This window comes from Gymnoscopelus braueri (assembly GCF_963280865.1).
Source record: "Gymnoscopelus braueri genome assembly, chromosome: 19".
NCBI classification, from domain to species: domain Eukaryota; kingdom Metazoa; phylum Chordata; class Actinopteri; order Myctophiformes; family Myctophidae; genus Gymnoscopelus; species Gymnoscopelus braueri.
Genome location: NC_137621.1, coordinates 17,751,321 through 17,820,267, shown reverse-complemented (window position 1 = coordinate 17,820,267; position 68,947 = coordinate 17,751,321). Strand labels below are relative to the sequence as shown.

Here is a 68,947-nt window from a genome sequence, read left to right as displayed (position 1 = left end):
CTGACCCCTGGACATCACTTACAGGTAAACGGCGCCTTTTTCCCGTAGAGACACATCTTCCCAGAGGACAGTCGTCCCACCTCGCCTGGCCCTGATGTCCGCCTGTCCGTCCGTCTCCGGCCGCGGCGTCTGTCTATCCCCCTCCATCAGCCATTTTATTGCCCAGCTGCCTCCCAGCCGAGCACTTCACCTTTTAAAGCCGAGAATCTGCCTCAGGTAAATATGGAGCAAATGATTGGATTATTGTTCTTTCATTTGGCTGTGTAGTAATGGCTGGATTATAAACATTGCAGAGTATAGATTTCCTGTCAGATCCCATGAATCAGACATCCTTATCTCATTTCCAGACTGCCTCTCCAACCAGCACTGCCGTCCCCCAGCAAGGGAGTCTGGGAGAGCTCAGGGAAGGCACACGCGGGTGTGCGTGTGCCCATGCACGTGCGTGTGTGCGTTTGTGTGTGTGTGTGTGTGTGTGTGTGTGTGTGTGTGTGTGTGTGTGTGTGTGTGTGTGTATGTGTGTGTGTGTGTGTGTGTGTGTGTGTGTGTGTGTGTGTGTGTGTGTGTGTGTGTGTGTGTGTGTGTGTGTGTGTGTGTGTGTGTGTGTGTGTGTGTACAAACAAACACAGACACACAAACATAAGCATGCTGCACACAAACACGTTCATACAGAGAGAGAGGAAGAGAGAAAGGTAGAGTGAGATAGACAGAGAGAAGACAAGAGAAGGAGAGAGAGAGAGAGAGAGAGAGAGATTGGAGACTGTTGCCACCCAGAAACAGCGCAGGCACTCCAAAGTCCATTCGAAGATTTCAAAAACCACTTAGGCCCCCTGTCCATATTTGTTAAGCAAGTAAATCTACGGGCTACGGTGTACTGAATTCAGAGAAAGGGGAGATAGTGATGTGGAGAGCAGAGAGGCGGTGGGGGGTGCAGGGGGAGAGAGATGTCTCCTAAATGAAATTTGGAGGTGGGGTGGGGTGGGGTGAGCCTGACAGCAGGTGGGCCCAGCCTCTCTGATTTGGTTTGAGCCGTGCAAAGAAAAATGTTTGGTTTTGAATTATGCAACATTTTGGATCAGGAGTTGAGATTGATGCCCGATTCCTCTGATCCAGGTACATTATATCACTAGTTGTTCCCTGAAGATGTTCCCATGTACCCCCCCCCTCCTCCTCCTCTGTCTCTCCCTCCTCACAGAATTACTTTTCGCTGGATTAGTGACATAGTGATTTCGTTACGGAGCCAGATGGAACAACAACCGCAGCCGCCACCGGCAGAAGCTCGCTTTTGTCTAAACCTGGTGAAATCCTGGAATCATGAGTGCAAGGAAGGCGTACTGTATACAATGCACATGACTGCATAACATCAACAACTAGAAAAGTGCACTCCTCTGAGCGCATATCCGCGCCAGGCCAAGTTGCCTATACCGCAAAATTTGGAAGGCAGTCATAAATGGAATGGAATCTGCTAAATCTAATTGATACATGTAGTATTTGCAGCAGTAGCAAAAAGTGTTTTCAAGAAAACGTGAAATGATGGAAAATGTAGTCTAACACAAATGTTCGTGGAGTTGTGTCATGATCTAAGGAATTTTGATTGTATGACCTACGGTTCAAGAGTTATAGGCCAAAACATAAAGCAGCCTGTTATAGCACCACCATGTCGATCAGTCCAACAGTGCCGGAGATTAGCTGTTCACAGATAGACGGACAGACGGCTAGACAGACAGACAAACAGACAAACAGACAAACAGACAAACAGACAAACAGACAAACAGACAGATGGACATACAGACATACTCACAGGAGCAAAAACGAAATCCCTCCCCTTTGGCGGTTCCAGCCTCCTGGTGGGGATAAAAATGCAGAAAACAGGTTTGAATATTACAGCTGATACTGTATGTGTAGGATTTCATATTTCCACTTACAATCAGTGGTACCATTAATGTGTTCTAATGGCAACAATGTGAACGGAAAAATTCATTAACTAGAAAAGTGCGCTCAGAGGAGCACACATCTCCACCAAAGAATCTCTGACATCATCAATATGACGTCATATTGATGATACACCATTGGCGGGATGTTGGATCTTAGATCATAAATTCACAAAATGAGAAAAAATATTCTCATACAGAATAATATTAAGGGATTGATTTCCTTGGCCTACTGGCAGCATGCACAAGAAATAAGACACTAATCGGTGTTGTGGTTTGTGAGATTAGTCATGGACAGACACACAGACAGAGAGAGAGACAGGGGTGAAAACATAATCTTCCCTGTCTTCGGCCTGACTTCAAGTGATCATTGTGTGGTTTCTTTGGTCCAATTAAAGCCAATTAAGACTTTTTGGTCTTGTTTTGTGTCACAATCTCTTCCGGTACAATTTTATACATCAAAGCAGCGTTAGTAGAGATCAACACAGAGGTTGCGGTCCCACTAATGTTATCATTATTATTTCAAAGATGATGGCCCTTTTGAAAGAATCTAAAACAGCATTCACTGCAAAAGGACATTACTGGGTGGTTGCAGTCTACCCAAAGACAGCTCAGTTACTTTTAGTCATCATTGTGCCCAACAATCACAAACAACAGTTTGTTCCAGTCTTTAACATGTGATGTGACATCGCTGAATAGTGCTCCACTGCGAGCCATGGACAGTGACTCAACACAGGATGGTTCTCTGGGGCAAGGAGTATATTTTCTGGTTTGGACAGATATATCTCATTTGTGTGTAAAAACTGAAGCCCCAGGCAGTCAGCGTCTTGAGGATATCACATTAATGTGATACTTCTTCTTCCAGTTTCTAATATTAATAGCATTCATGTAAAAGTTATATTTAATTAGTGGATTTTTTAAACAGAGTGCACATTCCTTTGTAATGCACCTTAATGGTAATCCTCTAACTGTGAATAGTGTTGAAGTATACAGACTGAGGTGGTTAATACACCTCACAGAGGGAACTGAACAGCACTACCTTTGTCATGCCTTAGTGCTGAAGCACGGTGCCATTACATTTATAGATTTTCTCTTTGATGGGATAATCTGCTCTTTATATCGCTCACAAATGAAGTGATCCTCACTGCTCCCTGTGCAGTTCAATGTGCAGGCCCCCATTTTCACATGCAGCTAATTGCATTCAAAAAGAATCAATGATACTTTTGTGGCGACAATATCATTCTTTTAATGTCAATTAATTTTACTCAGTGAAATGATTACACCAATAGCCTGGAACCCATTTCTATCTTTCAGCATGAATTAATCTATTAAGAACAATAATTACATATTTTTAATGGATAGTTTTTTTTTTATTACTCTAAAGTAATTGTAGTCTACCATCCCCATTGTGTGCACAGTTGTTGGCATTGTTGTGGCTGGGCTGTCATTCACTCAGTTTATGGAACAGTATTAGCCTAAGAAAATAAATAAATAAATGTAGACTACCTCTGTTGAATATGCCTGGATGTGAGATAGCCCTCCCTCTAGTGGAGATCTTAGAGTTGGCTACTGCTGTCAGCTGTCTTTCTGTTCTTTTCCACAGATAAGGATTTAGGTAAGAAAATAAACAAATGTCCGATCTGTTTGAATTTAAAACTTGATATGAAACAAGGACATATTTCTGTTTTATATAAAATTAAAATAAAACATAACCCATCTTATTTTTTTATTGATGGACATAGATAGGCTATATTTCATATATCTGTGGTAGTGAGTGACTGAAGTTGTAGATAGAGTGCTTCTGGCGTGAGGCTGTGCAAAAAAAAGTAATTCATCCGTTGCAACTTGTCAAACTTCCCGAAAATCAGTTACATTTTTGCTTCCAAGGCTATTCGATCCACCCAGCCCCGGGACTGCGATCTGTGTGCAACACAGACGCGACGCTACTATTGTCTTGTTATTTATTCATTAACAGTGGAATTCAATCGACCTTTTCCAGAGAACGGCCGTAGTAGTAGTATTCATGATTCAACAGCCGCTGCTGAAGATTTGCACTTAAACCCGGTTGATGATAACGGTCGAGGCTGATCTGATGGGGGTTACATGGGGAAAGAGAGAGCGGTTTATCCAAAATGATCCACGTTACTTTTTTCCTCAGCGGCAACTGGCTGCGTTTAAAGGTCAGTAAATGGCTTCAAACAGCTGCATATTATATGGACACCTACAGTAGGTCTATGTCCTGAAGGGATGGATTGAGGACGCACGGCACGGCACGGCACGGCACGCCGCCGGAGGAGGAGTTGATAGCTAGCGCTGTCTGTCTGTCGTATGTCAGTAAACGGCACCTTCAGAGCTGCTGCCACTACAACCTGGAGACTCCACTTCTACGCAGGCTGCAGCACCTGGGGAATTGATATGACCTATCTCAGTGAGGTACACTATTATTCCGCTCACATTTTACTTTCTCTTCTGTCGACTCGTTCATGGCCTTGCTTTCCCCCATACGTTTTGCGAACTGTTTATTTGTATTATATATTTATTAGTTTTGAGGGGGTTTGGGGGGGGGGGTAGTGTTCGCCTATCCTGCATTAAAGTTAGTTTTGAAGCATTTAAATGACAACTACTATCAAGCTGTTATTTAGACCTAGGCTACATAGGATTATATTTACTTCTCAATTTATCACAATGGTTGATGACCTAATTAGGCTATTGATTTGGGCATGTAATTATTTGCATGTCATGCGAAAGGAAATGAAACTATGTCTCTATGTCTAGGCCCAGCTGTCTATGCATATGCTCAGCAAAGTTACAATAACTTTTGGCAATGTGTGTAGCCCTCATATTGAGGGTTTACTTTCTATTATTTATAGACATAGTCAGTGCTGCTGTGCAAAAAGTGCCATTATTAAAGATCCTTGGCTGCTGCCTGCTGAAGAACTGAAATGTAAAACTTGAGAACTGCCTTGCATGCAAAGCCCCATGGTTGTAATAATATTGTTGATGATAATAATTGTAATAATAATAACTATAATTATTATAATAAAACAGAATGTAACAGTGTAGCATGAGGATACTATGGGGATAAGATATTTTAACATCACTGGCCAGCCACAGAATGTTTGACTACTCATGCTGATAATCAAAGTGTATAGCTACTGTATATAGATCTTTATCAGGCCTCAACAAAGTTTAGACTTATGTTTTTCCTCACCTGCTGCTTCCTAAAAGCTGTGTGGATGTGTGGAATCTGGTTAGGTCTTTAACATCTTTCCACTGTGTAGCCTATACTTTACTTTACTTTACTTTACTTTTAGAATACTTGGGATGCGCTTATGGATGATGTGTGCTTTTTAAATGACATTATTGTCTGATACTGGAAAAGAAAAACAATTAGTGTTAAATAAATGTATATTCTTGGACACATTTTAAAGACACTATATATATTAACCTATTACCGTTTGATATATTTGATATTTTGATATAGTCATCTAGCTTGCATAGCCATAAGCTCTCACGCACACACACACACACACACACACACACACACACACACACACACACACACACACACACACACACACACACACACACACACACACACACACACACACACATACACACACACACACACACACACACACGTGCACACAAGTACAGACACACACATACATACACAGACCACATGCACAGAATTATTATTACTACGCAAGCATGTTGTAATGTTTGTGTTGAAATGCTGACCTGTTATGAGAGAAATTGAAATGGTCTTTATTTCCATAAACACTAGCAGTACAACATACAGTATAAGATACATCATATGTGTATCAATCAATACTGTACTGCTCTCAGTTGCAATACTGCACTAACTTCGTTCTGCCATGGGTGATCGAGTGTTTGCTCGGTGCAGGGCTATTCTTTATTTGTATCAGATTTCTGCCTGTCAAATCACCTGTCACGAGCAGTGAGTTTTTCATAACAAGAGCTGATAAGACGTGATGATAATAGTGGCACCGTTTCATAGCTCAGGGTGCATGACAAAGTCTGTACAATGTCATTTTAAAGCCCCTGGGAGGGAAAAAGCAGAGAAAATATGTAGAAACATGATTGGCATCAATGGGATTTAGTTATCAACACGAATAACAAGCACAGAGGCTAGATAGTAGGATAGCAGTGCACCCACCTTACAATGGGACGGTGGTTCTCTGCGTAAAGAAAACTGCAATAGCCAAGTCTCAGAGTTAAATCATGCTGAATCACCTGTCACTAGCTCGTGTTTGAAAATCATGTGTCTGTTTTTAAATTGGGCTCAGTATTACTGAGCCATCTTTCTGAATGTCTATTTCAAAATATTTGCATGAATAAACTAAATGGTACTGTTTGTAAATGTATGCTCTAAGACAACAAGTGAGATTTGATGTGATGTTGAGAATTCAAAATCACTTATTCTTGTTAAGCACCGTACGTTTGGATTTTATTCCAGCATTCAGTTTTTAGGCAGCATGGTTTTCCTTTACTTGAAGGTCGACACACAGTCTTTGATGATAATTTTATTCCCCATATTGACGTAAACTGACAAGAATTAGATGTTGCATCTATCTCCATTGGACTTCAGTGAATGAAGTCATTTGTTTTTGCCATCAAAAGAGACCAGCTGCTTTCTGATCTGTACTGCTGTGAGGGGGCTGCTGCTGAACGTCAATATGATCAATAGGCATTGCGTGATGTTTTTGCATCGATCATAGAAACGTGAGCCGATGAATGGAACTGGACTCCTCTGTGGCAGGCAGTGGTGGGGGTATTCCTGTTTCACCACTAACATACTGGTTCTGTTCAGTAGAGCAGTGGCTATCAAATATTTTCACTACAAGGACCCTTAAATTGATACGTATTTGGACACGGACCCCCATTTAAAAAGATTTTAAACGGGCACCCTAAGAGGAGATTTGTCAACATTTGTCAAGATTTTTCAAAACGTTTCTAACATAAATCTACAAGCTCACAATGCATCATGACATGTTGTGAGCTTGTTGAGAATCTATTTTCAAATAGCCAAAAAATTTAATAGGGCTCGGGTGTTTACACTTTTCCTCATTTTGCTGGGGACCCCCTGGAAGCCCCTCAAGGACTCTTGGGGGTCCCCAGACCCCAATTTGAGCACCGTAGTGCAGTAGAAAACACTGGCTGGCAATCAAGTGACCCGCCTCACCTCTCTGTAGAACAGTAGATAGAGAGTCTTCATCACTCAATCTTGATTTTTACTTCGACTCAAGTGGCTGAGGACTGTTGGCAGGCAGCTTGTTGCTTGCACTGGTTTTGTTGGAGAAGACGTGCTTCTCCCTTTCTGTTTTACTCAGCCAAGTGTCAGCCATTGTGTTGGACTGCTCATTTCACCAATAAGATGCCATGGTAAGCTGTGCTCTTATAATATGGGGATACAGTAACATGGGGACCCTCACTGACTGTGAAATGGTATCTGCATTCTCGGCATTCTTCCTGAGCCTGATCAACAGCGAAACACAGACGGTTTTAAAGCTAGGGGTTTAGAGAAGACAGGGCAGGATTTTCCGCCGCTTTAGAAGCTGATGGGCTTCCAGAATTTGAGTTATGGCTCGAGATCATCTCTCACAGGTGGTGAAAGGTTTCACAATGGGTCCCTCACATGTAACACCTGCAAATGGAGCTAGCGACACAGCTCAATAAATACATTTACTGTCCTCTGAGGTTTTAAAAGCTATTGCTTTTTGGAAAGTGCTACAGTAGAGATGCAACCGACTACTTGACATATTGTTTGGTGCTTGTTGTGTGTGGACGCCATGCTTTGACTGTATTATGTGTTTATAGCAAAGGCAGTTTTAATATGCACAGTTTATAGTGCTTTTTGACAGACACAAGTTTTGAGATGGCAACTACTTGGTAAACTTCTATGGTCATTGGATGTGTGCCATGTAATGTGCTATGAACAACATAGTGACACTAAATTAGATGTTTGCTACTATGTTTAATGTAAAAAAAATAAATATCAAGGATATATATATATATATATATATATATATATATATATATATATATATATATATATATATATATATATATATATATATATAAATATGTTCTGCTAAATTAACACTGCTTATAAAATTCTGCTTATAACACTATAGTATTATTTGCAATGACCGCTCAGTACAGAAAAGTTATTTCCCTGATAGTAAGCAGACTTATATAAATCTTTTTTTTACTTTAACTGTACCTGGTCACATTTTTATTTTTTAGCATCCCGAATTTGTATCACTTTCATAATTTCTCGCATTGTTAGCTTCAAAACTTTGTGCGCACATATTTGTAGGATGCACGTCAGTGGTTCATGTGATAGGTTGTTTTGTTTGTCTGTGTGTGGCTGTGGGAGCGTGTGTGTGTGTGCGTGTGTGTGTGTGTGTGTGTGTGTGTGTGTGTGTGTGTGTGTGTGTGTGTGTGTGTGTGTGTATTGTATTTGCGTGTAGCGGAGTGTACAATTGAGCGAGGGAGCGAGTGAGCGAGCGTTTGGATCCCTCCTCCCCTGTGCTCTGCCAACCCCTCTGTCTCTTTAAGTCCTGCCCCTCAGAGCCAGCCAACAGCAGCTGTTCCATATTCATCAAGCCCTTGAGTCTTAAAGAGCCCTATCCTGGCCATGGAAAGAGTCATTCCTCTCGTTCGCTCTCTCACGCTCTCTCCATCTTAGCGCTCATCCACCGTTGCCTGCCTGCCTGCGCTTCTCTCTCTCTCTCTCTCTCTCACTAGCTCTCTCTCTCCCCCCACCCTCTCTCTTTCATACACACATTCACTTACAGACATACATTCTGTCTCTTTCTCTCCAACAACACGCACTCTCTCACACACACACACACACTCTCACACACAGACACACATGCTCGCGCACACTCACGCCCCCTCGCACCAGCAGAGTCCGACATACCTGTGCAGGCCGGGGGGGAGTGGAGGTGGAGGGGGCTCTCTGCAGCGTTATCTCTGAGGGCTCTGTGCTATCATTTGGGGGGAAGACGCGGGTCTATTCTTTCCTCTATCCTTCTTCCTCTCATTCCTGGAATGCTAAAACTGGACTGATGGACATTTCAGAACTTTGTCTTCCAGACCCTCTCAGCTATCACAGCCAGTAGGTGCACCTCTTCTCTTTTCTTCCTTTCTTTCAATGATTTCCTTTTAACTCGTCTTTTGTGATGCTGTTTATCTTTTTCTTTTTTTTCCCTTCACTTTTTGTTTTCCTCTTCATCTTGTCTTGTTTTAGTCTCGGTCAGTCCTCTCCGTAGCACCTCGCACTTGTCTTGTTTGACTCGTCCCACCAGCAAAACCTGGCTCAAAACTTTTTCCCCCCCTTTTAACCGCTTTAGTGATGATGTGCTGCGCTTTTGCTTGCTGCCGTCTCCATTTGGACCCACTCACACTGTTAGATATTAATTTGCGGACTTTCTCTTGACCATTCTAAGGGCTTTTACTGTAAATTCTACAGGACTTAAGGGTCTTGTCAGTGTAAAGCAACAGGGCAGGTGCAACTGTGTGTGTGTGTGTGTGTGTGTGTGTGTGTGTGTGTGTGTGTGTGTGTGTGTGTGCGTGTGCGTGTGTGTGCGCGTGCGCCTGTGTTCCGTAAAGAGAAGATTTGTCCTGAGAGCCCGTCATGTGTGGCAGTCCCAAGTCGGGACACATCTCATTCAGAGCATGGCCGATCAATTAAGCGTGCCCCGCTGGAAAGTGTGTATTTTTCCTAAAGAATTTGGGAAACCTGTCCTGGCGGGTTAGGAGGCTGTTTGGTGACGGCTTTGTTCCCGGACCGGCCCACCCTGGGAGACTGAGAGAATATATATATATATTTTTAAGAGGATGAGATTAAAGTCAATCCATTGAATTGGAGTGGATGAATTACACATTGTGAAATCCATACTGAGGACAAATGAAAGGACCCTGTCACCTCAATGAGCTGGAGGGCTCCATCCCAGCCACCGGCAAGGCAAGCTGCTGTCTCACAAGCACCTCTGTGCTGGGCCAAGTCTGGGTTTACTTACCTTACTGTAACCTGGTAGATCAACCCTCGCCTCACTTATCATAGGTATAGCGAAATGTTTTGTTTTTGTTTTTAGTGGGAGACACTTTAATTTAAAAGACTGTTGGCTAAGAAATTTTTTGTTGTTTATTTACACACGTAGCGGTTAAGACATTAATTGTGTAAAAAAAAAGGTGATTTCAATGGCAGGCGTTATAGTGTATTGAGAGAATATTAAAAAATATATATTCTAATTTGAATAGGTATCAGTGTTGAATTAACGTATGTAAATGTCGAGTGGAAGAAGCACTTATATGAGTGATAATTTTCTTTGCATTTAGACAATGCTAAATTGTCACAGAAATTCAGCATATTTTTTTTATTGTTGTTAATGTAAATTATACGTTCATATCACGTCTCATCGCACAAAAAAGTGTGTTCTGAAAAAGTGTTTGTTGTAACATAACCATGTATATATGTATGTGTAAATGGTACCGTACATGACCAATATGGATTTTTTTTTCCCCACTTTCTTTTTATTCAAGTATTGTATTTCAATGCAATGCAAGCACATTAATCCTTGATAGGTTCTAATGGAATGTGAGGGGGAGAGAGCAGAAGTCTGTTGGTGCATATTGTATTGCCTCATCCATTTGTTTTCAGGAACTGTCAAGTTTGGGCATTAACCCTTGCATACTAAGGGGAAAGCCAATCTAGTGAACGCATTAACTCCTTAGCCATACATGTTATAATCTCCTTTGTTTTGTCGCTAAGCTGGATTATAGAAGTTCTGCACTCTTTCAGATACACCTTCTGACAAAAATTATACAAGCAGAAATTATTCATCTATAGTCTACAAATAAACTCCTCCGACTTTATTTTAGCATTTTGATCAAATCAAACTGTCCCTAAGCATGTAGTAAAATCATTTTTATTTCTGTTATAGTTTGATGCTCAACTCATTCCACCCCGTATTTATGTTGATGTAATGTTTAACAATATGTGTTGTCTTGACACGTTTTCAGCCTTTCTACCCGTAATTCAATTATCTAACCTCAGAATTAAATAATGAAGAACATTTCTTACTGATTTGGTAGTGTATTATAGGCTACTCACTGCAACTGAGAGAATTGCTGGTGATACATTAATACATTTCAGACATTTTATTCTCTTGTTTTCCTTTAAAGGTGATTTAGTTCACGTGAATGGGCTTGATTTGACTTTAATTACTATTACTATTTTGTGTTACTTTGTTACATTTTTTGTTTTAATTTCAAATCTGGCATAACAATTTATACAAGATCACTTACAAAATATTTGGACACAAGATAACTTTTCCAGTTTTTCCTATTAGGACACTGTTAAAATATTATATATATATATATATATATATATATATATATATATATATATATATATATATATATATATATATATATATATAAAATCTGTTTTTCTCTATAGCAGCACATTTAAGACAGATCACAATATTGTTAAGAATTGCATGAATGTCTGCATTGATTTATTTATATTATATATTATGACAGAAAACAGCAGAGATAAATTAAGGATTTGACACTGTGCCTTTCCACATATTGTATTCATAATATTGTTATCGTACGTTTTAAAAGAAGTTGTGGGGAAATAGCATTTTTCCTTTTGCAAGGCTGGCCAGTAAACATGACAACGTAGGGCAATTGTACATTTAAATTCAGTGACTTGAATGTTTTCAGAAATTATTTATTAACAAAATAATTTTGATAAAACATTGAACTAAAAAAAAATCTGTTGCTGCACATTCCATAGAAAATGCTATCTTTCTGTTGCTGCTTTGAGCCTACCTACTTAGCAGTCGTTATTTGTGTGATCTGGTCAGCATTGGCATGAGTAGTTGACATCTTTTGTTCAGCAGTAGCCCCTGTGCTAATTGTATAGCGGTATTTGCAGCCCCTCTCCATGGGCTGGAGTGTAGCTGTGAAGCTTGGCTGAGAGGCTTAGAGGGACGTATGTCCTGGCTGTAATTAGCACAGCAATGTGGTGCAGACACTGTAGTATAGACTCTATAGAGTGACCTGGGGGCACTGCTGCCCACCATTTCACATTCGGATTGAAACAGTGGCCGAGTTTTAACCTCAGAATGGAGAGACGTACGGTATACGCCTATAGGATTTTAATCTTCGTAGATTTTTTTTTTTTACAAAATACTAATACTGTTGTTTTCATATAGCCGTAAGTCACAGCATCCAACTTTTTATTTTTTACTGTTACATTTGATCAGGCATTTACTTTTGCTGGACTTGTTTCAGTCTGAAGGGTGATTTATACTTGGTTGTACGCCGGTGTCGCCCACCGAAAATAGTCGATCTACAAGCTTACAACGCGTCGTGGCGCGACGCGTCGTGAGCTTGTAGATCTGCTATTTTTGGTGGCAGACACGGCGCCTCAACCAAGTATAAATCAGGCATTAATCTCTCATGTCTCGGGGTGGGAGATGGAGTTTATTGGAGATTGACTGGCTTATTGTTGATCTTGTATTGCAGCGGCTGTTTGCGCGCCACTTAGAAATCAGCCAATGCTGTGGAATGTCAGTTTGAGTTCATCTGTGCTCGCTAGCAAACACACACAGCCTGAGTGGCAGCGAATAGAGACGTGACTCCTCTCTTGGTTTTAAATGTTCCATCAACACCCTCACCCTCACTGCTTTCTTTCAAGCCCCTGGTACTAACTGCCAAATTCTAAATATCCAATTTCCCTTCTTGAAATAAGAGCTTTTTAATGTTCTTTTTCCCCCCCTTTTCTTCTCATTTTTTTTGAAGAGAGAAGCAGAAGTTAGCACACAGAATGACGAATTAGATTTGATACAGTTTTATTTGACTCCATTCCCAGCTCGCTGCATTAGATTCAGCAAATGCTCATCTTCAACATTCTGTCTCGTCCGTCTTCCTCTGGGGGCTCTTATTAGGTTTCAGAAAACAAGGCGAGGGAATTACATTAGTGTATCTTAAGTTAAAAGCTCCTTGCTCTTTGACCAAGTGTTTCAGTGTTATTGGGTTAATCAGATTTTTGCTGTCTTCATGGAGATGCTATCGCGGACTAGAGGCAGTGGTGGGTAACCGAAGCAGCCGTGCACAGACACTATCCAGATGGGATCAGCTTACGGTAATTTGGTTTCAGAATACATTACCAGAAGAGGCTCCTGGCTGAGACCGGCCACCCTGCTAAGAGCCAGGAGGCTGCTGGCCTCCGCAGCTGCAGCGCACAGCCGCGGCGCCGCTGACCGGCCAACCCCGTCGTCGTACGGCCGCCCCCCCCTTCTTCTCCCACCCTCCTCCTTCTCTTCCTCTGCGTTTAGGAGGTGTCGGGTGCCTTTTTTTAATAAAAGGAACCTAATGTTTTTAAATTCAATTTGTCACCCAATTCTAAATGCCATCTCCCTTGTACCAACAGGGCCTCGTTGTCCAATTCATTAGGGCGATTACTCAGTCCACTGGCCACACTGGAGCCCTCTCATTTCTGGTAAGCCCTGAATATGAGTATCATTTCTTTCACTGTAAATATGTCACTCAGCTGGGGCTGAGCTGGGGAGGGGGGGGGGGGGTTTGTGTGGCGGGTTGAATGGATGCTGTCCCTCTCTGGGGCAAATGGGGATGCAGAGTGTATATTGACACTGCCTGGCTGTTCACTATTCTACAGCTCTCTGTCTGTTTGTAGTCATTAGCGGCTTGTGCCAGCGTTTTAAGAGCAGCCACTTCAAAGCCCTCGACCCCCCCCCCCCCCCCCCCCCATAATGCAGTGGCCCTATAGGATCCCTGGCTGTTACAGACGGCTTTATTCAGATTCGGATAATTACTCGGGACACAATGTTACGATTTAAAGTTAACCTGCCAAACAGTATCGACAGCATGCAACCTTATCCATACAAGCAAGTCGACCTTTGATTTACCTGTCTTAGCTGCATATGGGCTGTCTTGTGTACTATCAGTGGTGGAAGATGTACTCAGATTTTAAGTAAAAGTAGCAATATGTACCACAATGTAGGTATACTCTGTTACAAGTATTAAGTAAAGTAAAAGTAGCAGTATCACAATGTAGCAGGCCTGTATTCCAAATTTTACTCAAAAAGTTTAACAATTTCCCATTTCACAGTTTTCCTTTTTAAATATTTCCAAAATAGCTGATCTACAAGCTTTACAGCGCATCGCATCACGATGGGTTGTGAATAGCCGAAGTGCAAAATAGGGATTTGTAATAATAATCTAAATCTGCAAAGTAACTTGTAACTAAAGCTGTCGAATACTGTAGTGGAGTTTACACTATTTGCCTCTGAGATGTAATGGAGTATAAAACAGAAACACTCAACTAAAGTAAAGTACCCCAAAATTGTACTACAGTACAGTACTTGAGTAAATGTACTTAGTTACTTTCCCACCTCTGCAAGTGAGTCAACCTTTATTGTTTTTATGTACGTGTCTTAGCTGCATGGGATTGTCTTGTCTTGTGTAATGTGTACTATACTGCTGTGCATGTTTAACCTGTGTAAAGATAGACACACTGCACGTGGACAGTTTGTGATTCATTCATTGTTTTATTTTTATCAACTACTGCTGGGTAATCAGATTGCTCCACAGTTAGTCCTATTCTTAGTCGTTTTGAAGTTTTCACTGTTATTTTGGACACGCTGACTCATGAAAACACATGCGGGTTTGGCCTTTCCCATGGCCAACGGTTTAGCTAGCTGCCCTGCTTCTCTGGCCGTTCCATGATATCCTGTCGTGCTGAAACCACCAGCCGTCACCACACGCGTCCCTTCTGGGTTTTTTTTTGGCCACAGTAACCTTGGACACCTCCACCACCGCAGTGTGAGAATCAGTTTAAAAATAACCAGGTCCATTAGTCTAGAAGGATAATGCTAGCCTACGTGGGCGCTCATGCCCTTGTGGCAGCGGAGTGCTATCACTGACATGGTGCGTCAGCACTTCATCCCGTTGTTCCAACACTGAAAGGGTCCCTCTTCATTTTAACGCATGCACACGTGTGCACCGCACACATGCGCGCGTGCACACATAAACACACTGGAACTGAGGCACCTGAGAAGTTTCAGAGAAATGATCGAGTCAAGAGAACAGCCAGGAGGAACACACTTGATCAAATCCTTTTGAAAAGACGTCTGTCACTCATTTTTAAAGTATTGTTAGTAAGAATAAGAACAAAAAAAATTGCATGTCTTGCAACTTGCAAGTCTATTTTCTCCTAATATCTTTGTTTGCATAGTTGCCATACTTTTTTTTTTAATCCAGCTGCCTTTCATCTTTTATGATAATTCTGTAGCTTTTCAGTTCTCTCACTTTGTCCTAAATGCAATGGAGGAAGAAAATGCAAAGTCCGCTTAATTCACACTTGGTGAGAAACGTGATGTACGGCGGGGCGGCCGCGCGGGCGTTTATCAGCGAATGCTATTGGTATTGAGCGGCCGGCCGTTTGAAGGTTATGTTTGGGAGCAGTAATTGAAATGCAAAATAACATTAGGATCGATGGTTAGCTCTGTTTATTTATGAAATCAATATTGAAACCGTCCGTCACGATAGCAGCTCTGATTCCTCCTGACAGCTTCACCGGGGGTCCACAGTGTACTGTACACACTGGCCCGCGCGCCTCGCCTCGCCTCTCCTCGCCTTGCAGCCATAACGGCTTTTAGACTAAGAGCTGTTGGCCTCATCACACTTTAGAAAGCCTCTCCGAGCAGACGTTCTACTGTGTAGGGCCGCTACTTTAACCCATTAAGACCGGGGACGCATCTGTGTCATTTTAAGATTTCTTTGGCTATTCAAAAATGGCAGATATACAAGCTCATAGCGCGGCACCGAGTGCCGCGCTATGAGCTTGTAGATCTGCCATTTTTGAAAAATCGTGAAACAAAATATTTTTGTTTTTTTTTCCAAAAACTGTTAGGATTTAGATTTTTTTTAAAGAATCACCTCAGGTCTTAAAGGGTTAACACAGACACAATGCACTCTGGGAAAACTCCACTGGAATGAAGAGGGGTCGTGTGTGTGCGCGTGTGTGTGTGTGTGTGTGTGTGTGTGTGTGTGTGTGTGTGTGTGTGTGTGTGTGTGTGTGTGTGTGAGAGCATGTCTTCCAAAGGGAGTACTCTACTGTACTATCGCTCGTCCCTGAGTTGCCTAAGGGAGTGAGTTGCCACCAATAAGCAGCCATTAACATGGCTGGGTGCAGACTGCCAGGCTTGGGCTCACTGTGGTGACCAGGAATGTCTATTGATGTACATGTTTTTTTCCCCCCCATTTGCCCCATGTCAATATGCACTGCTGTTGCTTTGAAGGGGGAGCATGAAAGCTCTGATAAGTTTTCGTGGAGTCATAGATGTAAGAAATTATGACAAACAACCTTATTCATATGAACGTCAGAAATGAAAGCTGTCCATTCTGCAAAATACAAAACAATATTTGGCTGTTTGAATATTTTTATAGATTTTTAAGGGATAACATGTTTTTATTTGTTACTATTTATTATCGTGATCCCATGTTTATTCATTAACTTGATAATTGGCCGATGTGTGTGTGTGCATATGTGTAGACGAGGGCGTGTACTATATCTGGTGTGTGTAACTGCTTGCTTGCCTGCCTACATGCCTCCAGGACCGTGCGTATGTGTGTGTGTGTGTGTGTGTGTGTGTGTGTGCGCGTGCATGCGTGCGTTTTTGCCTGTTGGTCACTAAACATTTTCACATAAAATACCTTACGAGTGCTCGAACAGCCCTGGAGGGCTAAGTGAAATCGAATGGCTCAGTTGAGTGGCTAGTTGTTGAACCTGCCACTTGGAGAGTCCCTCCCTGGACCACGGTGACACCGGCGCACGCACAGCGCCAGGATGTATGTTTAGATTGCCCCCTGAAGGAGACGCATTAATTCAAGAAATATCCCCAAAGCTTAATTATTCGTGAATGGCGTGGTGTTGGATGCTACCGTATAAATCAGTTAGGCCTACTCGCCAGTTTTTTTTATTATCAGCACTATTTATGGGGGACGAGGGGCAGCTGGCGCCCATGAGCCTGTAAAAAGCCAGAGGCTTTGGCTCTATAGAATGGCAACAGCCTTGTGGTCAGTGTTCTGAGGAAGATCATTTAACCACCCTGGCGTCCCTATATGGGAAAACTTTCAAAATATTTGAAAAATATATATATATATATATATTTTTATATATTTTGATGTTACAATTCTTTAAAAAGTATTATATTTTATGTTCAGAAATAGTACAAATAGCCGATCTACAAGGTCACGTGTTGTGATGTGACCCGTTGAGCTTGTATTATACGAGGCTGATCTGTGATGTGTGTGTGTGTGTGTGTGTGTGTGTGTGTGTGTGTGTGTGTGTGTGTGTGTGAGAGAGAGAGAGACTGTACAAGCATTTACACGTCTGATTGTGCTTAAAAAACCTGCTAATTCTTGCCTGTTAATTCTGCCTAGTATATTGTGTGTGTGTGTGTCTGTCTGTGTGTGTACTGTATGTGTGTGTGTGTGTGTGTGTGTGTGTGTGTGTGTGTGTGTGTGTGTGTGTGTGTGTGTGTGTGTCTGTGTGTGTGTGTGTGTGTGTGTGTGTGTGTGTGTGTGTGTGTGTGTGTGTGTGTGTGTGTGTGTGTGTGTGTGTGCACACGCGCGTGCGTGCGTGTGTGGGTTTATATACAGTATATTTGGCCGTTCCTCTGATGAAGAGGGTAATTTATAGTTGAGGCAGGATGGCCTCTTTGTTTTAAGCAGGTAGAGTTCCCCCTAAACAAGGACAGCCTATCAGAGGAAGATTAATGAAGTAATTTCATGCATGGCTCCTTGTCTCGCATCCTCCTGTACGCACAGTCACTGTGTCTAAACCTCTGATTTACATTGGACTGTGTTAAATAGCCTTAACCCTTTATAATAATATTTCTCTCTGTACACACACACACACACACACACACACACACACACACACACACACACACACACACACACACACACACACACACACACACACACACACACACACACACACACACACACACACACACACACACACACACACACACACACACACACACACACATACGTGCTTTGTTTACTAGTTATTGACCATTCCCTGATTAAACTGACCAGTCTATTCTCTGTTGCTAGAATATCTTTTCACAAAAGATGTGACCATGTATTTCTGGGTCTCGCTAGATTGCAACCAGTAATACAGTATATACTCGGTAGTTCTGTTTTCATCAATATGTTTATCAGTCATACTACAGTATCGTATCTCCATATTTCAGCTTTTTGTTTTTTCATAAATGAATGCTATTGTTCATCCTTTAACCACTTAAGCCATATTATAATATGCATAAAAGTAGCGAAAATAGACAATCTACAAGCTCACAACACCTCGCAAAACGTTGTGAGGCCATTTCACAACGTTTTGGGGCGTTTTGTGTGATTTCTGAATTTCTTTGAAAATCCTTTACAATTTTCAATGGCATGCCCACAATAGGGATGCCTAGTTGAAAGGTATATATATATATAGACATATATGACTTTAGAACGACATTAAAAAAAATCTGCACTATGGCACTTTAGGGGCTCCGTAGAAAGGGGTTAAGTATGTCTGTGTGTTTTTATACATATTTAACCCATTAAAACGGGGAAAGCATCCGTGCCATTATAGCATTGGCTATTAAAAAATAGCAGATATACAAGCTCACAGCACGTCACTCCGAGCCATTCGTGCCGCGCTGCGAGCTTGTACATCTGCTATTTTTGATTACAAATCTTGAAAGTGTGAGAACTAGGCTACTGATTTAGACTGCATTTGTAGAATTGGCCTCAGGTCTTCATGTGTTAACCAATGAAAAGTACTAACACGAGCTTGTGACTAAATAATAACCACCCCACCCCCCCCCCCCCTTTCCTCGATTTTTGGACATATACGATAGCGACAATATGCCATCATGTAATCTGGCCTTGTGTTTTATGTACCGAGTGCTTTAAGAAGTAAAGACTTTACATTGACCTGTTTTCACTGTACGTAGCCATCAAATAAAACGTAATCTCAAAATGCACAGCTCATATATAACTTGTTTACGAGGTTGGACAGTTCAGTATGTATTTAACAAGCCTCTCCCCTAAAGCTGGAGCCAAAAGCCAAAAGTGTGTGAGGTTATGAAAGGATGCTACTCCATGGACACTGAAATGAGGCTGAATTTGTGTCATTTTTCTTTTTCTTTTAAAAAAAAAAACGCAGAATACGCTTTATTGCAGTGCTAAAACTTTTCAAATATTCCTCCTATGTTCATTACTTAATTCTCCACAAAGTATCGCTTGTTTTTTACACATACACTACATATCGTCTCTGTCGGGTGGAAACCTCATATGTCCAAAACTGTTACTTTTCAGGATTCAAATTCAAACACATCAAAAGCAGCAGATCTACAAGCTCCACGCGACACGTCGTGAGCTTGCGGCGGTGCTACTTTTGTGTGACGCTGTAGCGTTATCAAGTAGGGCGTTAATTTACAAAAAACACAAAAAGTTTAAATAAGGCCCGATAGCAACGATATATATAGTACATACACGTACACTGTTGCTGTCGGGCAGAAACCTCTTACTGTATGTCCATATTTCTTTTGGGGGTGTTTTTCGTAAATGAACGCCCTACTTGATCATACTACAGCGTCACACGAAAGTAGCAAAAGTAGCAGATCTGCAAGCTCGATCTGCTACTTTTGCTATTTTAGAATTTGAATCCTGAAAACGAACAGTTCTGTCCACCCAACAGAGACTATATAGTACATGTACACTCTACCTGTAAAATACCATGAGCTGGGCAATTCTGCAGGGAGCTCCCCCCTGCTGGCTGTTGCACAGGAGACCACGGTTAACACTTTACTTGCCACAGTCGCCAAACTGTTCACTTTGAAATTGATGATGTACAGCATGTGGCTGAGGACCCCCCATTTAAAATATGTTTCCAGGGGACTTCTTCTTCTCGAAATTATGGTCAAAAAATTAAGTAGGGGCCTGGACCGCTGGCGTAGTGGACCTAGGCTACAATGCAGCCTGACAGTGTGTCGCGGGTTCGAGTCCCGATCCCGACGACCTTTGCTGTGTGTCACCCCTCATCTCTCTCTTCCCCATTTCCTGTCAGCCTACTGTCCTATCTATAAAGGCATAAAAAGCCCCCACCCCCCTCCAAAAAAAAGAAAAAAATTAAGTAGAGCTTAAGTGCTTCAACTGTTTTTCCTATAGGGGACCCCCTTGAACCCCCTCAAGGACCCCTGGGGGGTCCCTGAACCACACTTTGAGAAGCAGCGCTCTAAAAGCGCTAGCATCACCGGACAAGGATAACCCTGTCCTGTCAGCCGTTGTTTTCCCTCACCGACCCCCCTCTCCCAACCCCCCGACCCCCCCCCCCCCCCCACGTTTACGAACAGGATCTGCCCCAGCAGCGCGGCTCAGACAGTTTACGTCAGACAAACAGCAAAGCGCCTGTATCACGAGAGGCCCCTGTCTTTCCTGCCAGCAGCAAAGCATCTCTTCTGGAACAGGAAGGAAGGGGAGGGAGGGATCGATAGATGTGATCTGCGTCTTGGCCCAGCACTATCTTGTGGTGCCGCTGGAGCGCGGGGGGCTCATGTTGTCGTAGTGGAGTGAGCTCATGGCTTTATAAAGACTACAGTGACATCGCTGGTGGAGCAGCGGCTAAATATAATCCCTCTGCTGGAGACTGAAAAACTTAATTGCCCGGGCCGCTGAGCAGCATGGACCATATCCCCCCGCTCCCCTCCCACCCCCCCCCTCCTCCCCCTACAGTGGTAACCCGGCACCAGCTCTAGGCCTACGGACTATTGATCTTGGGCCCTCACTCTCCATATAAACGGCAGATTTATACTTAGCTGCGCGCCGGTGTCTAGTACCGGAAACAGCGGATCTACAAGCTCCCAGCGGGTTCCTGCTGCGACGCGCTGTGAGCTTGTAGATCAGCTATTTTCGGTGCGAGACACGGTGCTGAAACTGAGTATAACTCTCGGGCTTGAGCACGATAAACAGCTCTCACTACAGTACGTCTCTCTTTCTCTCCCTCTCTCTCACGCGCACGCACACACACACACACACACACACACACACACACACACACACACACACACACACACACACACACACACACACACACACACACACACACACACACACACACACACACACACACACACACACACACACACACACACACACTTCTCTGTATCCCTCTACCCCTCTCACATGCATGCACACACAAACACAGAGTATATATACACACACACACACACACACACACACACACACACACACACACACACACACACACACACACACACACACACACACACACACACACACACACACACACACACACAGGTCTCTCGTCGTCTTTTCTTCTGTTTGTCTGTCTCCTCTCTTCCTTCGCTTTTGTTTGCTTCCATAGATCTGCACATCATAAATCTCTGTCAGCCTCTCCTGAGCGTCTGGCACGCCTGTTAATAAAGACCCCTCCCCACACACCCCAACACCCCCCTCCCTTCTTCTCCCCTCAGGTTCCCACCACCCCCCATCCTCTCAGACGGAGCAGGACTAATGAATGAGAAAAAACTCCAAAATTAGGGGCTTCTCCCAGACATAGATTACAATGGGTCCCTATGGAGAGCCGGGCCAGCCTCCAACCAAACTACAGCCAGCCACTCGCGTCTCGTATTGTACATGCTTCCAGCGGTCATATTCCGCCTTGAACACAAACGCATTGACTCACATCCTCGTGCGCACGCACACACACGCGCGCACACACACACACACACACACACACACACACACACACACACACACACACACACACACACACACACACACTCTTGCTCAAACCCTCACCCTCACACATGCATGAGTGCATACCCCCCCCACACACACACACACACACACACACACATATACATATTGCCCCAAGGGTCGTTTGCCCCCATATTCCCTGGATGGTCATTAACCTGGAACCAGTTATACAGAGAGGCGTCCTCCATATTTCAGCTCACTATGTTTTGGAGTCTCCATTTACTCCCTCCCCAAGAGCCCCCCCACTACACCCCCCCCCCACCACCACCACCACAGTCATGCCCCCCCCCCCCCCATTCCATTTTCATTTACATGTTCCCATGTGAGAACACACACACACACACACACACACACACACACACACACACACACACACACACACACACACACACACACACACACACACACGCACGCTTGGTGGTACGAATGTATTTCTGTGGCTGTGGGGTTGCTGGCATGTAGTTTTTTTTCCCTCTCTCTCTCCCCAAATGAGTCTGTGGCTGCATGTGTGTCGGATCGGTAAGAGGTGGCAGTAGCCCCTGGAGAAGAGGTCAGCGTGGCAGCTGCCAGTGGGCTCTGGCTGTGGTGGGGAGGCTGAGTTGGGCTCAGGAAAGGTCTGTCAGGAGCTAATTGAGTTCGTCCTACCCGCGCTGACTCTGGGGCCAGTGGCTTATCAGGCCACATCGCCTGGGGCCCTCCAGACAGATCTGCCCCTACCGGGGCATCTGATATCACCGTCACCCTGCTGTGGATGTCAAACCCCCCCCCACAACCCACACCCCCATCCACCCCCCGTTTTCCCCTCCACTCACCCAGTCTGATCATGTAGCACGGGGCTGACACTTTGGGATGAGGTTAGCGAATGTTCTAAAACCATGTTTTTGGCATCTGGCATCGTTGTGAGTGAAAAGGACACCAGGAATTTACTCACGCTTTGGGGCGAGCTTCTACCCGTAGGTTTGTGTGGTGCTGTCCGCGTGCGATCTGAGGGAGAGCCAGGGAAAAGGGGGCTATACGGAGGATTGTTACTATTCAGAACAGTGGGGAGACATTAGTATCCCACTGTAGTGAGCAGAAGCTCTCGGCAGAAATACCCTACAAATTGGCTCAATTAGATCCTCTGGTTTCCGTGTTCGTAGGACAGCGTCGGACAGTGTTTCCGAAATTTCGCTTGCAGGAGGAGAGGGAAGTGCTGAGACGTGCGTTACGAGCGCTCCTCAGTTCCCTCGCTCGGAAATAGAGAAGCAGAGAATGTGAACCGGCCTCCCAGATCATTGGGCCAGCTAATCCCGGTCACGGCAGCAGTGGTAGAATGATATTAGGGATCTGGGAACGCTGTTAGCAGGGCCAGGTGGAATCAGATTAAAACCAAAATGCGCAGTGTGCTTTTGCGGGCCCATAACCCACCACTCAGCATGAATTTTGATCGGTACAAAGGGAACAGAAGGAGGAGGAACACGGAGAGAGAAAGGGAAGAGGGGGAGATACTGTATCTTTGACGAGCACTGCTCCTTTGGGCAGCCAGGCAGCAGAATTTGAAAAGCTCTTACCTTGAGGAAGGGAGAACTATAGATTTTATAGCATCAAGTCTCTGTCAGTTCAGCAGACCTTTTTCCTTCTCTTGTTCGGTCTGTCTGTGTAGCACACACGCTAATTAGCACCTGCTCCACATATTGAATTATTTATTGGTACTACTGCCGCTGTCAAACTATTTAATGTTCATAATTCATTTTCCCCATACAATTGTATTTATAGATTCAATTTGGACCTGTCCCATTTGAGAATACGAATATTTATAGAAATATTTCAGACTATTTGATTAATATGCCGGGTTCAAGTGGTTAGTATTCCTTCAGTATCATTAATCAATATATGCAAGCTTGTTAAAAACATAAGCAGAGCAGTAGTATAACGTGTCATAGCAGAATGAGTTAAGGGGATTCTAGCCCGCACATTTATTATAAATGACCACAGAGAGCTGGAGGGGAAACAGTTAAGACACTTATGCAATTATGCTAAGTGTCACCCTTAAGACGACCTTTGAACCGGGGTTAAGCTTACTCTGAATTTGTGAAATAAAAGCTAAATGGAGCCATCTTGCGCCCCTGCGTTTTAATATATAGCCTTTAATAAGCCGAGTGCAGGTGCCCTATCGTACAGGTGCACATATCCATCTGAAACAGAGAACATAAAGCAGATGAACACGGAGCCGTGCATTAATTTATGTGGATGCAATCTGCATTCATTATCAAGAGGGGAAAGTTCTATTTTTGAAAGGCATGAAATGAAACCACGTTTCTCTCCACAAGGACATTTAGCAGAGGAGAGGAGGAGAGTGCAATTGGGCAGTTTTTAATCTAGAAAATCCACACAAAAACAGCTTGTTTTATTTTAACAAACGGCAAATATTTATTTTAGTGCGCTTGTTTAAACGTCTTCATAGTTACTGAGAGAAATACTGAAAATTGAGTGGCCATGGTTTCCAGCAAAATGGTACTTGTATAAGTTTTTATATATAGGTTTTATATTGTGTAGGCTTTATATCGAAACGAGAATTCCAGAAGTGCTCAGCCAAAGGGCTTATTCCACAAGGTCACCGGTTTTAACAGGGGGCATTTTTTATTATTTATTTTAGCAGTTAACCTTTTTGTGAATTTCCAGAGGTGTTGGGCACCTGGAGCTCCAATGAATATACATGACAGTAGGGAGGGGAAACCCGGGAATGAGATTTAATTTGACACGCTGACCCCCATCTCCACGGCCCCAGGAAGCCAGGGTGAAGAAATAAGGCTGACCTGCTGACCCCTGGGCCTGAACCCCACCGTCACCCACCCTTACAATTAAATCAGACGGAGGGAGGGGACCGGCGGTCCGGCCCGGCCGATAGGGGATACGGAGGAGGCCTCTCTCGCTCTCGTATCTCCTCTCCAGCACTCTTTAAGACAGACATCTGTCCACTCGCCAAGACAGAGAAGCTGCTGGGGAACGTCCCCGTCTCCCGGTGCTGATGGTAAACTGACATGTCAAGTATGTAAACATTACCATTAGTTGGCAATATGCTAATGGCACTAATATGCTAAGGCAGAACTTGGCCTGTCTAGCTGCCACTCACTAGGAGCCCCTGTGTCTGAATTTGCATAAGCCATGCAAGGCTCAATTTTGTTAATGTAGGCGGTGCTGGTGACCTTTCACCCCCAGAGCGGTACCTAAATCAGCAGTGTGTGTGTGTGTGTGTGTGTGTGTGTGTGTGTGTGTGTGTGTGTGTGTGTGTGTGTGTGGTGCGTGCGTACGTATGCTTGTGACCTCGCCTTGACCCTGACAAGTCACTATGTCTACACAGCGTCCCCAATACATTGAGTTATCCATCTCTTCCATCACTCCACCTCTTCAATTCACTCTGTTTGCTGAGCAGAAATGGGGGGCCGCTGGGTTGGGAGGCAGAAAGGAGCTCTTCTCCGATGCATTTTCAAGTTAGAGGTGATGGAGCGCGGCAGAAATACATTTGTATGGGCAAAGAGGTGGGGCCGTGGGGTTTAGGAGTGCATTTTCTGGCCCAGGCCAGAAAGCTGCACTTTACTCTGCACACGGTACAGCATCAGATTATATATGTGCTCCAAAATACAGTTATTAGGCAAACGGTGAAAAAGTCAATATCCTGCCGTCATGTTTCCTTTTGCCTGACTGCTGACTCAAGGAGACAAGCCAAGGTCCACTATCCATTCTTAACTATGGAGATGCTTCTGCATTGAAATGATTTGCCCTGTGAGTGTGTACAGTATTTCTCTCTCTCTCTCTCTCTCTCTCTCTCTCTCTCTCTCTCTCTCTCTCTCTCTCTCTCTCTCTCTCTCTCTCTCTCTCTCTCTCTCTCTCTCTCTCTCTCTCTCTCTCTCTCTCTCTCTCTCTCTCTCTCTCTCTCTCTCTCTCTCTCTCTCTCTCTCTCTCTCTCTCTCTCTCTCTCTCTCTCTCTCTCCTACATGTATCTATCTATAGGTACGTATCTATCTACCTAACCTACATCTATCTATCTAACCTACATGTATCTAGTATATATGTATATATCCATCCACCTACCTACCTACAGGTATCTATCTATCTTTACTGTGTGTGTGTGTGTGTGTGTGTGTGTGTGTGTGTGTGTGTGTGTGTGTGTGTGTGTGTGTGTGTGTGTGTGTGTGTGTGTAGCTGCTGTGCTGTGCTGTGCTGTGTGGCTAATGAGGTGCTAAGGATCCTTCTGGTTGGTTCAGTGGTTCATAGGGAAGGTTAGGACACATGCGGGTCTAGGAGACATCCGGTACTGTAGTGTGAGAGGAAGCGGAGAGGGGACAGTGAAGGAAACACAGACAGCATCACAATATGAGGATGTGTCCGATGTGAGGCCAGAGTGTGACTGTGAGGAAGGACTACTGTGGTTTGACCATATACACTGTTATGAGGTTTTGTGTTTTTTTTTACCACTGTTAGGAACAATTGTACAGAACCCTGCATTTCATGATTTTCAGAAAAGAACCGAAAATGCCTCCTTTCAGTTGTAAACAAAATATGATAAAAATTGTTGCTGTCAGGCAGAAACCTTGTACAGTATGTCCAAAACATGAACTTTTCAGGACATGGAAAACATAACCTGTATTCCAATGTAGATATTAAGTATACTTTTTTTATTTTTCTAAAATAGTGAAAATACCCAATTTCCAAGCTCACAACGTGTTGCATCACGATGTGCAGTGAGCTTGTACATCGGCTATTTTCACTTCTTTTGAAATATGGAGATACAAGCTTTCTGCCCAACAGTGATATCCTGAACAGCTGGTTTTTTTTGAACATTTTTGAAAAATCTTGACACACAAATCTCCTCTTCTGGGGGTCCCTGGCACAAAACATTTTCAGATGGGGGTCCATGGCCATATATACGTATATCCATTTGGGGGTCTTTGGCACGAAAGAGTTTGAGAACTACCGATTTAGAAGGCATTTGTAGAATCGGCCTCATATCTTAATGGGTTAAATCAATTTACAGAAGTCTGCTAATCAGCCCCTCTCTCTCACCACCCCTCCCCCACCCCCATCCCCACCTTCCCCCACCTGTCTTCCTTCCTATGCCCCCCCCCCCCCCCCACCCCACCTCAGGCTGCTGAATAGAATGGCCGCTGATGACCGGCACCTGCCCTCCAGCTGCGGGTCGTACATCAAGACGGAGCCGTCCAGCCCCTCCTCGGTCATCGACACGGTCAGCCACCACAGCCCCAGCGGCAACTCGGACGCCAGCGGGGGCTATGTCAGCGCCATGAACAGCCACTCCAACGGCCTGGACTCGCCGCCCATGTTCACTCCCGGCGGGCTCGGAGCGGCCGCGTGCCGCAAGCGCTACGACGACTGCTCGAGCAACATCATGGAGGATTCGCCCATTAAGTGCGAATACATGTTGAACTCCATCCCCAAGAGGCTGTGCCTGGTCTGTGGAGATATAGCCTCGGGGTATCACTACGGCGTGGCTTCGTGTGAGGCCTGCAAAGCCTTTTTTAAAAGGACAATACAAGGTATTTTCCCCCTCCTCTCAACCCCCCCTCCCCCCCCCCCCCCCCACACACACCTCCTCCCGCAAACACCCGTCAACACACTCGGTACGAGGGAATCCATCCGCCCCACAGCCACCAACCCCCCCTTCCCCCCCCTTACCGTTACCGCACCGCCAGACACAAAAACACTCTCCGAGGCGAGGCGTCTCTCGTGCAAACACACTCCGTCACCCCCGGTGCGAGTGATTCACGATGCTGAGAGTCACTTCGTACTGTACCAGGCTTTTTGTTTGTACCTCCTGAGACAAAGAATGTTTAAAAAGGAGACCCATTTCGGTGTTGTCCCCCTAACACAATTCCCTGTCCAAAATAGTAGAGACTCAGACAATGTACACAGTGAAATCCTGAGTGTTCGTTTAACTCTGAGAGTGTGAAAACTGAACCAAATGGACCCGTAAAGGTTCCGTTTTCACATTAAATTAAACACTGAGGACTTTACTGTGTAGACAATCAGACAGCATACAGTGCACAGCGCGCCTTACCCAAAATAAATCCCACGCAATTAATCATGGTAAAGTAGAAAATATTTTTCCATAGCTTCTGTACTATACACAATAGGGATATTTCGACTCATTCGCTGATGAAAATATGACATCATCAGCCGGGGTCAGGCTGGGGAGGGGGGGCGGGGGAGGATGTAGGTATAAGGGCCGTGACATCATCATCAGGAGTCAGATTTGGTAGAGTGTCGAGGGCTGTTTGCCCACATGCCTTAGGGGGCTCGGAATGTGTGCTTTATTATTCCTGTCTTGTACTGCTTGTACTGCGTGTGCGCGACATGAGAGTGTGTGTGTGTGTGTGTGTGTGTGTGTGTGTGTGTGTGTGTGTGTGTTTGTGTTACTGTACTTGTGAGGACCAAATGTATAGCAGAATTTGATTGTCCTGGTGTTCACAAGGGAAATGGTTATTTTATGGCAAAAAAATCTTTTAGAGTTATCAGCATCCTAAAATGTTGATGTCCTCACAAGTACAGTAACACAAATGTGTGCGTGTAATACTGCGCGTGTGTGTGTGTGTGTGTGTGTGTGTGTGTGTGTGTGTGTGTGTGTGTGTGTGCCTGGGGAGCAGGGTGCGCTTCCGTATCTGCATGGCATGATGCATCACAGCGACCCATTAGAGAAGCAATGAAAGGCCCCCCCACTGCGTAGCACTGTGCTCTGTCCCAGATTAATCAGGGAGACGGAGATATTATTGAGCCAGGAAAAAAATCACTGCACACACCAGACACAGCTGCCCAGGGTCTGAGCCTCGTCTGCTTAGCACTGGAAGACGACGCAACGAGAGCTGTCAGGATGCCAACATTAATGTAGAAAATTTGAAAAAAACATACATCATTCATACGCTTTGCATTCTCTTTAACCCAGTGGTTTTCAAACTTTTTCATGTCAAGGACCCCCAAATTGATATGTATGGACCCCATCTGAAAACATGTTGTGCCAGGGACCCCCAGAAGCAAAGATTTGCGTTAAACATGTTCGCCTTTTAAAAAAAAGATTGAAAGATTTGCACACATTTTCAAGATTTTTCTAAAATAGCAGATATACAAGCTCATAGCGCGGCACTCGGTGCCACGCTATGAGCTTGTATATCTGCTATTTTTTAAAAGCCAAAGTATAAAATATGGATCAAGGGTTAAATTGTGACGCTTTATTAGATTGTGACGCTTTATTAACTAATTTTGCTGGGGACCCCCTGGTAACCCCCCCAAGGACCCCTGGAGGTCCCCGGACCCCACTTTGAGAACCAATGCTTTAAGCAAAATTAGTGTGTTAGCCCTTGCAAAATGTAACAATGTTATTTAATGTACATGCAATACGTTTAGGCAAAAGCATACTCCTGCACAGTAAAAAAAAAAATCTCAGTGTTAATGTATCCATTTGTAACGTATGAGATTTGTATGTCTAAATGCAACTAGAGACTCTGGGAGTGTACACAATCATGTAACCAAAAGGACCCCTAGACGGGTCAATTTGGCTGCATCTGTACACTCCCGGAGTTAAATGAGCACAGAGGATTTCAGCGTGTGTATATAACCCTGAAATGGTGCATTATGTGCAGTGCAGGGCTGCCGCCATTCTAGGTGTTGATTTTGGACCTCGCAGCCCTATCAGGTTTAGACAGTCTATGTACTGTTTGCAGGCAAACAAAAGCATTAAGCCAAATCCTCCTGTTTACCCCGCGCTGCCATCAGCAATCGTGTCTATTGACAAAAGATGAATATTTTCTCTCAAGTAACATAACTGGGGCTTTTGTCCTCTCGTTTAAAAACACACTGACGGCAACACAATGGAACAGAAAGGAGGGAGAGAGAGAGAGGGGGGGGGGGGTGGGGGGAGACGTCTTAAGTGGAGCAATGGCCCAAACAATTAAGAGGGAGGTACATGAAAGAAAACAGAAAATAGAAAAAAAAAACTGAAAGTGCTTTTCCCTTTTTTTTCCCCCCCTTTCTTTCCACCCCTCACTTTGCATTGTCGATTTGAAATCCCTCTCTTTCTCCTCTTGGAGGCCTGCCTGTAATGGAGCTAATCTGCCGTCGTTTGTCCGAGCCACAGGAGTTTTGTCAATAACAATCAGCGTTTGGAAAGTGTAATTAAGGCCGAGGCTTTTCATTAGGAGGAAGGGAGGGGGCCGGTCTCCGGGGACGGGCACGCCAATTAGAAACTCAGGCACGCGTCGCCGGGTAATTTCAGGGAAAGGAGGAGGAGAAAAAAAAAAAAAAAACAGGACTTCTTTTAGATTGGAGAGGGACCCGGCTGCTCTTTCAGAGGAGTGGAGGAGAGAGGCTTAATGGCATAATAATCAGACAGAGGAGACAGGAGGACATGGGGCTGGGACTTTTTTTTGGGAGGAGGAGGGGAGGTGAAAGCCTTCCGAAATGATAAAAGAAACACACGCGGCCTGACTGCAGGAGGAGAACGGCGGCAGTAAATATAGCAGCCAGGCTCGTGGTGGAGCCCTTGAACGAATGAGAGGGTGCCGTTGATGAGAACTGATTAATTAAAGGAATAACGAGGCAGTCAAGGGTGGAGTGTGAGACGGCCTCTCCTAATGAGAACAAAACAAAGGAGCTGTCTTTTACAGCCCTATATCACATTGTTTTAAGATATAGCGCTAAGGGCAAGCAGCAACGTTAAGTTAACGGTGACTATGGACCGTATGCACTGTAAAGTGTACATTTAACACTGAGGGTGCACAAATGGACCCTTTCAAGATTCTACAGTGTGCGTTCTCACTATGCCTATTGATGGACGTAACCCTCCTATTTACACTGGGACAACTTCTATGAAGTAAATTCAATGTTTTTGCTCAACATTTTGTCATCATTTAAACAATTCCCTATCGTCACTGTTGGGCAGAAACGTACTTCCAAAACCGTTGCTTTTCAGGAATAGGAAAAAATAACCTGTGTTCCAATGAATGCAATGTACAGTAGTTATTATTTAGGTACAAACTTGTTAATACTTTTAATTGGTTAAATATTTATATAAAAAATCCACTTAACCACACTCAAGCTGGCATCTCTATTTTGACCATGTCATTATAGGTGAAAATTGTCCAAAATCTTTCAGAAATAATAAAAACAACAGAACTACAAGCTCACAACATGTTGCAACTACTATTTGCTCATTTTGCGTGATACTGTCATGATTAACTAGGCTATAAAATAGAGCATTAATTTATGAACATAATGGAGACACAAGGTTTCTTACGATATGCTATACTCCCAATTACATGTTATCATTATGTACAGTAGTATTTGTCAATTGCCAAAACAATTGGAATAGTGATAACATTTTACTGGTAAATCCTGGTACTGTAGCTCCACCAATTAGTGCACATATCATTTAAACACAGACCTAACTGCAGTGTTATGACTCATAAGTTCTGTGGCACACGTAATGCCCTGTCCTGTCTGGGTGCATCTGACTAACGCTAAAGAAAATGTTCAAAATAGTTTTTTGAGCTTGTAGATCAGCTATTTTCGAAAAAGCGTTCACATTTTCGCCCATAATTACATGCCCAAAATAGGGACGCCAGGGTTAAAGTGGTTCAGAATATATTTTTTTAACTACATTTTCTGCCAGAACATACTGTAGGGCCTAGAGTATAAGAGTACTATATCAGTTTTTTTCTGTATGACCGAGGTATGTCTTCATTACTTCCTCTTCCTTTGGTTTGTTGAGGGGACCTGATGCCCCTACCTTTTCAACAAAAGCGGATGGCAAATCCATCTTATGTCACCTATTCATCCAGCAAAAAGCCCCTTGAACCCCTACATGGAGATAGTTACATTAGTCAAGACCTAGCCCAAATTAACGTCAACCTAGATCCCCATCTATCGCACAAATACCTCTGTTCTCATAGCCCCCTAATCGTGCCCACATCCCTGGACCACGCGTGCCCCACCAATCAAAAACATAAATCTCTTATTGAACCACATTTTCTTCCCATTTTGAACCCAAGTGTAAAATTGCTTGAAAACCAACTGAACTCCGTGGCCCTCTTTTTTTTTATATGAAGTAATAGACCTTGACAGTAAGCCTGTAAAAGTCAGTTTAGATTTTGATGAGAAATACCTGCCATTTTACTGTAATTTACTTACAAGACCTGACTGTCCCCTCTGTGCCCTGGCACGGGTCCTGAAAAGCCATAAAATAAATTGAGACAGATACATATCAAGAGATGAAAGAGGGAAATCTTTTTCTTCTCCTTTCGTTCCATGATGTTATTCGTAACCATACCATAACCCCTGTAACGGCAGATAAACCCCGGCACGGCGCTTTGGTTCAGGGGTTACCCTTCAAACGCTTGACTGAGCGCACATTAATAAATAGTCGTGTTAACCTCACCTTGCGGGCGCGAATCCAATTTTTGAGAAACGCCGCCTGTTTCATGGCATTCCGCGGCGCATGCTTCGTTACTAATATCGGCGCACATTAACGGCTTTGAAATATACGGTGAACGCGGAGATGGAAAAACCAGATAATCCCCCCCACCCGCTGCCTTTTGTTGAGCTATGTGACGCCCCTCCTGACACAAGATCAGACACACGGGGGGCTTGGAAGGGCAGGTGGACAGTGAGGGGCACTTATAGCGTGAATGTTTGTGTCTTTGTTTATCTCGGTTGTGCCTTCTCAGAGAGCCAACACTGTTAACCACATGAACCCTAGCATCCCTATTCTGAGGGCGATTAATTCTGTGAATTAGCCAATCTACAAGCTCTCGTGAGCTTGTAAGATAAGGCTATTTTTGACGAAGAGAATTGGTGTAGAGGGGGGGAAAAGGAGCGGACCTAGTGTAGAGCCCTGGGGGACTCCGGTCAACTAAGTATATATAGGGTTTAAGTGGTTAAGCGGCCCACCAGGTGTATGGTGTGCACGTGTCCCAGGCGAGAGAGAGAGAGAGGAATGAGAGAGGGAGGGGGAGAGAGAGAGAGAGAGAGAGAAAACACCCCTGTAAACAGGAGCGTCCCGAGGGACGGCCGGGGGTCAACGCAGCACTGTTGGTCTGGCAGGGAAACTGGCAGCACAGCACACACACCTGCCAACAATCTATCGGCTTTTTCCACGATAATATGAGATGAATCTCGGGAGACACGGTGACAATAGGATAAAACTGGCCCCCGATCCGCTTCTTTTGAATGACAATCAAATTCGCTCGTTTGCGTGTATGTCTAAAATTGCTGAATCAATAACGAGTAGACGTTACAATAAAGACAGCGTAGAGGGGGTGGGGGGGGGGAAGAAACACCTCCAGTTAGATGAATTGATTCCAGCACACACGCTGGCACTGATTGCCTCCTCCCACAACAGATGGGAAACGGAGAGGATTATTATGGTCTGTTCCTGCTATGACAACAGAGGAAACAGGAAGAGGAGAGACCGCCAGTGCTCATCATCAGTTCGTTTTCAAGCACGATTTATACTTCGTTGCGCACGGGTGTCGCACGCCAGGAAACGGCCAATCTACAAGCTCACAATGCGTCGTGCTGCGACGCGTCGTGAGCTTGTAGATCTGATATTTCCGGCGTGCGACACCCGCGCACAATTTCGTATAAAACTCAGGCTTATCACACCTTTATTTACCCCCAGTCCAGAAGAGATGAGGGGAATTAGCATAATGATTTCTAACCCAGATATAAGGCGGAATTTCTAATTATTTAGAACATCTTGGGACCCTCCACTTGATCTGTCCAATAATGTTAACATAATTGCATAAGTTGTCAATGGGGGTTGGAAGGGGGCTGCTTGGCGGAACGCTGCTGGAATATTATCCAGCCCTTTGTATGTCTGTACAGAACCGTGGTGCGGGGGGTCAGCGGCGAGGAGCAGCGTGCGTGGAATGGGATGGAATCCCAATGTCCATGCTTAGGGATGCACGTCTAGCAGCTATTATACTGTACAGCAGTGTTAATTTAATTTAACTCGGAGAGTGTACAAATAGAACTAAATGGACCCATAAATGTGTGCACTCTGAGTGAAATTAACACGTGGGGATTTTACTGCGTACTGTAGGTACAAAATGAGAAATGTGTGCATTTTGGGGTAATGTGCTCTGAGTACAAATGGCAGCACTGATCTACGCGTTCATATACAGTGCTGTATGTCTTTGGCTATATGGCAGCAAAGTTGTACCCAATTCAGATCATTTAATTAAAATGTTACATTACCCGCCATCGCTTCTATGAAAGTCCATTTCTATGAAAGTTCTACATTGACAAGGACATAAAAACAAGCTTAATGGCTATGTTTGGGGTTGGGGGAAATACCAATGTCAAAAAAATCTTAGAAGCCATACAAAATGGAACGATTCAAATTCCTACCATTACAGCATGCTACAGAGACCATTACGCTGAAACCCCTTTATTGAAAACCCCTTGAATACAGTAAAATGCAGGGAATCGGACAAAAGCGGAGGGATTGACTCCCATACCCTGCCCTTTCTGTTTGCTAATGCTAGAGTAGGAGTAGAACCAGCTTTTTATTGTGTAGCAATGAAACTCTCTTTCATTGTGGCGTCCTGGAATCAGACGCTGAAGTGGTTCGGCTGAATAATGCATAAGGCCGCTCGCCTGTACACTATGTAAATAGTCAACAATGGCTACAGTGGTAACAACAGGCTTGGGTCTGCTGGAGTATTATGTAAAGTGGCCGGGGGCTGCGTGTCCGGTTCTCTAGCCCTGCTATTGAGGCAGTTGGCAGGCCCCTCGGAGCGCAGGGGGACACGGCCTGCGCCCGGGGCCCGGAGGGGACACGCGCAGAATTAATGAGGCCAATTTAGCGCGGGGGCCACAGTGGCCGTCTACCGAGGGGTCCTGGAGGACTACCGTATAGCCTACCTTTCCCAACCTCTTCCATTCCACCTTACCTCGGCCCCCGCGAGCACTGGAAGTTTACCTTGTCGCTGGAGGACACCTCGGCCTAGTCGAGCACCGCTGAAAATGGGCTCCGTAGGATATGATTAACAGGTGCCCGTGACTGGCTGGCAAAACATGATTTATTATAGGCCGCTGAACACAACGGAGTGTACACACTGATGTGTATTACATCAGTGGCAGCACCCCAAGGTCCACGTTAGGTTTTGGAAATTGGTGAAATGCCCCCGTATACTGTAATATTGGGCATATCTTTAATTGTTCTGGACAAAGAGAACCTTTATATTTTTTGCCAGTAATACAGTACAGTACATTGTGACGTTGTCCTTTTGCAAATAGGGTCAACATGAGTGTGTTCTGTTTCTCCTTCTCAGGCAACATAGAATACAGCTGTCCTGCCACAAACGAGTGCGAGATCACAAAACGGAGACGCAAGTCCTGTCAAGCATGTCGCTTCATGAAATGTCTCAAAGTGGGGATGCTCAAGGAAGGTAAGACGATCAACTACAGTGTTGTTATTGTTGTTTGGTACAGTACACAGTAAAATCCTTAGAGGTAATTTATTGTAACGCAGAGACTGAACATTTTTTTTCAAATTTGTACACTCACAAATGTTAAATTCACTCTCAGGATTTTACTGTCTAGGCATGTATTTTATTGCACAGACTATTATTTTAAAGAAAATGTCAGTTGACGTGACGGGGAGTTTACCCCAGGATACTGCACCGTCCCACGCTTATAGGGAATACTGCACCGTGAGGATAGCCATCTCTGCAAAGTCCCAGACTGTCCTACAGTACATCCGATGAGCACCAGATCAGTGGTCTCTCGGCAGCCGAGCGTGAGAGAGATGCATGCATGCGGGGGCCGGCAACTGATCCCAGTACCCCCTCTGTCCTCCCCCTACCAACACAGCAGTAAATAATGTGCAGTTGAGCTGGGGACAGAAATATGCTGAATAGGTCGATCCCGCCGTCTGAGTAATAGAAATGTAACAGTATTCCGACTGGAAGGGCTCGGGCAGGGTCCCTGAGCACACGCTCGGCACGGTCTCAGCTCTCCGCGGCGTATTGATCCACTAAATGTTTTCCGAACATCTCAGCTCTCTTCCTGTGGATGGTTTTTTAAAGTCACTCCAGCGGGGAATTCAGTGACAATTAAACATGCTGCCGATGGATTTCTTCGACTGGGTTTCTCTCCCAACCAGCCCAGCCCGTCCCGCCCCCACCGGGCCCCCTGAGACCCCTGGGCAGCTCTTTCGGGGGAGGCCCCCTAATGCATCAGTGTGTATGTTCTCCCCTGCCTCCCTCTCCCTCTCTCTCTCTCTCTCTCTCTCTCTCTCTCTTGCTCTCTCTCTCTCTCTCTCTCTCACTTGTTGGTTGCTCCAAAAAAGCCAGACAGATGAATAATGAAAGATGTGTGGTTTGGGGGGTGAGGAGGCGGTGTTATATTTATTCAAGTCTCCACTGGGAGTGCCTCAGAGCCTCTGTGAGGCAATAACATGTTATTGTTATTTTCTTTCTTTTTCTTTTTTTCCTTTTTGCTTTCCTGGAGTGTTGAGTGTGGGTCAAGTGCCACTTGACCCACACTTTAGTTTTGGTCTTACAAAGTATGATTATCGTTCCCTGCTGAACACGATACATTCAATAGTCTATGAATAAAAAGGGAATATTTTCGATGTACTGGAGGCTATAGCAGGAACAGCCATAATTTAACTTTTAACATTTCAAACACCGTTTTCGTACGCAAGTCATTTCTCTGGGTATTTTTGATTATAGTAGCCGAAATCCGGCAACCCTTCTGCCTTTCTCCACTAAGAATTCTCTGTCAAACTAAAGTGCAGGACAGACTCACATTTCCCCCGTTATTCATGGGAGAGTGGAATCTATAGATATATTTCTAGTCTCTGAGTGAAGCCACAGACGAGGCCCGTATGGATCTCAACACAGTAACAGAATCCCCTGGACTGCATGCAGCCAGATAAAGACACACAGCCAGAAAAGACAGAGTAATCGCATTACTATCTGATGAAAAATGTATGCCAATATATCATCCTGGGGAATAAGAGACTACAAAAATATGTAGTCATGGCCATAAATGAATGACCAGTGTCAGGTCAAGGATTGTAAAAAAAAAAGAAAAAGGAGCGTAAAGCTCAAATATGCAGACTTATTCTAAGCCCAACGTTTATAATGCACTCTTCTGTGTATTCAGCACATCCACGGAATGAGAATGACCCTCCTCTTTTGCATAGCTGCCGTCGTCACTACACTACACTATCACCTGCTTGATTGTCAGGGAAGGCGCTATTCATCACTTCCTCTCAAATCACTGATTTGTCGTACAATCAAAAAATCAGCACAGTACACAAAGGGGGAACTCATTTTTTTATAAAATCCTGATTAATGCTTAATTTATGCTCCATGGCATGACGATGTCGCTCGCCTAAATTAACTGATTTTCAAGCTAACAATGTGCTGCATCGCAACACGTTAACTTGTAGATCGCTGAAGAGAATTGGTGTAGAGGGAAACGGGGAGGCCCAGTATAGACCCCTAGGGGACTCTGGTCAATGAAGTATAGTATAGGGTTTACATGGTTGACAGCCACATTTTAAAGTGCACTTCTGTATTACCTTCTCTCAGAAGCATGCCACCTTTAAGGTGTCACCATGACGAGATGGAAAGAAGTGACACTTGGTCCGTGGTCGCGGTAAGCTCCGCCAGGCCCGTCGGCTCAACACCGCGTTCAGACCCGGGGTCTGGAGACGGTCAGCGCTCACGTGCCCGAAGTCGCTTACTTACTGTCATTAGCGCAGAAAGGTCATAGTACGGAAAAAATCACCTAATTATAACTTTACAGCTCCAATGAGGGACAGCACCCCACCCCCCCCCTCAGCCACCTTTCCTACTGTCAGGCTCTGGTCGGCTTCAATGTCCACCAAAATAATCACATTATGGAAAGACTGAGCCTAGTTCAGACCAAAGATTCCCAGTGAAACAAAACCGCTTTAAGCCTGATCTGTGCTTGGTCATACCACCGTGTTGCGTGTTGCCTGCCGAAAACGGGCGATCTACAAGATCTGTGTCACATCTGCGATGCGTTGTGAGCGGAAAATGCTGCAGCGAAAAATCGCAGTGAATTACCCCTTAAGAGTAGACGGCATCAGTTCCTGAAAAATTCTAGTCTGTAATCAAAATGTATTTGATCATAGACTCACTGACATTTATGGAAGCAAAGCTAATTCACTAACTAGAAAGCACTTACTGTAACACTAATTACTGGCGCGTTCATGTCACTAAATGTGGTCGAAAAACGTGTAAGGGGGAAAAATTGCCTTCCAAGATCAGCAGGCCGCTTACGGGGGATCTGCCTATAAGACCCTGTGTCGACTGGCTGTACTTTCCTCTCACTGTATAAAGGAGGAAGTGATCAATAGAAGAATCAAATGTCAGGGGCAACAGGTTTTTCCTCTGATCAATGGAAAGGGATCAGAGCTTAGAGCACGAGGGAAGAGCAGATACTATTGAGAGATTACATTGACATCGCTTAGTGGCAGATGCTCTTTTCGCCCTCTCTCTTCTCCTCTCTCTCTCTCTCTCTTCTCCTCTCTCTCTCACAACCGCACATACACACACACACACACACACACACATCCATCCACATATAGTTACACACATAAATGGACGTATACATAGCGCCGCCAGGCCAAGGATAACACCTGACATTTGTACTGCGGTTAATTTTTTCATTTATTTTTACTAACCACAGATCTGAGCGGCAGTCAAAATAGCGTTAGCGCTAATTTAATGGCCAACGTTGTTAGCTTGTAGATCTGTTCCTGTCAGCAGGCGACACCACCGTGCTATGGAGTAGATAAATCAAGCTTTATTTGTCCTCCACGGTCTTCACAATATCACTCCACTGTGTGGGAGAATATAGCCTTAATGCTTGACGTGTGCTTCGCTGCGCGAAAAAAAAAAATGCAGATCTACAAGCTCACAATGTGTCGTGTTCTGACGTGGGCTGTGAGCTTGTAGATCAGCTATTTCTGGCACTCGACGCCGGCGCGCAATGAAGCATAAATCAGGCACCGGAGAGAGAAGCGCAGAGCACAGAGCAGGGATGGTAACCAGTAACCTGCTCTATTCCCTGGGCTGACAGGTGAGATCATTGCAACAGACACGAACATGTGCCTAACAAAGGGAACAGAGAGGCTGGCTAGGGGCTGATACACTATACACTACACCCCCCCCACCCCCACCCCACACACACCTCCCAGCATGTCATTCTTATTAGCAGGGCCAGTGTGCAAAGAACAACCACAAGCCCACAATAGCACACCTCATAGTCGCATATTGTACATACAAGCCAAACCGCATGTGCAGTCAGTGAAATGCTTGACATATAAATGGCTGCATGCTTCTTGCAGCACTGTGGCCATAAAGTAACTGAGAGACAAACACAGACTGCTGGCTTTGATGGGTGTAGTAGGAGCTACTCATAAAGTCAGGGAATGATCTAGGTTTTGGTATGTCATATTATACAGTACGGTGGACGGACCAGAATCCTATCCATGTTATTGGAAGGGATTTTCAAGTCTTGTAGAGCTTTCGGCGGACGCACATCGTTTACATAACCCATTAAAACCGGGAAAGTGTCAGTGTCATTTTATATTTTAGCTATATATATATATATATATATATAGCACATTGGTTGGCTATTGAAAAATAGCAGATATACAAGCTCACAGCACGTCACTTCGTGCCGTGCTAGCTTCTAGATCTGCTATTTAACCTTTAACTCAAATATTTGCTTCTGGTGGTCCCTGGAACAAAACATTTTTCAAATGTGGTCTGCGGCCAAATACATATAATTTTTGGCATGAAAAAGTTTGAGCACTACTGATATAGCAACATAACCCCCAACATAAGAAACTGTTAGGATTAAGAAGACATTTGTAGAATCGGCCTCAGATCTTAATGGGTTAAAGGACCGTACCAGCGTCAATGCATATCGTCTATTCACAGTTTCGGCCATATAATTGAACATAAACATCGACCATTTTCCCACTAACAGCTTTATTTTTATATTTTGTGTTTGTCGACATTTTCTCCATAGTGAAAATGTAAATGTATTAGAATAATGGAGTCAATGTTGGCTAAATATCATTGAGCAGATACAGTAAGTCATGGAATTTGAATTTCATCCATAAATCAATCTTTTGTCCAGGCACTACTTTCAGCTCAACTTTTCAAATCAATCTGCTCTTTAAAATGCATTAAAAACGCAACGCTAAGTTAAAAAGCGCTACACTACAGTAAGAAAAAAACGCGCCATAAAGTTCAATGTGTTGGATTACCTATCTCAAGCAATTTTCAGTTCTCCACAAATTGATTTGCATGCCGTACTAAAATGAATGTCCTCACAGAAAATCAACATACCATGGTACAGCATGCTTCAAAACATTTTGGACAGTAATGTCAGGCATAGCCTACAGTGAGTTGTAGTCAATGGGCTAACCAGGCCAGATTGCTGCTATGGTCCTTTAACCACTTACTGTACAGTAAACCCTATACTTTTTCCCTCTACACCAAATCTCTTTACTGAAAATAGCCAATCTACGGGACGCAATGTGAACTTGTAGATTGTCTATTTTCAGCGAATGTTCGCCTAAGAATAAGGACGCTAGGGTTCATGTGGTTAATATGTAGTGGTTTTTGTCATCTATTGAATTTAGGTTTTTCAGTGCAGACTGTGTTTTCACAAATAGCCTGCTACTGTACATAGTGTGATGATGGTTTGTTTTAATTACTCATGCAGTATGAGTAGGAGGATGTTACCTCATCAGGGATATTGTACCTAACGTGTAAATGGAGCACATGAGGAGAGTGTCAGGTCGGCAGACCCCTGGGGTCAGCAGATATGGGTGTGGGGGGGCCAAACGTGTGACCATTTTTCCGCTGCCCTCGCTCATCACCACTCGTGATTAAAAATGCTGCAACATGCTTACAAGCATGCAAAGCTGGCAACAGGGGCCCTTTGAAATAGTGCTGACGGCAGTTTAGTGGGGGCCGGCTGCCTTGAAAGGCAGGGTTCAACCATGCCTTACCATGTGGCCTTCTGATTTTCCCAGCTAAAATAGGGTCTGCCTAAGCCCCCCTTGGCATTGCCAACCATCCCCGACATCCTGACACTTTCCCCCAGGGAGAGACACCCAGAACAGGTGAGGGGCTCAAAATAAGGGGCCCTGCCCTGGCCCGGGCCACACAAAGTGAGTGAAGACAGGCCCTTTTGTAGGAGTGTGCTTGGAGGGGGATTATTATTGTTTTTGGAGAGAAAGAAGAGCCCTGGGTCAGCTGGCCCCAGCCCCCACCCTGAGGCCCGTGCTAATCCGTGCACAAATGCCAGCGTTGGCCCGAAGCCCTCTCCCGCAGCACCGCGCTTTGAAGAGATGATACCCGAGCTCGCCCGCTGCCACCCTCGCTGCACGGGCTGATGTCGTAGACGCCATGACACCACGAGATTGTCTTTGGATGTGGGGTGGCGCTCGGGCCTTCTTCACACGCTAATAACGCATCGAATGTTTACGCTAGATAGAGTAACGGCGATTGGTCAGGGCTGTTAAAGAAGTGCAAAGGCCAGACTCTTTGGCCGGTGACAGCGAGTGGAAACCGTCTCGCCGCTCTTCCGTCACACATCCTCTTCGTCTCCCGTCTACGTCCGGCCCAGTTGGACAGTCAAATGAGACAGGATAGTGCCAAGCATTAATTCCTGTCAGCATCTGTTAATTATGGCCGGGACTGCTCTAATTAAAACAGGCACCCATGTACCTTGGAAATCCTCGCGCTTGGCTTTGTGCGAGCTGACACAGCCACATGACTCAACCGGCAGTGAGAGAAAGAGAGAGAGAGAGAGAGGGAGAGAGAGAGAGACAGGATCGTGGACGTCTTAGCGAGCCAAAGCGTGTCCTGTCCACCTGGCAGCAGCTGAGCTCTTCAGGAGAGACGGAGGAAACCGTAGAATGCACGATTAACAGCGAGAGGAAATTTCCATGCCTACAGTTACAGTACCATCACAGCTGAGTCGGAAAGTTCTTAAGCACTTAAACCCAGGCACCAAATGGAAGACGTTCAAAGACTATTCTCATGACCTCTTCCCTAAGACAACATCCTCGGTTATATTAATAACGATTCATTTTGTGCTTCAACATGATACTGTGCATGTTAAATTTGCGAGGGTTTTCTCTGCATTTTTCTTGTCTTCGTCACTGAAATGTACGTGCCAACAGATGATCCCCCAGTGCTCGCCGGGGATGATGAGCCTCTGTTGGGAATTGTGGTTAATTAGGTTAGTGGGTTGTCAGCGTCAGGAAATTGACAGACAATCCTAATCAGATTTGCGTTTCTGGGGAATGAAATAATTTATATAAGTAGAAATAGAAAATCTCTTCATTCTACTGCTACAACTCCTCCCCCATGTATATACGGTCTGAGAGACAGCGTAAGATAAGTGGTGGAAATGAAGAGGAGTGTTTGCATAAATCCACAGTTGAATTCCTCTTTGTGAAATGAAGGCCCAGTGTTTTTATATTACATCATCTCCCTTCCCTTCCGCTCCTCAACCCTGCCGACCTCCAATCACCGTGCATGATGGGACATATCCAAACTCATCCTCTCCGAGAGCTCTAGGCTGACGGGCAAATTGTATTAGGCTCATTTGCAGTGGCCACACAATGCCTAGGTTTGACACCGTCCTCCCTGTTATAAAGTGATGAAATCATCAAGAAAGTGCTCCGGCTGCGGGTGTTGTCCGCTCAGAGGACGCGGGCGGATTGGACAAATTAACCCCTTCCCCCGCCACCGGCGTCTCATTGAGGGCTTTCTCCATTACCCTTTAGTGTAAATTTGTTTGCCAGGTTACATTATGCATACGAGGCGAATCGAAGGCATCGTCCCTGTCGACGGGATTAAGATATCAGGGCCTGCGTTCGGGAGCACTCACATCACGGAGGTCCAAATACGGGGGGGGGGGGGGCGCGGGATATAAATGTTTGCATACGATCACATTAAACAAACAAATGCCGACTCGAGTGGTATCAAATAAATGCAACGGCACAGATGAAATATTTTAACTGTGTTGAAAATTAATAGAATAGAAAAGACATCCAAATGGAAACATTCTTATCAAATAATGAGATAATAAATAACTTATGTTATGATGAGGCCAGCTTGACATTTACAGTATCAGTGTGGGACCTGGCGCCCTAGGTGTGGCTGGGGGTGATAAGGCGTCGCTGCGACTTCCGTGGGAGAGGGGTGAAATAAGGGTCTTTTATGGGAAAGCTACACCTTGCTATCTATCTGTCGTAAGACAGTGGATGTGCTGTACAGTGGGTATGGGAGTATGTCCTCACTTGTAGCCTGGTTAAGTTACAGTACACACACACGCACACACACAGTCACAGACGCGCATGTTTGTATTACTATACTTACTCCTTGCATGCTTACTATGCAAGGACATCAACATCTTAGGACGGGCGATTTTATGAATGCTATTTTTGCTTCTTCCTATTTGGCCATTTTCAACCCTAACCTAAAAGCCAAAAATAGCAGATCACAAGCTTGTAGCTTGTGAGCTTGTAGATCAGCGTTTTTTTGGAGAGCAACGCTGGTGCGCAACCAAGTATAAATCAGGCATATTCTATCCCTAACCCCAACTTCTAAATGCCTAATATTTTCCTAATTATAAGCCTGACTGTAAAAAATATTTTTTTGTCTTTACAAAAAAAAAAAGGCTTTCTCTTGTGAGGACCAGGAAAATTGTCCTCACATTGTCTCTTTCTCAAATTCTACTAGACTTGTGGGGAAATTTGGTAATGTAATGTAATGTACAAGTAATCACACACACACACACGGACGGACGCAGGTAGCTGGTAGGAAATTAGCATGCAGTCTACCTCACCCCAAAAGCTAAATAATTAGAGGGCCAGTCTGTGAGATCATTGACCCTACATTAAATATTCATATGTTTAGACCTGCTCTGGGCTCAGCTGTGTCACAGTAGACCAGGCAGGCATGGACCACATATGGGAACGCAGCCGTACCCCTGACGCGCACGCACACACACACACACACACACACACACACACACACACACACACACACACACACACACACACACACACACACACGCACACGCACACGCACACACACCATTAGCCTGTCACTTTACAATACTCACGTGCACATGCACATGCAGACCAGAAAGCATGGTGGTCACTCGCATTGCTGGATTTACATACTGTGTGATCCGTCTGTGTGCAATTGTGCTGATCACATCCAGTAGGTGCAAACCTTCCATTTCTGATATGGTCAACAATCAAGGTTGACCAAAGTGCTGCACAACATATAGCAAAAAATCTAATGTTATACAAAAAATATACAACAACACATAATAAAAATGACGTTATAAACTGAGAACAATGGAGGTTTAAGAAAGCACCAGAGCCAACAGCTGCCGAACAGAATCACTGTGCCAGTGTAGAGTATAATATACACTGTTTATGTTTCAGACATACGAAACTTCCTTTTGCATAGCTTTGTATGTACAATATGCAGTATGCATACAATAGTTCATCGTTGTGGATTCCTTATCAACAAGTATACTGTCGAGCACTTGTTTGCCTGTAACACTGTAACAGGGCTAGGCAATTCACCAAAAATAATTTCATATTGAAAGCAAAATTTAGAATCTATAACCGACTTAATCTTGTTCAACGAATCGACGTGAAAAAATTCTAGCGACTATATGGATTAGTTAGTCTGATTAACCACTTAATCCCTTTATTAAACTTCGTTGTACAATATAGTGGCGTGCAAAAATAATGAAAATAGATGATTGTACAGCAGATCTGCTATTTTCTAGCAAAAATAGCCAATCTACAGTACAAGCTCACAGCATATCATGAGGCACATGTGCCGAAGTGTGGGCTAGTAGATGGGCTAAAGTGGTTCAACCTTTTAAGGCTATATAAACCTAATTCCGCTGGGGACCCCCTGGAGCCCCTTCAAGGACCCACTTTGAGAACCACTGCTTCTAGCACAAACAAAGTTTTTAATCATTCTAAACTTGTGTGTCCCAGGTGTGCGTCTGGACCGCGTGCGAGGGGGACGACAGAAGTACAAGCGGAGGTTGGACGCGGAGAACGGGGGGGCCTACCTGGGCCTGACTCTCCCCCCTCCCACCAAAAAGCCTCGTGAGTACAGCCCCTCCTCCGTCACTACTACCCCCTTGTCTCCCACCGCCGTCCCTCCTCTTCCTCTGCCCGGCCAGCGGGCAGGTAAAAGTACTGAGGCTATTCTAGGCACAGTCTCACATTCATTTGTCTGTCTGTCTGTCTGTCTGTCTGTCTGTCTGTCTGTCTGTCTGTCTCTTCTCTCTTCGACTGCAAGGACTAAGCGAACCGTGTCGTGTCATGAAACGTATTTCACGGGTTCTCGATTTGTTTCCATATCACTAGTAGTTCTCAAACCTTTTTGTGCCAAGGACCCCCGAAAAATGATATGTATTTTGGTGGCGGACCCCCATCTGAAAAGGTTTTGTGCCAGGGACCCCAGAACAGAGGATCTGTGTAAAAAGTATTCAAAATGTTTCCAACACTTTCAAGAATGTTCAAAACTAGCAGATGTGCAAGCTCGTGACGCACTGTGAGCTTGCGTATCTGCTATTTTTGAATAGCCAACATATAAAATATGGATAAAGGTGTTAAAATGTTTGTGATGCTGTAATTACAGATTTGAGAGCCACTGCCATACACTACGGCTCGGTTTCACATAAGGTTCTCAGGCCCCCCTGCTCAGGAGGTGGTACTAACTCAGAACTCAAATTTTTATGAGGTTTTTATTAAACGTTTAGTAAGAACCACCTTCAGGGGTGGTTTCTGGTTATAAACAACGTAAACAAACAAACTATCACAGAACTTGATGGGTTAACTGGAAGGTTTCAGGTTATGGAATGTTCTGGGTTAACTTTTCGTAGTCAAAAAGAGCTCTCGCTCTCTCTCTCTCTCTCTCCATATGTTTGGATGGCTGAGAGTTCCATAGTGAGAAATGTGGGCCAGCTAGTAGATCTACAAACTCACAGCCCACAGCTTGTAGCTCAGCTTTTTTCGCTATTCGTCTTATGACGAGGTATACAGGCTAAACTAGGGCAGGGCGATCAATTTCACGATTGTTTCAAACTTTTGCCTTGATTACGATTAATGAACGATTATTTATTTTGAATAGTGAAAATAGCAGACCGACAAGCTCACAACGCGTTGCTATGCGTCGCGTTGTGAGCTTGTAGATCTACTACATCTATTATCATCTATTCTAACAATTTTTGTATGCCACCATTGCACAACAAGGTATAATGCAGGGTTAATTAAGTGGTTAATCCCACTAAATCTATAAGAATGTTTTCGTGTCGATTCGTTGATATAAAAGAAAAAAAAACCTGCTTCTTGATTATTCGATTAACCTACATGAGGCAAGATTAAGTCAGTTATTGGTTCTAAATATAGGTTTCGATAGATTTTCCATTCGGCAGGTAAAACGGCTATTCTAGGCCAGTCTCACATCCCCCCCCCCCTCTCTCTCTCCCTCTCTCCCCCTCTCTCTCTGCTTGTTTGGACAGCTGAGAGTACCATAGTGAGAAATATAGGCCAGGTATTGTTCCGGTCAGAGCTGAATTATGATAAGTCTCCGAGCAGATGACCGATATTAAACGGTGTGGCAGTGTTCAGGGACACACCGGTGCCTCACATTCTCACGTGCACTTCTTTCTTTTTTTCTGTCTTTTCTTTTCCGCCCTCATGCACACTGCGGCGATAAGCTGTTTTCAGTCCACTCATGCTAATTTAACCTCTTTCAACCTGGCGCCCCTATTTTGGCCGTGTCATTTAAAACCCATTAAGACCTGAGGTCCGATTCTACAAATGCCTTCTAAATCAGTAGTTCTCACACATTTCAAGATTTTTCAAAAATGTTCAAAAATAGCAGACGTGCAAGCTCACAGCGCGGCACTTCAGCTTGTACATCTGCTATTTTTGAATAGCCAACGCTAACATCTAAAATGACACAAATGCTTTCCCGGTTTTAATGGGTTATGGCCAAAAGAAATCTAAAATGGTTCAAAACAGTGAAAATAGCAGGTCTACAAGCTCACAGCTTATAGATCAGCTATTTTCGCTATTCGTTATGACAAAGTATATAGATTAAACTATGTCTGTCAATTTGCATACTGAGAGAAAGGGGCAAAAACTCTGAAAGACTGCAGTGGTTCACAAACCTTTTAATTTCAAGGATTCCAATTTGCACACTCTCAGAATTACAGACCTGTAAGGGTCCATTTGGAACCCCCTTCAAGAAACCCTGAGGGTCCCTGGAGCGTACTTAGAGAACCGCTGCACTAATGAACCCCTTCTCGACAGATATTTCATTACATTTCATCTCTATTTATTCCATTTATGGTTTTACATGATAACATCCATTTACTTTTTTTCCCCACTATTTTTCTTTTACATATTCCACAAATGAAAAGGAAGCAGACCCATGACCCCAGATTTAACCCTCTCCTCCCCCCCTTTTCACCACATTCTGCCTCCACAGTCACAAAGATAGTGTCTCATTTATTGGTGGCGGAGCCGGAGAAGATCTACGCCATGCCCGACCCCACCATGCCGGAGAGCGACATCAAGGCCCTGACCACGCTGTGTGACCTGGCCGACCGGGAGCTGGTGGTCATCATCGGCTGGGCCAAGCATATCCCAGGTACACATGGATGATGTCACTCTCCTCTTCTCTACCCTCCTCTCTTTACCTCCCTTCCCCTCTTTCTATCATTTCCTACCTTCCCTAAAAAAAGAATACATCAAAACAATTTATCTCTCTCTCTCTCTGTCCTTCTATATCATTCACGCAAAACATGCACGTATCCACACGCACATACAGATAATTAACGTCAGCAGACCACGTACTGTAGACTGGGCATGTGTGTGAGAGAATCGAGGGGGGTCGGGGGGGGGGGCATCTTTGGAAGAAACAAATCAATAGTGCATGTCTAAAATCCCCGCAGTGAATGGGGAGGGGATAGCAGAGGTTGTGCCAACGTATATAGTAATCACAAGGGAGATTTAGAGCAGAGCTGGGGACCCGCCCAATCAAAGAAGACACCGCATCTCAAAGCATGCGCACACGCACGCACACGCACACCCGCACCCGCACACACACACACACACACACACACACACACACCCACACCCACACCCACACCCACACACACACACACACACACACACGCGCGCGCGCTTCCATTGAATTATTGATGGGCATAATCATGTTTCTTCTCCGCCCCATAGACATTCTGATAGACGAGGTGTTAGGTTATAAGGGGCTGTTGAATTAAGGATACAGCGCCACACGTCAGCACAGATTTTGCTTCCTTCAAGGGTTTTCCTCTGATTTTGACAGAGAACACATTGTTTAGCCGCTTGCTTTTTGCAACCAAAGCAGATTCTCCCTGATCTTGAGTTTGACCCCCGCAGCCAACCACCCCCCCCCCCCCCCTGCCCCCCCATAACTCTATAACGTTAGATAGGTGAAGAGTGAAGACATGGAGAGGAAACGCGCTAAATGAATGTGTCCCACCACCACCACCGCCTCCCCTCCACAACAACCCCCCATTCTCATCAGCATAATGGCGAATTTATACTTTGTCGTAGATAGTGTATGAGCGCGTGACGCGTCTCTCGCCAAAATGTTCATACAACAAAGTATGAATCAGGCTCGACCCGTTCAATCCGGGAACGCGTCTGTGCCATTTTAGATTGGAACTATAACCATTATTTTATACTTTGGCTATTCAAAAATAGCCCGTGCTATGAGCTTGTATATCTGCTATTTTTGAAGAGCCAAAGACATCTAAAATGACAGAGATGCGTTACCGGATTGAATGGGTTAACTTGAACGGGGACAGAACTGTCAACACGCGAGACCACCATGGCTGTAATGCACCATATACCGTATACACCCACACACACTGTATATTCATTCATGACATGTGTGTGTGTGCATGCACATGCACACACTGGTCTGTGTGTATGTAGCGGGGCCAGGTAGGGTCCACTTCATTTTTATCTCATATATCAGTGGTTCTCAAAGTGGGCTCTGTGGACCCCCAGGGGGTCCTTGTGGGGTTTCCAGGGGGTCCCAAGCAAAATGAGGAGCAGTTTAACCACAATTTAAGCCCTATTTCTAAAATAGCGAAAATAGCAAGTCTACAATCTTCCCTATGACACGCACAAAATAATGAAATGAGACAATGTAGTGTAATCCAATGAGAGACTGTAGTGTCCAATCAGATCATAGGTTTCTTTAGTTTCTACCCACCTACAGTGGAGACGGTAGTAGAATTCTGTAATCTAATCTAACATAAAAGATCTTCTCTTATGGGGGTCCCTAGCTGGCACCAAATCTTTTCAAAGGGGGAGGCGGATCAGCAGCTTAACACATATCAATTTTGAGGGTCCTTGACATGAAAATGTTTGAGAACCACCGTCATATCTCATTTCATTCAGAAGATGACTCGAAATCCCAAGTCAGAGATTTAAGACGGTAAAAAATGTTCTTATTCCCAGCAAAGTGGTAGTGGACTTGAGCTGACCTCAGGCGCGGTGCACTGCACAGCACACGCCGAACCCACCGAAAGGTATTAAGAGTTTTCACTCAGAAGGCGGGGGCGGGCGGGCGGGGGGGGGGGGGGGGGGCATTAATCAGGTCCAGATCTAGTAGTAAGGAGATTAGTCATGGATACCAGCCCCAAACCCCTGTCTGTCTGTCCCTCCTCGAACCCGACCGTCTGTGTCGCTTCCGGCAGACACTGCACGGTCAGCAGCCTGCCAGTTTAACCAAGGAGGCTTAGGCAGGGCTGGATCACCACTGACCCAATAACATGGCATTACCCAAAACATACCACCTCTCCAATCGCACGCACACCGCGACACAACAAGGACACATGACACAGGTCATTTGAGGTGACCGATTCACAGACAAGAGTCGTAGTTGTTAACAGAAGCCGTACTTTTTTTTTTAATGAATAGGATTATGATTGTCTTTTTCTACGTCTATCCTGCAATATTATTACTCAAGGCTAGATACATGTATAGCCGTTTCCTTTTTAACTCTGGCCTTGAATACATTCAGCTTCCATTCCTGGTGTAACATTACACATACATCATTTAGTAATTCCTGGTGTAACTTTACATCATTTAGTATTTAGTATCATTTAGCCCGTTTAATATTGTTGTACTTCATCAAGGGGTTTTGTGGATGGCCTCGCTTCTAAGCACCTTCAGATTAATCAGATTATCATGATGACACTTATTGTGTAGTGAATTTATAGTGTCCAAGATCTACGCAAATCGGATTTGCCACACTCACTCTGAATCTATCCGTGATGATCGTTGGATCTATGAAATGCTTCTAATACTAAATGTACTTTCCATGCCATAGATAGGACTGCCAAGCATAGTCTTCCTACTTCCTGTTCTCCTTATTACATGACCACTGATTGACATATGCCATCAGTAGTCATATGACAGTCATACTGTAGGACACTTTAGGGTAAATAAACGGACAAATACTTACTGGTGTTCAGTGGTGGACAGTAACAAAGTCAATTTACTTGAGTATTAGTTTGGTTTGGATACATTTTTTATTGTATTTTATTTTTTTCATTTTCCCAAAAAAATATAAAAAATAAATGAAAAAAGTAATTGAAAAAACACGGCCCCCTCACGCATTAGGAGGGCAGGATGAGTCACCAGAACCAAGGACAGGTGTTTTTGATGAATCTAACATGGTTAAAATGAAGTTTGAAGTTACAATGGGTTTGTATAGGAAGGGGGCGTGTCTGATAAAATGAATATCAAATATCTAAATACTGAATCAAGCAACTTATAAACTGTCTGGGGGGCTCACAAAGGCCTGAGTAGACAATAAAATGACCAAAAGTTTTTTTGAAAGTGAAATATCCCTTTAAGTCCTATTTCTTTGTTTTCTGGAAAATCATTTTTTGCGAATGTCTCAATTTCAATATAGCAATGCATTGATATTAAAAAGAAAATGTAGTTTGTAATTTCACTCTGCAAGTATGCCACTACTTTAACTCAAGTTCAAATTTGACTGAGCAACTGTCACTTGTAGTGGATTAATATTTGACTAGGAGTATCTATACATTGACTCAAGGACCTGGGTTGAGTACTACTGGTGCTACATGACAATGAATTAAAACTGCAGCCGTAATCACAGTGCTTTTGATCATAGTCTAGAATTAGATAATTAAATGCATGTTCCAAATTATATGAGTGTGAGATTGTTTGAAATAATCTTTTAATATGCAGCTTTGTCATGAATAGAATTAGAACCATTCATTCTGTCACCTGCAGTTATGGTGTCTGACCACCAGACAATGGACCATAAGTAGATTATTCTGATCTGCCTCTATGCACGGCACATGCACGCGCACACACACGCACACACACACAAGCGCACAAGCACACACACTCGCACATCACACACACATACACACACACACTTCTTGTTTTTGATTTTGCTTCTCAACTTTACTTGTCACCCCCCCCAAAAAAAAATCTTCATTGTATTGTCATTCCATTTAACTTTCCCCCTGCTCTAGTAGTAGCTACATAAAATGATGATTTGATTCTAATTGTTGCGTTTCAGTTGAGCTGGAAGGCTGGTCTGTTATCCCTTTGGATAGAGTGTGTGTATTAGGACAGAGGCTCTCCTCTGGCCATGAAATGGCTGCATAATTGAGTTGTACATGGCTGAACCTGATCAGAGACGGTTCACTGGCTGAGCGAGACTTGGTGCACTAACCCTCCATGCACCAGCGGCACCCCAGGGCAGTCTACCATGCTCAGCTTCTACTATATTTCTCCCTCCATCCGCCATGGGAGAAGAATGGAAGGAGAGGGGGTGGGGGAGGGTGGGGCGTAGAAAAGTGCTGATTGCATTCTGATAGATTTTTGCGGCCGTTGGCAATGGAATTAAAAAGATTAACAGTTCATTATGAAGTAGACCACATTGATTAGGGCATTGACAGATGGGGCCAATGACCAAGAAGGTCCAAATTTAACAATTTAGATGTCAGGGAAATCGACACTTACATTCTTCGGATTGATTTTTAATTGGTCCTTTTCATGGCCAACATCTGAAAAAGTGGTTTGAAAGCGGTGTAATTTTCAGTAGAAGTAACCCTATCGAGTTTTAATTGTAAGCCAATTAGAGAACGGCAAACCTGTGTCATTATTAGACTGAATCTCATAAGATCTGTTGTGAATTCTGCCAATTCTGCTCAGTGGAACGGGAATATGTGCCAGTTTACAGTGGTTATTATTGGGTGGTATTTGTGAGGGAAATACTTAAAATGGCAATACAGTATAAGCCTAATTTAGATACGACTTTGTTGCACACTGGTGTCATGCACTGAAAATAGCCGATCTACAAGCTCACAACACATTGCAACACGTTGGTGAAAATAGCCGATCTACAAGCTCACAACACCGCATCGCAACGCGTTGTGAGCTGTTTTCACCATGCGACACCAGTGCGCAACAACGTATAAATCTGGCTTAATCTACAGTATGCATGAAAGAAACAGGAATCAGCATCAAGTCATAGTTGTATTACAGAGTTGTATTTTTTTTAATACAATGTCATAATACAGTAGGTCAACAAAATAGCGATTTTCGGCGAAGACATTTGGTGTAGAGGGAAACAAAAGGAGGGTCATATTAGGGTTTTAATTGGTTAATGCAGACAAAAGCATTCTTACACAAGTTCACCGTTAGCGCTCCGCAGCCCTTTGCCTTCATTTTGAATACTGCCGTTGATTAATTGATAATCACTGCGGAGCCTTTTGGCCACTAGTTTCTGTCACTGCTCCAAATAGCACCGTGGAGCAGAGTGTAACATGGTTGTTGCCCTGAGGGGGGGCTAGGGTCATTAAGAGCAGCGTTGGAGGACGATGACAGATGGCTTGTTGTTCCTAAGGTGCTAACAACCTTTGACACACATAACAGACCACTGTAGTGTCTACCCCTCCGGTCACATTCCGCCCCCCCCACCCCCCCCCCCCCCCCCCCAAAAGCTACATTTCATTTCTGTCCATGACGTTTAGGGACAAACTAAGTACACTGACAGCAGCATCTCTATACTGGAACCTGTTTATCTCCTCACCTTCCCCTGTAGTGGTGGTGGGGAGGGGGGGGGGGTCCGATTAGGGGTCGACCGATTATCATCCATACTGTTATCGGCTTTGATATTAATTATTTTTTCATATTATCATCATTGGCTGTTTGGGCCATTATGCTGGCTGGTAAAAAAAAAGAAAAGCAGGTATATTTCATGAGATATACCTGCTTCCTCGTATGTCTCGTTTAGTCCCAACATGGGAACTAGGCTGCTTTCATGCTTTTGTTAAATGTGGACCTGTAAAGCCCTTTGAGACCCTAAATATGACTTGGCTCGACTTAACTCCATGCACTTTGTAATTTAATTTAAGTGCTTCAAGTCTCAGAATAAACTTCTGTTTTTATATATTTTTTACACATATGTATTTAATCATGTCAATGTAATCGTAACACTATCAATGTTTACATTCACTTTGATAACATATTGGTACAATCGGCTCACTTTTAGATTCCTTATAATCAGTATTGGCAATCGGTCCTGAGAATACCATATACGTAGTTCGACTCCTATAGTACCAACACGAGTGCCCCCAAACTCCTTTGCTGCCCCCCCCCCAGCCCCCCGTGTCCCCCCTCCCCACTGCAGTACTCCACAGACCGTGTGAATGTCTCGGACCGTGTGAATGTCACGTGCACGGTGCATGTAGACATCGCTATGCTGCTGTGTACAAGAGGCACTCACTGCGTTAGACGCTTGTCACCTGCTGCCACGGCTTCCATTCCAGCTTCCCAGGCCAAGATGTTTACCGGCTGGGAATTCTGGTTCTGAGGCCGATGGGCCGACTAGACCCTGGAACATGTAAACAATGTCGTACAAGTACATTACAAGAGGTTTAAAATGGGGATTTGATGCATCTTATCTCGTTTATTACCTATTAATAGGCAAGACAAGTTTATTTGTATATGGCACCTTTCAACAAGGCATTTCAAAGTGCTTTACACAAAATGGGGATTTGATGCATCTTATCTTGTTTATTGCCTATTAATAGGCAAGACGAGTTTATTTGTACAGTACCTTTCAACAAGGCATTTCAAAGCGCTTTACACTAAACATTAAGAGCTTTAAGACAAAGTGCAAAGAAACACATCGTAAAAGGACATTTACATGCTATTAAAAATAGTTACAACGTTCAGAGAATAGGAAATAACAAAAATATGAGAATACAGAATACAGTGCAGCACAAGAAATGAACCAAGAACCTAAAAAAAAAGGGAGCGACAAACAGGAAAGTCTTCAGCTTTGATTTAGAAGATCTGAGAGTCTTAGCAGACCTGCTCTTTTCTGGGTGTTTGTTCCAAATGATGTGGTGCATACTGTAATATACAATTAAGATTTTTTTTACCCCCCTCAGTTTAATTCCAACTGCCTACTAATTGTTTTTTGTATCCGATTTAGGCCAGGTGAATCTAATGAGCTCTACTTGTTTGCATCGTTCTATTCATTAATACGGGTCTTTTGGGAGCGTTCATCATCATCTGCTTTATTGCATTTCAGTTCAAACGCTCAGCGTTTGACAGACAGCCACGCGGTGCGCGTTGTTAACGGAGGAGGGGAGGGGGGGGCAGCGATGTTAAAGAGAGATCACGTCTCATGTATGTTGTCGTGTTTGTGTCAGCCCACCCCGCCGCCCTGCAATCCCGCCCCTCCGCTCCCCACCCACCTCAACCATCCATCCATCCCTCCATCCATCCATCCATCCATCCATCCATCCATCCATCCATCCACCCGCCTATCCTTCTCCTCCCCGCCTCAGCTTCTGTTTTCGCTCTGCCATTAAATTGTGAGATCTACTTACTTACTGTGTTGCCAGCTTGATCCCACTCAGGCTGCGTAATCTCCTTGTAATAGAGTGTGAACAGTGCCGGGCAATAAATCAGCACCTCATCAGTGCACTTTATTAAATATAGACACCAACAGACAGCTCTTAGTATATTCAATTTAGCCTCTGACGTAGGCTTCAACACAGGAGATAAAGACAGATTGAGCAATCAGGTGGATGCCGACACCCCGAAACCTGGGCCGGAAAAAATGCAGACAGGAGGAGCTGAGGGGAGATTGAGATGGGGTTGGTGGGGTAGGGCTGGGCAATTAACCGAAAATATATCGAAACCGACATTTAGAACCTCTAACGGACTTAATCGTAGAATAATCGAGAAGCATTTTTTATATGTATATACTGTATATATATTTTTTCTTATATACAAATCAATATACCTGAAGATCATCCACAACGGAATCGAAACGTCAGTTTTGTAATAAAGAAGTATGTTTTACCGTCTTTGGCGTGCAGGTTCTACCTTTTTGGAGTTATATACAGTACGAATCGACACTTTTCTTTATAATAATAGACTAAATCGTTTAGTCTGTTTGACCACTTAATTATTATATTTTTATTATACTTACTTTGTAATAAAATGGTGTGCAAAAACAGCGATATAACATAAATTGTGAAAAAAGCCGCTCAGAACGCGTCACACAGTGAGCTTGTACTGTAGAGAGGCTATTTTCACTTTTTTCAAATAATCGTTCATTAATCGTAATCAAGGCAAAAGTTTCATTCATGATATCGATTTGAAGTCATAGCCCAGCCCTATGGTGGGGGGTCTTAGTGACGTAAAGGAGGCAGATACACAGGCAGGGGTGGGGAAAGGTGGCAGGAAAGGGACATCTGCAGCAGGGTGGGGGGGGGGCTTTGTTTAGTTCAAACATACATACAGTACACATGCCAAAATGACCTGTAAGGGTCCATTTGGTTACATTTGTTCAATCTCAGAGTTAATTAACAATGGGGGATTTTACTATGTATATATGAGTAGTATATATACTAGGTGCAGGCTCCCATTTACAGTATGTCCATTAAACCATTCATTTACCTAGATTGCATCTTTATCAAATAGTCTGAAATGATTGCATGTGTATGGTGCTTTGTGTGATATTTTTGCATAAAGCCCTCTGTAGGAAACCGTCTAATGTTGATGTGCCTTTAAGCCACATCATCAGCAGAGCGCCTTCCCTCATTAAGCTGTGTTGCTCGTTGGCAGCAGAGATAAATTATGTGTAATTATGGCAATGATTAAAGCCTGATTCCGCCTGGTCTTTGGGGCTAAACAGAGATATATAACGTCAGTGGAGGGCAGTGGGACCCTGGGGAGGGCTAAAGACTCACGCGCAAGGGTCACGAGGTCAAAGGGTGCAGATTAAGACAAGGGGATTACTGTATTTAACGTTATTCAACCCCATAACGTTCACAGGCTGATGGTCAAATCACCCATTCCCCAGCTACTTACAATGGGATAATGGGCTGGTTATCGTGTCCAAAAGAAGCAGATAGCTAGCTTCTCCTTTAATAGCGAGCAGCGAAGCTGAAAAACACAGGAATAATTGTCAATCGTCAGCCTCCGTTTCATGAACGAATTTTCATTTGTATTGACATGGTTTTCATCCCGCGTGTAACAGCCTTTGTGTCATCAAATCCATGTGCGGGGAAAGGCTCGCAGCAAACCGAGCTGTTTGTGCTGTACATGTGGCTGGGGTTCGGGTCAAATTATTTATGTCAAGCGCAGCAATTTATTACCAAGCTGCTATTGATTGGGTCCTCCTGACGCTGTCATGTAAATTCAGGAAGAATCATGGTCGGCAGCTGCAAGTTACACACATGCACACACGCACACAATATCACTGGGGACACAGACACACCGCATCAACACACTATACAGTGTCCCGCACACTCGCGCACATACACACGCATCTATGGGCACCAACACATATCTCTCACACACACACACGCACACACACACACACACACACACACACACACACACACACACACACACACACACACACACACACACACATATGGATCTGCTGTAGATTTTCCTTCATGAATTGTTAAATATATCGGTTACATATTTCATCCTGTGAACCATACGGCCCAAATCACAGGAGCCTGTACAAATCACAGGTGCACCCCACCCCAAGCTATTCCACTACAACCCACCCACCAAACACTGTCCTCTTTTTTAAGGGTATCGTTTAAAATAGAAAGCACTTTGATATAGAATAAGCTTATGGCGAGAACGTGATCGCTCAGCTGAGTTTGAAGAGAGGGGGGGGGGGGGGAATAAAAGGATGAGTTGAACCTCCTGGGTGCTGTTAGGGGCAGTTCTGCTTCAACTGCAGCCTGGAGAGCACTTGGCTTGGCCTGGGTGAGATTGCCTCTGGGCACAAGTCTTCAGGGCCCGCTTGTCCTTCTGATAGCAAGCCATGATAGATCAGCCCCTGTCCAGCCACAATTACTCTGTCTCCCCCCTCTCTCTCTCCCCCTCTCTCTCTCACTCTCACTCTCACTCTCTCTCTCTCTCTCTCTCTCCCGCTGTCTCTCTCTACTCTCCTTTTACCACTTTCAACCTGGCATCCCTATTTTGGGCATGTCATAATAACCATTATTCTAAAAACGAAAAAATAGCCGATCTACATAAAAGCTTGCGACGCGTCGTGACTTTGTAGATCGGCTATTTTTGCTATCCGTCTTACGACGAAATACATAGGGCTCTCTCCCCCTTCCCCCTCCTTGTGCTCTCTGCCCCCCCCCTTTCCTCAACCTCTCTCTCTCTCTCTCTCTCTCTCTCTCTGTTATCTCTCTCTCTCTCTCCTCTGGCCCATATCTCCTCCTCTCTTTCTCCTCCATCTTCCTCTCTCCCTCTCCCTCCCTCCCTCTTGTCTGCTCTGTCTGATTGAGGGTGAGTTACGATTGGGTCTGCAGCTGGAGGGGGCCACCGTGCCTCGTAATTACATCTCTTTTTATTACCCGCACTAATGGCCCTCCGGGAGAGGGAAACAATAATAAATTAATAGAATATGAACTCCAGCTCAACAGAAATCTCCAACATTTCATTTTGGGGCCCGTCCTGTGCTCTGGCAGATGAAATGGTGTGCTGATTAATCTGTGTGAGGGGTTTTGGAACGAGCCGTCTGTGGGGTCTGGTCACCCCCCCCCCCCCTTCCCTCCCTTCTCTTCCTACAGCCAAGGGCTTTTTAGGGAGATAAAGGCAGAGAGGATGTGGATTTTTTTTGGCTCCCAAGTTGGTCTTTACGGGTCTTGTTTTCAAATTGCGAGCGATGAATTATTTGAAGCAGTTACACGGCGGTCGGGCTGTGGTGCTGCTGTGTAATGTTGGTTATCTGTCACGTATTTATTTGTTGACGTTTGTTTCGTCCGGATCGGACTCGTATTTCAGTGATGTGCATGTACAGTACAGGAGAAGATTGCATCTTTGAAAATGCTTTATTTTTTTGGTGAATTTCCCCCAGAGCAGGGTGCTTAACTAAAAGTGAACAAAGGGAAAAATGTGCATAGTTATTATCTCCTGGCTGTTCTATAGTCATGTTTACAAGCCTTTCAGTCCGAGATCTTCCCAGTGCGCTTGGCAATGAAGAGGAAAGGGCCTCTTCAACCGCGTGGACAGGCCTCTCCGATTTGGTCAATATTGTGTCATGTTTGGTCAAACCCCGCCAAGGCCAGTGGGCTGGAAATGAAGATGTAAATATTGATATTTCATTAGAGGAAATCACCCACTCCGACGGCACTTAACCGGGGCCGCCTTCAGAGCGCCGCGGCCTGAGCGCAGTGTGACCTGCGGAGTCGGGAAGTCACTTCATTACTCGATTAAATTGAGTGGAAAAAGGCGAGGCAACGACACGAGATCCCATTTGGAGCGATAATTTAGGCCCTGAAGAGAGGGGATGGAGCAAAGGGGGAGAAAACACCACCGCTCCTTTCTCACAACACCGGATTAGATTCACTGACTTTTAACGTCAAAGGTAATTGCTGTGCTCGGTGTGTGTGTGTGTGTGCATGGCTGAGGGGTGTCTGCTGTATGGGAGCGAACTGGAAAGGAGCACCAACAAGCCCTGAACAAGGCCTTCACAAGGAGCTGTCACATTGGGAGCAGCGCTTTAGTTCCGCCTCAAGTGCTCCTTGGCAATAAAAGGCTCGGCAAAGCTTTGTCTGCGATTGTGATGCCAACCAGATAGTAAACACCACCGCGGCCATGCTTGCATGACAATTTCCCCTTTGGCCAGTCCATTCTGTCCAAATTAATGGCCAGGTATGCAGACAGGGAAAATTACACAACTGAAGATGTTAAGATGCATCCTGGAGATCTGCAAGGGTCAGGCTTATTGAAAACAGTCAAATGCTTTGAGTGCTTCGGGCAGTTTGCCCAGGTTGATTTGGGTGGAACCTGGGCTGGACGTTCCTTCAGAACCCTGTAACCACCGTCCGGCAGCACCACAGCCGTTCTGTGTGTGATCAGAGCACTCCATTCTACTGACTATTGATTCCCCTTCACAATGTGAAGGCCCTCACATTCTGATTGCAATCTGTTAATTAATGTATCCTCCGGCTCTTCCCCTCCTGTGGTCATCATCACGATAAGAGAAATTGAACACACAGGTACCCCCTTTTCTCTCGCCTGTCTCTTGCTCTTCTTCGTTCTCTTTCTCTCCCTCTCCCTCTCTCTCTACCCATCTCTCCCGATCTGCCAATCTCTCTCTCTTTTTCTCGGTCCCGCGTCTTTCTCTTTTTCTCTCCCTGTTCCTCATCACTCCCCTCTCTCAGCCAGCGTGGTCAGTTTTATCGCTAAAATGTGTGTGTGCAGACGCGAGCGCGTGCGCGTGTATGTGTTTGCGGGTGTCAGGCACGAGGGAGATTAACATCAGGCCGGTGACTGGGCCTCAATGAGATCATTTATATTTAAGAGTAAACATGGATGGTGAGGCGTGGCGAGCGCCCTGGTCAATACTGTAATCTATCGCCTCTTAATCACAGCACGGCAGAGAGCGCGGCACACAGCAAACTTGTAAAAGCAATCATTTTAATCAGGGGCCGAGCTGAAGGGGCTAATATGCTGTCAGAATGGGACGCCCGCGGGCACACAGCACCTCGACTCTCTGCACGGGGGGGGGGGGGGGGGCTGGAGGAGGAGGGGGGGGCTTCACGCATTTTATTGACAGCTGAAGGGTAGTACGAGAGAAAAAGGGGATGAGATGGCTATCTGTCTATCTGCTCCACTTTCTCTCTCTCTCCCTCTCTCTTTCACCACATTCGCTTTTCACTTTCCCCTTTTTAATTTGTTTGAATTTCCCTCAGCTCATCTTCAGAGGATATGGTGGTCTGTTTTGTTTAACGTTCTATTCTTAGCATATGTAGAGGTGTCCTGGGGGGGGGGGGGGGTGAGAGTGGTTTGATACGAACCAGTCAATTTCAGCTGCTGTTTTAGAATGGAGGGCAGGGTTTCAGCTGGTCCTCCGGCTGGGGTTGAACCACGTGAACCCACTGTGTGTGTGTGTGTGTGTGTGTGTGTGTGTGTGTGTGTGTGTGTGTGTGTGTTTCAGTTTCAGTTTCTATGTCAGAGCGTCTGTTCATGTTTGTATGTGTATATGATTGCAAACACACAAAACACACACCCACGGGTTTGTGTATCCATGCATGTCCGGGTGTCCTGTGTGTGTGTGTGTGTGTGTGTGTGTGTGTGTGTGTGTGTGTGTGTGTGTGTGTGTGTGTGTGTGTGTGTGTGTGTGTGTGTGTGTGTGTGTGTGTGTGTGTGTGTGTGTGTGTGTGTGTGTGTGTGTGTGTGTGTGTGTGTCACCTTCCCCTGCACGGCAACGAGTGCATGTCATGTCCTCAACCCCTCCAATGAGGGTGTGCTAAACGGTGCTAATCCCCCTCACACCAGTAGTAGTGTGACAGGAAACAAGGGGTGACCACGCGGCTTTGTGTCATCCAGACCTTTGCACCGTTTCACTGTCCTCACTTTAGAGTAAAGCCCACACACAGTGCTGTGACACGGGCCTCAAGGAGGACCTTCCACAGTGCATTTAAAATTAAACACCCCATGCTAAACATGTGCCACCGCGTGTACTCTGGCACCCATGTTTGGTTTGCTGATCAACCCTGGGGGGGAGGGGTGAATTAGCTGAATAGTGGAAAATGATAGATATGTTGGTTCATGCTATTTCAGTTCAGTCCGAGATCATTTCACAACATTGATCATGTAACATTTTAGGATGCCGATTTTATGAATGCCATTTAAAATGTTGTATGCAATTTTAAATACAGAAATCTTGTATGGGGGTCCCTGCCACAAAATAATTTCAGATGGGGGCCTGCGAACAAATACATATTAATTTGGGGGTCCTTGACGTGAAAATGTCATTTAAACAACAACTACACTTTAGAAACAAGCCCCCCCCAACCACCAATATTTACAAGCGACTTTACAGAAAAAAACAAGCCCAAAGTGGCTTATAATATAAGCAGACTTGGCAACACTGCTCATTATGTCCTGTGCTGCCTCTTGCAGGCTTCTCCACCCTGTCTCTGGGAGACCAGATGAGTCTCCTGCAGAGTGCCTGGATGGAGATCCTCATCCTGAGCATCGTGTTCCGCTCGCTGCCCTACGAGGACGAGCTGGTCTACGCCGAGGACTACATCATGGACGAGGAGCACTCGCGGCTGACGGGCCTGCTGGACCTCTACGTGTCCATACTGCAGCTGGTCCGCAAGTACAAGAAGCTCAAGGTGGAGAAGGAGGAGTTTGTCACCCTCAAGGCCATCGCGCTCGCCAACTCAGGTAGGGCATCTGTCACGGTAGAACGACATGCCTCACAGAACATAATATGTGCGTGTCTGGGGATTTCTGTAGCGGTAAAATTATACCTCATGTTTTCAGGTATTGTTAGGGTGTCTTATGGGAACAAATCACATGACATTTGAGTGAGGTGATTTTTGTGGTGGCAAACAATCATACTATATAATCTTACATTTACTCATTTGTTTTGTGAATTTAGAACGGGTAAATTAGAAAATGGATGAGACAGCCAAGTTATAAACCAACACTCCAAATAGATGTGCATAGATGCACATGTGTTCAAATACTTAATAGTGCTTCCTATGTTGAGATAATGTTGTGTCGGTGAACATTTTGAAACACGGTATTTTTAAATACATTAACCTCATTACTGGCTCGAATGTATCCGTTAATTACACAAGTGTACACTTAGGCTAATAGCCAGGAAACTTCAAGGGGCTGAAACGCCTACTAACAATTCAGTGTTATTGCTCTACAGTTCAAATAGTTTGTTTTATTTCTGTTTGCTATGCAGAACGTTCATTTTGTTTTCATTTAACATTTTATGTTAAAGAATTAGGGTCCTGAAAATGTATTTCACAAATAGTGATTCACAATTTGTATTACTTTTTTACATGAAATCCTTAAGTATAAAGTATTAAGATTACTGACTGCAACTGAATGAAGAAAGAACATCCCTCTGCACTAAAATTACAATACTTCCATAATACTTGCATAAATTCGATTTAAAATATATTTTAGGCATTTAGTTTAAGAAAAAATGTAGTGCAACAGAGTATGCTATATTGTTATTAATATTATTTTTGTTTTGTTTCATACTCTTTACTTGTGTGTGCTAATACAACACACACTGTGTGTAAAGCATCAGCTAGCATAGTTTCTAAAGTGCCATTTTGTTAGCTTTTTCAGGAGTTTTTGAGAGTAACCTTTAGGTAGGGAGCCTGAGACACAGAGATGGAAAGAAGATAAGGGCAGCGTATGGATGGAAGTCAGCTTTTTTTAATTGAATGCCTTCCATGTTGTGGTTTTTCTCTCTCTCGCTCGCTCTCTCCCTCTCTCTCCAACAGTAGCTTCGGGGCACAGCAGCCACGGGAGATAAATTTAGCATTTCATTAGGAGCACGGGGGCTGTCAATAAAATGTGTTAAGTCGAATGGAATGGGTATCAGGGAGTGATAGGCCTCGTTTGTTCCAATGCGGAGACGGCACGTGGCTATCGACAGACTGCTTTTGAGGAGGCACGGCCTGTCCCTCTCTGATCAATGCACGGCTGGGTCACCAAGCGGCTTTCTCTCGCTTCTTTTTTTTTTGTGTCCCCGGCTGAAAAATGAAAATGCTGATGGTGGGGCTTTGCTTTCAGACGGCAGAGCTTTGGAGGGGGGAGGCGGTGGTGGTGGTGGGGGGGGGAGGGGGGGAGGGGGCGAGACAGGCAGGAGGAGAGCGATGGGGTTCAGGGAGAGAGAGAGAGAGGATCAAGAGGGGAGGTTGGGGGGGGGGGGGGGGTCCGGAACGTTAGAACAAGGTCTCTGTGAGATCACTCTCCCGGGAGCCCCTCTGTCTGACAGCTGTGAAAATTCATAGCGATTGATTTTGTAATTAGCAGTTTATCAATCGGATCGACGCGGGCCCTCTGATGGATTGCAAGGAAATTGTTTCTTCAAAGTTGTTTTTTTAAGCCCATCCCCTCCAAAGGCTACAAGCTGATTGCTCCCTATATCTCTCTCTCTCTCTCTCTCTCTCTCTCTCTCCCTCGCTCTGCTTTCCTTAACACACTGACGGGCTGTCCCTGCACGCCTCTCCTTTATATTTGTCTCTCTGTCTCCATCTCTTGCCACACACACACAGCAATTCAATTATGGACGGGTTCGGTTTCAGCGCTCAAAGCGTGTGTGCGCGTGCGCGCGTGTGCGTGCGTGTAACATGACCTGAAATTCTCCTCCTTATGTCATACACATTAATCAAGACCAAACAAGAAATGTGTTTTTTTCCATGTACTGTGTTGTTCCCTCGTGTTGGTTTTACAACCAAACCGCTGTGCGAGTACTGTACTGTATTGCTCCACATACCAGTCACTCTGTTCCAGTGTGAAACAAGCTAGGAGATAATTATGTCACATCACATGCTCGACAGGACCACCACAGATTTTCCCCCCCCTTTTTATTCTATCCCCCCACACCGACCCACACACACACACACACACACACACACACACACAATTCACTTTCCAAAACGACCTACTTCATTTTACCGCTGTGGATTTGAAAAGCTTCAGAGTGAGAAATGTCTCAAGGTCTTGGGAATACAGTTGTTCCAGTCAATGAATTTGGGACGAAGTCTGAAATCTGTTTTGCCTTTTATTGTCCCGCGTGGTGAAATATGCACCGCCAAGGTGAGACGAGTCAGGCAGCCAATGACACGCCGCCTCTGGAGTGCCAGACACCCGGTTAACCAGTGAGAGAACCGCGACCCCCAGACTATCCCTGAGAGAGAACCGTACGCAAGGAGAGACACAGGGACCCGTACGCAAGGAGAGACAGAGAGGAGAGAGAGAGAGAGAGAGAAATTGAGAAAATGAGTTGTGACTGCTGTACAGTAGGAACAGTGTGAAACTGTGGCACAGCAGAACAATGTTACAGACAACAATTCAATACTGCAACTGTCATCACACAGTCAAATCTCCAGTGTTCATTTAACCCTGAGAGTGTCCAAATGGAACCAACACCAATGGAACCAACACCCTCTAGGTTGAATTAACACTCAGGATTTTACTGTACAGAGAGAGAGAGAGAGAGCGACAGACAGACAGACAGACAGACAGACAGAGCGATAGAGCGACAGAGACAGGGAGAGGGAGAGGGAGAGAGAGAATTCTCTCAGAACTGGGACAGAGAATAGTTGTAATTTATCATGGAAAAGCACTTTAAACGGATGTTTAGATACACTAGTTTGAGTAAAAAGTGGATAAATAATCTTAGGTATATTCAGTATTCACTACATTATGCATCTACAATTAAATTAAGTAATCAATTATATCAAAGTTAGACAATGGCTTAATTTGGTGAGTTTTGAAATAAATTCAAATATTTACCAAATATGCATAATACACAAATGCACCCGGCATTTGTTGATGTATTTTGTAGCTAGATAAGCTTCATAATATCATAGTCAAATATTAGTTGTTGTTGGGGTTTTTTGTGTGTTTTGTTTTCTCGACACGTCAATGCTTAGCATTTCGTTGCTGTCGGGTAGAAACCTTGTATATCCAAAACAGTTTCTTTTGTATTATTATTTGAAAACATTTTAAAATAGTGAAAATAGCCGATCTCCAAGCTCACAACGTGTCGCATCGCGATGCATTGTGAGCTTGGAGGGCATTCATTTACGGAAAAAAAAACATAAATACATGAAAAGTTTAAATATGGAGATACAAGGTTTCTGCCCGGCAACAAACGATTTCCTCACAGGAAATAAGGAGGACATAAATAGGAAGGAAGTGTTGTGAAGCTTATTTATGCCATCCAATTCTCTAATGGAGGATTTTCTTTCTTCTTTTTTTTTTTTTTTAAGAAAAACAATCTATGTGGGAGCTGTCCTTCGGAACACTGGGGTGTTTAATGTGTACTCATTCAGCAGGGAGCGGCTTCTATTCATTCTATTGTTGCTGGAGGATAACATTGATTTTCAGTCTCATTGGTCAAAGGCCATATGAATATCCCACCACCCAGTTCACCAGACAGAAAAATAAAAGGAAAATAAATAATCAAAGGCAGTAAGATATTACTTCTCGACTTTCTGTTTTTCTAACCACTTAAGCACCATTTACTTAATCGTAAAACTAATAGGGAAAACAGCCCAAAGATCTTACGATTTTATTAATTTTTTTACATTTGAAAATTACTTTTCTAAATATACCATAATATGTATCCTTTATATCTTGTCAGGATCTGAGTTATTCTGAAATGTGTCCCCTAGCTGACTTCACTGACATAACTGAAGGTCAATCGTGTCGTGAGATTTAATTTTGTTTTAGAAAAAAAAGAAAAAAAAAAAAACATTTCCCATTTCATTCCCGCTACAGTCCTGCACGTCCGCGACTTCGGGCCCCATTTCTCCCCGAGTGACATTTATGTTTCGCATTTTTGAAAACCGACTGTGAATTTGTATTGCAGGACACGATATTTAAAATCACTTTCAACCTGGCAACCCTATTTTGTCCATGTCATTAAAGAGGAAATTGTCCAAAATTGTCCAAAATGTTTTGATAAAATATTCAGATTTTTTTTTTAAGAGTGAAAATGGCATGAGCTTGTAGATCTGCTATTTTCGCAATTTTTTAAGAAAGGAATTGAAAGTATAAAATCGGGCATGAGTTTTTAACGCGGTTGTTTTCTTGTCCCCCCCCCCCTCCCCCTCCCCCGACAGACTCCATGCACATAGAGGACATGGAGGCCGTCCAGAAGCTCCAGGACGCCCTCCACGAGGCTTTGCAGGACTACGAGAGCAGCCAGCACCAGGAGGACCCGCGGCGGGCGGGCAAGCTGCTCATGACCCTGCCCCTGCTGCGGCAGACGGCCACCAAGGCCGTGCAGCACTTTTACAGCATCAAGGTGCAGGGCAAGGTGCCCATGCACAAACTCTTCCTGGAGATGCTGGAGGCCAAGGTCTGATTGGAGGAGGGCGTTCATTCGGTGGGTCGCCCCGGTACGAGTCGCCCCCTCCCCCCCGCTCCCCCCCACCACGGCAAACGTCCGGAGGGGGCCGCGTCGGCGACACAGAGAGTGACTGGAACTGGAGGCTGTGGGGAAATGATGGGGCAGAGAGGGGTCCGATCGAGAGGCAGGACAGTCAGAGACTCGCCTCTCTCACTCTTGGAGCCCCCCCCACCCCCGGGACGTTGATTAATAAAACTAAACAAAAAAAAAATTTAAACAAGAAATGCAAAACTTGGTTATTAGTATAAATATAAAAATGATGCAGATTAATTTAAAATATATAAGAAATACTATGTACAGTAATAATTTTTTTTGTTGTTTATGGTCTGTGGTCATGCTGTAAATGATGGACGCCTCAGCCCCTCGCGATGTCTTCACTAAAGAATAGTTGCTGCTGGCTCTTAATTCACAAGAATAACGGGGCTTCTTTTCTTCTGAGAGTTCTCAAAGTGGGATTCCGTATATATTTGTTCTGAAGATAACAAGAAGTGTCAACGAGCAAAAAAACAACACACTCACTTTGTCCCGCGATTGTTTTTTGTTGCCTGGACTTGACCAGGGAAATGTACTGTATATATTTATTATGGGAAGAAGACCTGAGTGTACAGTTCAAAAGTCTGGTGGCCGTTTTTATTTTGTTTGTTTGTTTTGATTTTTGTTCTCCTCCAGGAAAAAAAATAAGAACTGTTACCTAAATGTGAACCCTATCGATCTAATATGTCCTTGAATATACCTCTCCAGAGCAGTGAGCCAGTCATCTGTTCCAGACAGGAAGACTAAAGCCTCAGTACTCCATCACACGACAGTGACGCTTGTCGAACTACAAGCTTGTAGATCAGTTATTTTCCTTAAGCGACACCTGCATGTGATGGAGTATAAATTAAAGCTGCAATCCGTAACTTTCATGTCCCTGCCTGGGGACCCCATGCCTGGTTGACTCGTGTGAGCGCCCGGAAGTTCTACTGCTGGGCTAGTACCGAACGCCCAAGTGGGCGGAGGATGTACTGCGTTTTGATCTTCGTGCAATAACACTTGTCAACCGGAAGTGGTCCTACACAACCACAGAATATACATTTCTGAATAGAAGAGCAGGTAGACCCATTACAACAACCACAGTTGTGTTAGTTATATTGTAAAAAAAAATACAGAATGGTCAAAAAATTAAAAAAGTTATGGATTGCTGTTTTAAACTTAACTGGTCCCATGTTTAACCAAACTAGCATAGGCAGGTACAGTAGTCAGATGTCTTATTCTGTAGTAACACAGCAATAAAGGGAGCTGTGAGCGAGCAGTGCTTAAACTCCTATACTTCCTTCCTCTGCTTTTCAATGCTGCTGGCTGTTGATAGAAGACCACGCCCTCCTCCATGTATGTGTGTGTGTGTGTGTGTGTGTGTGTATCTACGTCCTACCGGCAGGAGGACGCACCACACCACCACTTGTTCCTCTGCTCTCATAGTGCTTATTGTTGTTGGTGGTGTACGTGTGTAAACCCCCCCTCAGCCCCAAATTTGGTCACCGTTTAAGCCCATGGAAATTGCTCCCTTTCGGTGACCGAACGGGGTGACCTGATTCGGGCTCCAGTGAAAGATGATCAGTGGGTTTCGGAGCGGCTGGTATCAAAGGATTTATGCCGAGTGGCAGAAGTCCAAGAGATGCCATGTTCAAACAATCAGAGGCCCATATTTCAAACGCTCTATTTCGGGTCCCTTTAAGCCTGTGGCAGAGTCATCCCACACACGGGGAGCAAGGTGCCCGGCATCTGCTCTCACCATTTTAGACGGCTGCCATCTTTTAATAGCCATGCCTCCATTTATAGAGCTTCATCCAAACGGAGGTAAGTGGCAGGTGCGGGGTTGAAGTGACAGCACTTCACAGTTCACACCGGGGTTATTTTTAGCCCAGCGGGAGGTTGTTGTCTTGAGCGGCCTCCCCTCTAGGAGTCCAGTAGACACATGGAAACACTGCTTGACCCCATGTTGACACAGTAGCCAGTGCACGACGACACCCTCCCCACTGGCCGCGGGGCAGTCAGGCATCTGTAAGGACAGCTAAGGACCCCCGAGTGTGCGCCATGCAAACCGCTATGGAGGCAAAGTGTCAGCATGCTCCAAAGGCTAACAGCGGTCCCACGGTGTGGTCGGTACAAGGTGTGATCTCTGGAGGGAGAGTGAGATCGCATGCGCCCTTTCCTCCCTGTGTGTAGCATGACTTCTGCGGTGCTGGATATAGGACAAGTAGTATAATTAAGTCCAGCAGAGCCAAGCTGCTCTTCTCCATGTGAGACGGAATGTGCTGGGAGCAGGATCCTCATACTACTGAAGTAATTTATGTGATGTGATAAACTGTGGCGCTGTCACAACAATATGATACTGTGATCAAAGGAATCCCTGACATAGCAGAAGGGTACAGTTGCTGCCATATACTTACAGAATCATTGGCCAACGCAAATCCAAAAGACCGGGACCCTGATTTTACTACA

General features: G+C 44.4%; 1 protein-coding gene across 8 annotated transcripts; it reads left to right on the top strand.

Moving 5' to 3' along the window:
- Positions 1 to 9,025: 9,025 nt before the first annotated feature.
- esrrb (estrogen-related receptor beta) lies at positions 9,026 to 66,676 on the top strand (the record flags this gene model as incomplete). 8 transcript variants are annotated; one of them, XM_080413790.1, is made up of 8 exons in its annotated part: positions 9,026 to 9,075; positions 13,405 to 13,473; positions 26,964 to 27,373; positions 35,162 to 35,278; positions 44,932 to 45,045; positions 47,441 to 47,602; positions 61,468 to 61,737; positions 66,177 to 66,676. In XM_080413790.1, 8 exons carry the CDS (start codon positions 9,026 to 9,028, stop codon positions 66,419 to 66,421), a joined length of 1,437 nt encoding a protein of 478 aa, XP_080269916.1. In that variant the 3' UTR covers positions 66,422 to 66,676. The 8 variants fall into 8 exon arrangements, with proteins under 8 accessions (XP_080269916.1, XP_080269914.1, XP_080269917.1 ...); XM_080413788.1 differs by having other exon boundaries at positions 44,932 to 45,129; XM_080413791.1 differs by having other exon boundaries at positions 35,162 to 35,296.
- Between the last annotated feature and the right edge of the window lie 2,271 nt (positions 66,677 to 68,947).